The sequence below is a fragment of the Taudactylus pleione genome, unplaced genomic scaffold (genome assembly GCF_031769625.1).
Source record: "Taudactylus pleione unplaced genomic scaffold, aTauple2 ptg000235l, whole genome shotgun sequence".
Classification (NCBI taxonomy): Eukaryota; Metazoa; Chordata; class Amphibia; order Anura; family Myobatrachidae; genus Taudactylus; species Taudactylus pleione.
In genome coordinates this window covers 28,666-100,754 of record NW_028284637.1, presented here as the reverse complement: position 1 = coordinate 100,754, position 72,089 = coordinate 28,666, and positions in this window count along the sequence as shown.

Sequence of the window (72,089 nt, the reverse complement as noted above, 5' to 3'; positions counted from 1 at the left end):
TTTTTAAACTGCCATGGATTACTGCGGAGACCATCGCTGGATGTAGGTGAGTATGAAATCTTTCTTTGCAGGGCCATGTTTTTTGGATATTCTAAGTGGAGAAGGGGACCGAACATCTGGTATAGGTAAGTATGTGTGAATGGGTAGGTGTGTGTAATAAAGTTATACTGTCACGGTGTGTGTGTGTGTTTTGTCTTTTTTTAACTATTTATTTTACAGTGAAATTACAGGTGCCGCATGTCTGCTGGCACTTGTAGTTCCACAAGTGCAAAATGGCAGGCATGCTAGCATTTGTAGTTCCACTGTAAAGTACAATAGTGTTACATTATTTGTCCCCCCTATTACCCCCATACCCACCGCTCCAGGGGTATGGGGATGAGCCCCAGACTACAGTGTAAGCCTGTGGTGCTAGGGAGAGGGGGGACCCTTTTTGGGGGGGTCCCCGACTCCCCCGAGATCACCGGCTTGCGCTGACCAACTTGGGGTGTAATGCTTTGGACCTGGAGCCCCGGTGATTGGGTCTCCGGGCTGTGGCATTACACCCCGCTCGGTTGGGTCTGGTGCTGGTCTTTTTTGCCCCCTATATTTGAAACTAGCACTAGTCCCTGCAGCTTGGTGTTGGTTTCTAAAATACGGTGGAACCCTACACATTTTGTTCCCCGTATTGTTAGAAACCACCACTGGCTGGCAAGCCTGGGGTTGGTTTGGCTTTTGGGGGGGACCTTATGTCATTTTTTTTTGTAAATTTTTGCTACTTTTTTTTACAGGTTCAACAAAAACGGGAATTTTCAGGAAATATTCTAGGGACCCCCCTAAAGATGTGTAGACATGGGGGATCACTATGGGTACCCCCATTTTTAACTACTGAAGGAAGTCGGGGTTTCTAATAGCGGCGGCAGGAAAAAACACCTGGCAAAGCTATTTAAAAACACAACTTTCTTTTGCAGGCAAAAACGGGGGTACCCATAGTGATCCCCATGTCTGGACATCTTTAGGGGGGTCCCAGGCATATTTCCCGAAAATTCCAGTTTTCTTCCTTAAATGGGGTCAATGGTCATTTTTCAAAAAACAGGGATAATTTTTCAAATCACTATAGCAAGTGAAAAAAAATGCAGAATAGGGGTTTGGGGGTGTAGGCTTATAAAAAATTGCCTGTACTTTTGGGAATGTCACCTTAAAATGAAATGTTCCAAAAAAATTAAAAAAAAAAAATTGGGACACCCTAAAAAAAATAAAAAAAATTGAGGTTTAAAAAAAATAATTAGGTAAAAACAATGCCAAACTAACAAAATTATTTCTGGTGGGGTCCCCAAGTATGTGGCAGGTGTTTTTTTCATTGCACAAAGTAGCGGCAGGTGCATTTTTGCAGAATTTTTTAAAAATAACTTTAGGGACTTAAAAAGATGCTAGTACCCATTTTCATGTACCCCAAATTTGATGGGACCACTTTTAAAAATGAAAAAAAAAGCAAAATGCTCTTCTGCATCACTTCTTCAAAGTCAGGAAAAAAACACCTGCTGCGGCTATTTAAAAACCCCAACTTTCTTCTGCAGGCAAAAACGGAGGTACCCATAGTGATCCCCGAGCTCTGGACATCTTTAGGGGGGTCCTACAATTATTTCCAAAAAATTCCCGTTTGTTTTCGCCAATCCAAGTATCGCCGGGTCCCGTTTTCGATGATTTCATATTGAATACGGGGATAAGCGGGAGCGCGCGCGATACTTTTTCACCGGAAAAAGCTCTGATGTGCGGCGAAAACTTTGACGGCAAAGTTTACGTTTCATATTGAATACCCCTATTAGTGCAGGACCAGCTAGGAACTTAGGAAACAAAGCTGTAGGAACATACTGGCCAGTGACTCATCCTGAGTCCCCCGTCCCTTCCCCCTCCACTCGCCGTCCACGCGGAGGTATAAAAAAGTGTTTGACTTTGAAAAAAACGTTTTTTTAAAAAGTGACTAGTACTGGTATGCTCCGGACCCTCCAACATGCCCGGGCCCGGGTAATAAGTACCCGCTCCTCCCCCCTCTCGATGTCCCTGGAGAAGAGGGGGGTTAAGCACAAGCAAAAACAGTGCCCCTTACTTTAAATCAGTTCTGCCAGCGCCAATGATGTCACTGTGAACTGCCTCTGATTCAAAGAACTGCCTCTGATTCAAACTAATTCCTGGTTGGGCCCATTGCCCACAGCGAGCCCCCTATCAGTCCGGGTCTCTTACAATTGCACTGTCCATACCCCCCTGATGACTGTTTTGACCCTATATATTTTGTATAATAGTATTAACATAACAAGCTGTTGTTTGCAAATAATGTGTGAAAATAATGAATGGTACTAGCAAAGCTTGAGAACATGTTATTCTAGCTTCCTATATTGTTACCTTTTCTTTTCAGAACTCTTTATTACCTAGAACAGATTATGTTTTCAGGCAAAATGCTGACTGAGTCGGTGACACAAACATTAATACTCTCAGGGGTATATTTACTAAAGTGAGAGTTTTTAGAAGTGGAGATGTTGCCCATAGCAACCAATCAGATTCCACTTAGCATTTATCTAGCACCTTCTATAAGATATTTGCTAGAATGTGATTGGTTGTTGTGGGTAACATCTCTACTTCTAAAAACTCTCACTTTAGTAAATATACCACTTAGACTTTGTTGTCAGGTATGAGTTATCTTTTAGGCATTTAAGGCTTATATGTCCTAGAATTTCCCATAGCCTGGAGATAGTAGCAACGTTTAGTGCAGAGGTTCCCATCCTGTTTAAGGCTATGACTCAGGCTGAGTTTGAGCAGTATACCTGTGACAAATGATTCAGTTTTGGGTAATGATGTACTCAAAAATGAACTTTAAATTAAAAACTTAAATGACGTCAATGTTATCTTCATACTAAGGGGTCTACTTATGAAGCCTCGAAGCACCTCTTTCTCATTGGGTATTTTACAATTTATCAAGGCAATTCCTGACAGTGGCTATCACCGTGTAACGCCAGCATCAGCCATCTCCGGTGACAGCTTCATCATGCTTGCTTACTACTAATCACCTGTTTAAGAAAAAAGAAGTGGTAAAAATACTGCCACTGTTCTCTGAACACTTGGATGGCAATAGCGGGGACAGTAAAGGAACTAAATAAAGCATTATTTCCATTATTAATAGATTTTCAGATTTTTCTGTATTTTAATTTTAACTGTTAGCTTTTATTTTTTATTTATTTACTTTATATTAGGGGTGTGCACCGGCCACATTTTGTGTTTTGTGTTTTGGATCTGGATCTGGATCTTTCTTCGTGTTTTGGATCTGGATTGGTTTTGCCAAAACCACCCTTCCATGTTTTGGGTTCTGGGTTTTGTGTTTTGGATCTGTATTTTTTTTTAAAAAAGCATAAAAACAGCTAAAATCACAGAATTTGTGTGTTTTTCTGCTCCTATGCTATTATTAACCTCAATAACCTTAATTTCCACTAATTTCCAGTCTATTCTGAACACCTCACACCTCACAATAGTGTTTTTATATCCAAAAGGTTGCACCGAGGTAGCTGGATGACTATGCTAAGAGATACGAGTGGGCGGCACAAACACGTGGTCCATCTAGGAGTGACACTGCAGTGGCAGACAGGATGGCAGTTTGGAAAACTAGGCCCCAAACAGTACATAATTCAAAGAAAGAAAAGAGGTGCAAGATGGAATTGTCCTTGGGCCCTCCCACCCACCCTTATGTTGTATAAACAGGACATGCACACTTTAACAAACCAAACATTTCAGCGCCAGGGTCTGCCACACGACTGGGGCTGAAATGATTGGTTCGTTTGGGCCCCCACAAAACAAGCTGGCAATTAATCTGGCCCTGCATAAACTGGCTCTACGGAGGCAAGATGTCGTCCTCATCCTCCTCATCCACCGATTCCTCACCCTCTTCAGTGTTGTGTACATCCTCATCCTCACAGAGTATTAATTCGTCCCCACTGGAATCCACAACCACAGGTCCCTCTGTACGTTCTGGAGGCTGGTCTCCCTGGAAGAGTTGATAATTCATTTTATGAACATCATCTTCTCCACATTTTGTGGAAGCAACCTCCTACGCCTTTCGCTGACAAGGTTCCCGGCTGCACTAAACACTCTTTCGGAGTACACACTGGAGGGGGGGCAACTCAGGTAAAATAGAGCCAGATTGTACAGGGACCTCCAAATTGCTTCTTTTTCCTGCCAGTACAGGTACGGACTGTCTGACATGCCTACTTGGATGCTGTCACCGATGTAATCCTTTAACAGACAGACGCACTCTTGTCGCTGCTGCTTTAAGGATGCAGGTGCGGCTACAGCCCACACATTTCACAAAGACAGAAAAAAAAAGAAGAATTTTTTTATTGTTTGTGGAGCGCACTTTGAGGTTACACCACCCTTTAACAGACAGACGCACGCTTGTCGCTGCTGCTTTAAGGATGCAGGTGCGGCTACAGCCCACACTTCACAAAGACAGAAAAAAAAAGAATAATTTTTTTATTGTTTGTGGAGCGCATTTTGAGGGTTACACCACCCTTTAACAGACAAACGCACGCTTGTCGCTGCTGCTTTGAGGACAGTATCATATGCAGTGACAGTAGACTTGTCAGAAATTGTTGCCACGTCCTTCAGTCCGGACCAGATGTCCAAACCGGCCCTTGACTTATGACACAGGCGCACGCTTGGCGCTGCTACTGTGTTGATGTACGTGCGGCTACATCGCACACAAGTCACAAACACATAAAAAAAATAGTTTTTTATTTTTTGGAGCACTTTGAGGGTTACACCACCCTTTAACAGACAGATGCACGCTTGTCGCTGCTGCTTTGAGGATGCAAGTGCGGCTACAGCCCACACAATTCACAAAGACAGAAAAAAAAAAGAAGAATTTTTTTATTGTTTGTGGAGCGCACTTTGAGGGTTACACCACCCTTTAACAGACAGACGCACGCTTGTCTCTGCTGCTTTAAGGATGCAAGTGCGGCTACAGCCCACACATTTCACAAAGAGAAAAAAAAAGAAGAATTTTTTTATTGTTTGTGGAGCGCACTTTGAGGGTTACACCACCCTTTAACAGACAGACGCACGCTTGTCGCTGCTGCTTTAAGGATGCAGGTGGAATCTAGACGGGATTTGGAACTGGGGACACACTACCTCCATCAATTGTCTAAATCCCACTGCACTAATGGCGGATACCGGACGCACGTCTAACACCAACATAGCAGTCAAGGCCTCAGTTATACGTTTTGCTTCTGGATGACTGCTGTCGTACTTCATCCTCCTCGCTAGGGACTGTTGGAGGGTCAATTGTTTAGTAAAAGTAGTGGTGTTCCTACTTCCTCTCTGGAATGATGAACAACTCCCAGCAGCAGCAACAGCACTAGGAGGAAGTGGTTCTTGATCTTTCCCTATTTTATTTTTATCGGAGAAAGTTTGGTCCTCCATTTATGTTATATTGATATATACATGCGGCTAAGGCGCACACAAACACAGAAAATATTTTTTAATATTTGCTGGAGAGTAGAGCACTTTGTGGGTTACACCACCCTTTAAGAAATGAGCCAGCCGGCTCTTTACTTATGGGACACAGGCGCACGCTTGGCGCTGCTCCTTTGTTGATGTACGTGCAGCCACAGTGCACACAATTCACAAACACAGAAAATATTTTTTTATTTGGTTTGGAGTGTACTTTTGGGGTTACAGCACCCTTTAACGGTCAAGCCAGCCGGCCCTTTACTTATGACACAGGCGCACGCTTGGTACTACTTTGTTGATGCACGTGCGGCTACTGCGCACACAATTCACAAACACAGAAAATATTTTTTTATTTCGTTTGGAGTGTACTCTGGGGGATACAGCACCCTTTAACGGTCAAGCCAGCCGGCCCTTTACTTATGATACAGGCGCACGCTTGGCGGCTACTGCGCACACAATTCACAAACACAGAAAAAATATATATTTTTTTTAGCACTTGGAGGGAGCACCCCTGACGGACAGAGCACCCCCTGGACAACACTACAGCACCCCTTTAGGACTGGGACACTGCACAGGACTTTGGAGTGGACACAGCCCCTATGGACAACTGACTGCACAACACAGTCCAGCCAGCCCCTATGGACTTTGAAGTAGTGGACACAGCCCCTATGGACAACAGCAGCACAGTACAACACAGCCAGCCCCTATGGACTTTGAAGTAGTGGACACAGCCCCTATGGACAACAGCAGCACAGCACAGCACAACACTACTCTGCACTACACTACACTACACTACACAGCCCAGCCAGCCCTAACTCCCACCCTCCCTCTTCACTGTCCACAGCCGAGTGAGAAAATGGCGCCGACGCGGGTACCTTATATAGGATCCAAAACCCACGAGACCCAGAAGGCGGGATGATGACGTTTTGCCTCGATTTGAGATCCGAGTCAGGCGGGAAAAGTCGAGCCTGACTCGGATCGGCCTCGGATCGGGGGGGCTCGGAGGGGTTCGGATTTCAGAAATCTGAACCCACTCACCCCTACTTTATATATATATTTTATATAAACTGCAACTAAAAGGCCAAGCACAGACTTCCAACACAGTGGGCATGTGTGAGCCGGCTAAGGGGACCTAGACTGATCAGCGAAGTGCTAAGTTTCTTCTTACCACTGTCAGCCAGTATCGCCCATGAGCAGAGCATCACTCGGTGGCCCAGTGTAGTTTTTTGTTAAATTGGCCACAAAAACTTTCTACGTGGCAATCGAAAAGCTTTCTTTTCAGGCCATATTGATAAATAGACCACTAAGTATGTTAGTCTTACTATTGATTAGTGATAAAACAATTACATGCTTTATCTACGAAGAAGATTTGCTCCATGATATATCCAAGAGCCAGGATAATAAACAATGATTCCTAGATGATATAAGTTTTGGTGAAAAGCACAGAAGGAAGTAAGATCTATACTTATTGTATGCAGTAAGAGTCTGCTTGGCTTTAATAAATTAGAGTAAAGAAAAATTAAATAATGTATATTTGAAAAGTAAAATAGCAGTCACATAGAAAATGTCACATACATTTCAAAATGCTAGTTGTATTAAATTCATAATATTGTGTAAACTTTTGCTGCAAGTCATGGACACAAAATAATAATACACCTTACACAAGCTATGGTAACAGAATATGTATTGTACATGGATTTAGCTGCATATTATTACTGATAATGTAGATTTTCTTCGTGATCCTCTAAATATACAGTAAGTCTGGAGGAAGTCTTGAACTTACATCATATTAAATTCTAAACCTTATTTAATACTTTGTTTGATACCATCATAATGTATGTGTTCCATCAGCCTGTTTATACAGCCTTTTGGATTACATACACATATAAAGGAGGCTTTGACTGCTTCATAAAAAAGTTAGTTGTGAGTTAATGTGGATATTTTTTATAAAATAGTAACAGCTCCATTTTGACATGGTTTGTCCTTAGGCAAGTTTGTCTATTTGAAGTTCAGGGGCCACTCCCAAGCTGCATTCAATAGTGTTGAAATATGCCAATCAATAGGACAATAAACATATTTTGGAAGCAATTACAACATGCTGGGTATTACTAAAAACATCACCTTAAACACAGTACACTACGGGGTAAATTTACTAAAGTGAGTGTTTTTAGAAGTGGAGATGTTGCCCATCTAGCTATTATCTTCTAGAGGGTGCTAGTTAAATGTAGAATCTGATTAGTTGCTATGGGCAATATCTCCAATTCTAAAAGCTCTCACTTTAGTAAATATACCCCTACATATCACTTGGTGGAGATTTATCGAACATTCCAAAGAAGCGAAGTGGAGGTATTGGCCATAGCAACCAATTGGATTCTAGTGATCATGTTAAAGTATATACAAATAAAATGATAGTTATATTCTGATTGGTTGCTAAGGGCAACTCCTTCACTTGTTCTTTTTAGAAAGTTTTCTATATCTACCCCTTGCATACTCAGGGGCATCTTAAGAGAGGAGGGGGCCCGTGTGCATTCCCCATGCAGGGCCCTCTCTTCTCTCCCCGGCGGCCGGCAGCCGACTGACACGGTTGGCCGGCCACCGCAGAAGCAGTAGAGTGTGCCCAGTGTCTACTTCGCATGCGCAGAACGCCGGAAAAATGGCAGCGGTGGCCATTTTTCGGTGTTCTGTGCAGCGCTGAAACCCAAAACGGGATAAACTGGAGAGTGATAAACCACTAGCCAATTAGCTCCCAACTTCAAACACAGCCTGTAACATGACAGTTGGGAGCTGAGTGGCTGGTCATTTATCACTCTCCAGTTTATAACTTTTCAGAGTTTAGTACATCTCCCTTACCCATTACATTTAACACGTGGGGCAGGATGCTTGACACATTGCAATTTGCATGTGATGCATCCCGCCACTCATCACATGCATATCGGCATAAATTACACCAGCATGCATGAAGAAAAATGCAAAGGACAGCTGTCTCGGTAAGAGCTATCCTTTGCAAGTGAGGAACTTCTGGGTTTATGACCCAGGATTCTGTCTGGTGTCGTTCTGCACATGCGCAGAAGGATGAGCGCTGTGGAGGGTGCTTGGAGGGATCTGATTGGTCAGAATAGAAACTCACAGGCTTCTATTGGGCAACGCCATCTGAAGCCCTGGAATGTATCACATTCCTGGGCTTGGTGCATATAAGACATGCGGTCATACCCCCAAAAATGATATACCAGTCAAGGAACAATTATTCCTGCCGTTATGTAATACTTGCCTACTTTTGCATTCTCCTCTCCAAGAAAAACCTGGAGAGGAGATGCTGTTGACCACTGTAGGGTGAGGCTGGACTTATTTCATCATTATTCCCCACCCGGTCATGGCAAAATTTTGAGTCCATGAGAAGGGGAAGCCGCTATTCCTGGTATTATCTCCCTCTCTCTGCCCACTTCACTAGGAGGTGGGTGGGATGCAGAAGATCCACCAACTCCTGATTTTTTGAGTAGTCCCCCGCACCATCCAGGAGAGTAGGTATGTACGCGTTATGTAGATCCATGGAAATATTTTGTTTTACAATAGTGCAAACTTTTTAGTTAGTTACAATATTTTCTGAATCTCAATTGGGAAGTTAGGAAATATTGGACTAGGTGGGAACAGAAGTGTCTTCAGTTAAAATAACTCAATTGTTAATTATCCCCATTCACCCACCTGCCTTGTTAGGTTAAGATGTATCCAGCCTTCTAAAAGTGAAGAAGTGTAACAGTGGAGTAGCTGCCCTTAGCAACCAATCAGCTTTTACCTATCACTTTATATAATTTACTTATAATAATGCTAGCTAAAAGCTGATTGGTTGCTATGGCCATCTTCGCTACTTCTCCACTCTTTGGAAGGCTTGATACATCTCCCCCTAATTAGTAACCGTGACCACAAAAATAATGCAGAAAAAGTCAGTGTGTAGTTTCCTCAGGCACAATCAAAAGTCATAATAATGACACTATAACAATTATGAGAAAATAAAATAACCTGTGTTACAAGTAATATGACATCCAGCTCCTCCCCCATCCTCCACCCAACACATGCATGCTCTCAATGTGTTTTTATTTAAAAATAACAAACAATTACAATCAAGAGTACATTCACACCCTTTGTAATACATAATTCTATCATATCCAAAATATCAAATTAAAGTCACAAACAATTATAAAAAATACGAAAAGTAATCGAAGTAATAAAGGAAAAAGGAGGAAAAAAACCTTCCCCCCTATTAATATTTGCAAAGTAGCATTCAAACTTCAAGTGGTAGAAATATAATATAGCAGGAAGTCACATTTTTTTTAAATTCTAGAAATCCAGAAACATGAAATAAAACTGTATACTATAAAAAAACATTAACATTATAAAGCAAATAAACAAAGCCAGAATGGTTCTAAACACAGTGGTAACTGAATACATGAGTACATAACCCCTCCCCCCTCGACTGACTACAACTGCAGCCCCATCCCCCACCAGGCTCCACAAGGGGGTGGGACACAAATTACCTGACCCTTCCCCAACAAGAGCTGCCGCATTGCATCTATCCTCTATTCAAGGTACATGCAAGTATGATATATACAGTGGCGGAACTCCCGGAGACAATGGAGTCATTTGCCGCCGGGCGTCAGCCCTGAAGGGGGCACCTGGCTCCATTGTCCCCAGGAGCTGCATGGAGAAGGAGCGCCGCTGATCGGCGCTCCACCTCCATTGGTGTAACTACGGAGGGTGCAAGGGGTGCGGTCGCACCCCTGCACCCTCCATTTGCCGGGCGCCCGCTGAGTGTGTTACCAGCGGGCGCCCGGTTCCTATCCTCCTGGCGGTAGCCAGAGGGCAGGGCTCCCTCCGTCTTCCAGGTCCCGCAGTGTACTATGGGAGTGACGTCATAACGTCACTCCCATAGTGCCGAGGAGCGGACGCCGGGGACGGAGCTCAGGAGTGAGCTCCGACTTCCGGGTCCCGCAGTGCACTATGGGAGTGACGTAATGACGTCACTCCCATAGTGCCGAGGAGCAGACACCAGGGATGGACAGCAGCAGCACTGGAGCGGGGATAAAGGTAAGTGTTTTTTTTTTTGTGTGTGTGCGCGCTCGGTGGGGGCCATCACTACTGGGGGCAACTACAGGGGCCTACTACTGGGGGCAACTACAGGGGCTCACTACTGGGGGCAACTACAGGGGCCTACTACTGGAGGAAACTACAGGGGCTCACTACTGGGGGCAACTACAGGGGCCTCACTACTGGGGGCAACTACAGAGGCCTCACTACTGGGGGTAACTACAGGGGACTCACTACTGGGGGCAACTACAGGGGTCTCACTACTGGGGGTAACTACAGGGTGTTCACTACTGGGGGTAACTACAGGGTGCTCACTACTGGGGGCAACTACAGGGGCCTCACTACTGGGGGTAACTACAGGGACCTCACTACTGGGGGTAACTACAGGGTGCTCAATACTGGGGCAACTACAGGGTACTCACTACTGGGGCAACTACAGGGGCCTCACTACTGGGGGCAACTACAGGGGCCTCACTACTGGGGGCAACTACAGGGGCCTCACTACTGGGGGCAACTACAGGGGGCTCACTACTGGGGGCAACTACAAGGGGCCTCACTACTGGGGGCAACTACCGGGGGCTCACTACTGGGGGCAACTGCAAGGGGCCTCACTACTGGGGGCAACTACCGGGGGCTCACTACTGGATGTACTGCATAGGGGGACCATTACTGGGGAGCACTACACAGGCGGACCACTACTGGGGACATTATATAAAAGGAACTGCATAAGGGGGGTGGCGGCAGCTGGGGCTGGCATAGGTGCTAGGGGGTGGTACATTTTAGTTTGGGGGGGGGGGAACCAACATTTATCTTGCCTCCGGGCACCTGGGATGAAGTTACGCCACTGGATATATATATATATATATATATATATATCTGTCCAGGTTCTGTGCATGGCTACCTGGGTATAACCATCTAACACAAATGTATCTAACTGCTAAGTATTATCCCATTTTTATGGTTGAAACTTATCTTGAACCCTGTATTTTTTGGATACTTGATTAAAATTTTGGTGATTGAATATGCTTTAAAACAGCGTGCTGGTCAGGTTCCATACTTCATTTTGGTACTCGTTTTGCTCTGAATTGTAGTCGACCCTGCACCTGGTACTGATGATTTAAATGTGTGTGATTCTCTCTGTCTCTCTCTCTCTCTCTCTCTCTCTCTCGTATGTAATTTATACAACTCACAACAATGGGGTGACAAGCGGCCCTAAAAAGTTGGAGTGGGACCTACCTACAATGACCCACATTGATCCCACATTCAACATTCTCCAAGACTCTCATAGAGGTGCCTATTCATCAGTAGGTCTGGTGTTTTTCTTTACAATGGTAGAAAAAAAAAATAACATTACATTGCATAGTGATAAGAAATAGGAGTAACAGACATTCCACTAACAAAAAGCAAAGAGTAAAAGTAAATAAGTAAATAGAATAATTATAATAGCCAGAAAATGAAGCATCCTCCTGGTTTCACCAGGGCGTTATCTGTCTGTCTTGTGAGCATGAACAATTGTAGGGAATGTCTGTCAGTAGTGCGAAAGCTTACACAGACCGGGCTCACGCATGGAGATGGGAGGACATTGCACTGCCAAGATGCCTTCTACAATGCTACATTGAAGCAGGGCCAAATTAACAATGGGGCAGATGGAGCTACAGGTCCAGGCCTCCACATTAAAATAGGCCCATCATCATGGCAGGATGATGATGTCCAGCTGCCTAGCTGGCCACACAGTTGCCATGAATCATAAGTATTAAACAATTACTTCTTGTTTACTCACAAAATTATGATTTTTTTCAGTACTTAGGGAGACAGTGGGGCTGTACACACCCACTTGGCTCTGGTCACACTCACAGAGCATTGGTCACAGCTAACCTGCTTCTTATAATAAGTCCTTGAACATTTTCAGCTCCAGGTCTATGTAACCCTTAATCCAGCCCTGCATTGAAGTATTGACATATATGTTAATAACTGACCAATAAATGCTCTAATAATAACATAATGAACTTCTCCAGCTGAATCTGCATGTTGTTTAGATTGGAAATAGTTACATCAATGAAAGGAGTAGGAGTATTGCTATAGTTTCCCACTATATATCACTGGGGTTGTGCCCTTGGTCACGTCCTGTCTATTCCTACTACTATAAGAGAGAAAAGTGGAGATGTATCAAACCTTCTAAAGAGGACAGACTGAGAAGTCCCCCATAGCAACCAATCAGCTTCTAGCTATCATTTTATAGAATGTACTTGATAAATGATAGCTAAAAGCTGATTGGTTGCTATAGGTAGGTACTCCACTTGTCCTCTTTTGAAGGATTGATACATGTCCCCCAAAGTCAGCAATGTAACTCTGACTAGTTACTCGGAAGCAGTGGCGGTATGCAGTAGGGAAGCCGGCGGACCTAATTCTGACAGCCGGCTTCCCGACTGCTTTATCCCGGCGAGGGTTAAATGACAGGCGTCTAAATCTAGACACCTGTCATTTTACAGACGCCGGGAGACTGGCGCCCGGCATCCCGATCGAAGTGATGCCAGGTGTCGCTGCAGACAGCCACAGGGCCCCGGGGGCGAGGGTTAGGTTTAGGGCTCCCGAGGGGGACTTAGGGTAAGGCACCCCCCCAGGAGGTTAGGGTTAGGCTAGGGGGGGGAGTGTTAGGGTTAGGCACCTCCCCAGGGGACTTAGTTTTAGGCGTCGGGGAGGGGGGGGTTAGGTTTAGGCACTTAGAGGGAGGATTAGGGTTAGGAACTGGGGGGGAAGGTTAGGCACCCTAAAGAAGGGTTAGGGGGTTAGAAATAGGTCAGCTAATACTTACCTTCGACAATCAGGATTTCCTCCTCTGCCGGCCTCCTGGTTATCGGGATTCCAACCACCGGGCAGAGGTCCGGCGGTAAATCATACCGCTTCCGCAGTGGCGTATCTACAATGGGCACGGCCATAACTAGGGGTGTGCAACTGGTGCCGCCACACAGAGCACCATCGCCACCCCATGGGCCTTGCTCCTGGATAGCAGGGTGTCCGGAATGGCACGCTACAGCCAGGATCACTGTTGCGGTACCACCGAAATGTCCTTTAGGTGCTCCTGGCAGGCACCCTGCAGTCAGTGCCACTGACTAGAGAGTCTTCAGTACGCTCCAAACAATGCTGCACTTACTGGCGCTGCCGAGCCTGCCCCCTCCACACGATGTCATGTGCCCGACGTCATGACGTCAGGCGCTAAGGGCACGGGCCAGCACAGGGTGCAATTTAGCCCTGTTAGATCGCTAATAATGTGTGTAGGGTGTGTGGTGCACACAGGCCTATGGGTCCAAGGGGGCTCTGCGCTGCTCCCCCTGCACCCATGATGAGATAATCTGTGCGGCAGAACCCACTGTAAGTGATACAGTTTGAGCCATCTTTCCATAATGTATTCGGAGAGATAGCACCGGCACAACTGACAGCGAATACTCTGACTTTTCTCTTTACTGCTCATGTGCCGTCTTTCCAAATATCGACGTAAAGTTGGCGTCACTGGGATCACTTACAGGGGTCTATTCTGTACAGCTGCCGACACAGGAATGGGGGGGGGCACTGTACAATGGGGGGGTGCACTGCACATGGGCCCTCTCATCTGTTAAAACGCTCCTGCTTTGAAGCATACGAAAGGCAGAAGGACCTCACTTCCAGTGGACAATTCTGTTTAAGCATGTCATATGTCAAAATTTTCCAGATGTCGACATTCTGGTGTCGACATTATGAATGTGAATGTTGACTCACTGTATGCATACCGTTTGTACAATTAATGAGAACTTATTGCTGTTGATAACTAAAACAGTTTCAAACTTCAGTCCAACTATTGTTCATTGTCCTCCTAGATGCTTCACACATGAGTCACATTTTAATAATCTACTCAGTGTCAGGGGATAAAACATTTTCTTCACAGGTGAATGCAAATACTACACACAGCAAGAGCAAATAGCCCATAAACCAGTTAGCAGGTCAGTCGACAGGGGGGTACTAAGGGCACACATGTCCCAGGCCTTGAGACTGAGGGGGGCACAAAACTGGGCACAAAGTAATCTGTGTAAAAAAAAAAAAAAATCCTCAGGAGACCCCCAAAAAAGGTCTTGAATTTTGGGGTAAAAAAAAAAATGGGGAACAAACATCTAACCTAGCATAATTTGTTCCTAAGGGGTTCCCAAGTATGCGACAGGCATTTTAAAGTATGCGCTTGAAACAAATAGAAAATGCACCAGCGCTTCACATAAACTATTCAGGCTGCAAAAAACTACATAGGAGTAGTCTCTATTACTCCAGATAAAAGTCACACAAATATATAGAGATATAGTTCTTGCGCCACTAGATTGAGTCACCAAGTGTTCCTCTGTAAAACATAGGAAATAAATCCGATGATGCCAGTCACCAACGTTCTTGTACAATTCTCCTGTCTCAGATCTTCTTATGACCCAAGATAACACTTTTACGAATATTTCCAAAAATCATGTAAAAGAGAAGAAGATAAAGCTCTGTATAGTGAAGTACTTCCAAAAAAGCTTTATTCCAAGACAAACATATAAAAAAACACAATCCACAGGATAGGGTAAAAATTAGCCGTGTACCGTGTACCCTGAGGAAGACTCTTATCATTTGTGAGTCGAAACGCGTTGGTGTGTGACTGGTACCGTGGGGGGACGTCTCCAAGACTGAAGCAAGTTCACGAGTCATTCCCGGGAGACGTAGTGGATTTTTTCCATCTTATGCTTGCTTGGGTGTTAGGAGACTGCACCCCTACAACACGGTACACAGTACCCTGAGGAAGACTCTTATCATTTGTGAGTCGAAACGCTTTGGTGTGTGACTGGTACCGTGGGGGGACGTCTCAGAGACTGAAGCAAGTCCACGAGTCATTCCCGGGAGACGTAGTGGATTTTTTCCATCTTATGCTTGCTTGGGTGTTAGGAGACTGCACCCCTACAACACGGTACACGGCTAATTTTTACCCTATCCTGTGGATTGTGTTTTTTTATATGTTTGTGTTGGAATAAAGCTTTTTTGGAAGTACTTCACTATACAGAGCTTTATCTTCTTCTCTTTTACATGATCTTTGGAAATATTCGTAAAAGTGTTATCTTGGGTCATAAGAAGATCTGAGACAGAATTGTACAAGAACGTTGGTGACTGGCATCATCGGATTTGTTTTACAGAGGAACACTTGGTGACTCAATCTAGTGGCGCAAGAACTATATCTCCATTTAATTTTAAAGAATGCGGGTGGTAGCGGCAGGTGCATTTTTGAAGAATTTGTAAAAATAATTTTAGGGACTTAAAAATATGCTTGCACCCCTTTTCATGTACCCCAAATTTGATGGCCATAGTTATTTAAAATAAAATAAAGATAAATGCTCTTCTTCACCTGTTCTTCACAGGCGCATTTATGCACCTGCTGCTGCTATTTGAAAACCCTGACTCCCTTCAGCAGGTAAAAACGAGGGTACCCATAGTGATCCCCCATTTCTGGAGATCTTTAGAGGGGTCCCAGGAACATTTCCTGATGTTCCCTGCACTTTCCCATACTTACCTTTCCGACAGGTCCCGTTTTTGCTGGCTCCTAATTGAATACTGTGATACAGCGGGCACGCACCCAATACTTTATCCCAGAAAAATCAGCGATGATGGCGAAAAGTCCGACCTCAGACTTTTTGTCATCAAATTGAATACCCCTCATAATGTTTGAATGTATGTAGGGCAGTAATTCATTTACAGGTGTCACAGTGTCACACTTTGTGTACCAAGAGACATATACAGTAGTACTGTATACCAAGGCGTGCGAATACATTTGCATACAGTTCAGAGAAGAAACTTCTTCCCAGAGTGAGAGAGAGCAGGGGAGAGAGTGAGAAAGAGAGATGAGAGAGAGAGATAGAGCTAGAGAGTAAATGAATTATATGTATCAGCATCATCTTTAGTGCAAGCTTAATACAAAATATTTTTTTTGGAGTATTAGTGCTGTCCCTCTACAAGAACTGGCATGATGCCATCATTGGCAGTGTTGATCAATGCTAGTCAATGCTAGGTAGTGTGAAGGGAGATCGCTGCAGGATTTCCCATTAGGTGCATGCCTAGCTGTGCCACTAGCTATCCTGCATTAGACCTTTCCAGTGTCCCAATTCAGCTGCGACTATTTGGACACAAAACAGAGGCTATATCCCCCAAGATTCATCAGGGGGAGGTCTCAGGAGTGGGTGCATGTGCAGCTGAGGAGCCCAGAAGATTAGATTGTGTCGGACAGAGTCTCTGGAATGTTCACATGTGCAATCTGGGAGCTCAGAAGAGAAGGTTCTTACCCAGCAGAAGGCTAACAGAAAAGGTAGCTGGAGGGGGTGGAGTCTATGGACGGCCAGACCCTTAAATCCGCCCATGAGGGATATGAAATGACACATAATATATATTAGCATGTATTACTATGGACATTAATAGGTAGAAAACATGCCTTTTACATGCTTATGTGAAGTTAAGTCTGCACGGTTTGCAGTCGGGAAGCCGACGGACGTAATCCCGACGGCCGGCTTCCCGACTGCTTTATCCCGGCGAGGGTTAAATTACAGGCATCTAAATCTGGATGCCTGTCATTTTACCGATGCTGGGAGAACGGCGCCCGGCATCCCAATCGAAGGGATGCCGGGTGCCGCTGAAGACAGCCGCGGGGGGGGAGGGTTAGGTTTAGGGCTCCCGGATCGGACATAGGGTTAGTCGCCCCCCCGGGAGGTGAGTTTAGGCTAGGGGGAAGGACAGTTAGGCACCCCCAGGGGGGACTTAGGGTTAGGCACCCCCCTGGGGGACTTAGGTTTAGGTGCCGGGGAAGGGGGGGTTAGGTTTAGGCACTTAGAGGGGGGATTAGGGTTAGGCACTGGGGGGAAGGTTAGGGTTAGGCACCCCTAAGGAGGGTTAGGAGGTTAGGTTAGAAAATATTAACCTAGGGACGATCGGGATTTCCACCCATGTCGGGCAGCCGCTGTCGGGATTTGCGTCGCGTCCAGCGGTAATTCATACCAATTCCGTCTGCACACATAGGTGCAAATCTACTTTTCTCTTTTGGAAAGTGCAACCATATAGACACTTTGCGTGACCATTTGCAGGTTTGCATGCTCAAATAGGAATGAGAAAAGAAAAATTTGGCCATTCACATCAGTCCCTGCCCCAGTGGAGGTTACATTGTATAGTCCCTACCACATGTGCACACATATTAGGGTTAGTTTTTTATGGGAGCCAATACTGTGTATACTGTGTACAGCATACTTCTGGACTGTGAGATTAAACCGGAGGAAATCCACGCAAGCACAGGGAAAATATACAAACTCCGCTCATGTAGGGCCATGGTGGGAATCGAACCCATGACCTCAGTGCTGTGAGGCAGTAATGCTAACCATTACACTGTACGTTTACAGACATTGTTCAATTATCTTACTTGCAACAGACAACTTTGCCAACTGTTTTTATTCTGTGAGACAGACTTGATCCCTCAAGCACTCACTCCTGTGTAGTTTTGTTCATGATCAACTAATTGGAATGCAGTCTGGGTGACATCACTGTAGGAGTGAGGTGAGCTTAATTTAACCAACGCATTTCTCAGATCAAATGAGATTCATAGTCCTGCTTCTTTATCAGAGGGATAAATGCATTGGAAAGCTTGGAATCCTTCACACAACTTGATGTTCTGTTTCAACGATGTTTCCTTTCACAAAACAAACAGAAATATTGGGACAGGTAGAGAATGTAAGCTGACATTTTAACGTAAAAGAAAGGTCTAATCACAATGAAATGGGAAACACGCCAGCTAAAGTTTATGGGAAACTTGTGTCCGGACAGCAGGAAATCAGCTAGTAAATGACTTCTCTGGAGTGTACATTGGAGTGGTTGTGGACGGGAGATAAATATGTAAAAGTGAGATCAAACAGATTCTTTGTGGGTGGAATCATTATCCTCTGTGAAACAGAGATTACCATTACCTTTGAAAAGGTTGTGCCTACAGTATCGGAAAGGTAAATGGCAGATTTAGACGATCATGAAAGTGCCGGGCTGTGAGTGCAGACTGGATGCCACACTTTGCAAAGTAAAATTGTGCGTTCCCGAGGGAGGTTTCATCAGGGTTAGTTTTACACAATACCTTTTCATTTCACAAAGAGCTACTGTACAACGTGACCTGGAATTTCAGGCTTGTCTATCTGTTCCTATCAACTAGCAGTTAACCATGTCAGAATGGGATTATCTAAGTATGTTATCATAATAACTTCTATGTTTATAAACAAAACAAAATTGATTTTTAATTTCTATTATAGTGCAGAGTTTACAGGGACACACGCACAGAGAAGTGCTTTGAACATATATTGGTCATTCCAGGGCAGTGATTGGGAGGTGGCTATTCAGCCACACAGCGATGGTCCATCTACTGGGTATGATATGGGAATGGGCGTGTCGCTGAACTGATTGCGCAGACAGGGGCTGATTCAGGAGAGGACGTACAGAGAATAAAGTGATACTGTGCAATCAAAGGGCCTGATTCAGAGATGTACGCAATGCCAATTTTTGTGCAGAACGATGATTTCCATTACAAATGTGTGTTAGCCGCACTGCGCAGACGCAGTGACTGTTTTCCGATTATGCCCATACGCCCAGGGGATCCATTCGCTAAAGTGAGTGACAGGTAGTCAGCGTTTAGGGGAGGTAATGGGGTAATGGGGTAATGGGGTAAAGGGGTGTGGCTAGGCAAACACAGGTGTATCAGGACTGTTTAAATGCAGCAATTTCATGGACGTGCATAAATTAGCCATTGCGATCTCCTTCACAGCATTAGAGCTTTCTGCTCGTCATGAGAGCTGCAGTGTTTGCGGCTGGTCAGACCTGACTCACATGCTGCATGGCTGTCTGATCTGCATCGAAGTTACAGACTGATATGAGAAGGCAGCAGTGGGCGTCCCTATGCTCGGCTGGGCTTTGGAAGGCATTAGCATATTTTAGCAACTGCGATCCGTGAGAGAATGCAGTTGCGGTTGCATTAGCGTACATCTCTGAATCAGGCCCTAAATATAATAATGTATATACTGTATATTTTAACACAATGGGCAGTATGCAGCAAGGGGAGAAATGCGGTCAAACCCCGAAAATGGTTTGACCGCATTTCTCATATGAACCGAGCCTTGGAATGCAATGCATTCTGGTGCTTGGATGCGGTGGGTAACACCATCTACAGATGGCGTTACTCTAGAGAAGCCTAAGAGCTTCTGCTGTGAAAGGGATCCAATCGGAACCCTCCTAGCACCTCCCGTGGCACGTGTGTCATTCCGGCCATGCGCAGAATGACACCAGAGGGGCTTCTGGGTCATAGACCCAGAAGTCCCTCATTTGCAAAGGACCGCTCTGACAGAGCTATCCTTTGTGATTTTCTTAATGCATACAGACGTAACTAACACCGGCATGCATGCGAAGGGTCGCAGGATGTATCGCATCCCAAATGCGATGCATTAGCCATCCCACCCAATAAGAGCAATATAATCACATGAGCAATACAATTAAATTTGCACAAAGTACAGTTATATTCTGACATTCTGGTTTCCAAGCCTGTCCCTGTAAAATACTGCGCCTACTTTTGAATGATTGTGGTTCCAGATTACTATTGCTTTAGTACCAATGATTCAAAATGTTTCTACTAAAATTCAACTTGTCCAAACTCATCCATGTCAAACTTACTATCTACCCCCCAATGTCCAAGTTTGTCCAAAATGTATGAGTCTCCTGGACTCCTGAGAGAGTGTGCCACCCTCCCGCTTATCACACCTTTCAAGAAGGAAGTGGGAAGTCTGGGGGTTGATGATTGAGTCTTGTGATTGTGACCCTGCCCACAGCGGTACAAATGGCTTTTGGATTTTTCAAAATTGTCAAGAATGATCTAAGATCTAAGACAATTTGCATGCTAGGTTTCTACTCTTTGGTCGTATGTCCAATGACAGTGAACGGCCAAATGAGAGTGCTTGTATAACATACAAATATGTGAAAAAGCCAGGACTTGGTTCTACTTGGAACCCCAAAAGTAATCCAAGCCGGGCCTTGGATCAACTCCAAACCCCAAAGTTCGACTGTGTTCGGTTTTCATCAAAACTGAACTGCTCATCTTTAGTATTGATATATGTATACTATATTTTGCCAATATACAATTTATTTGCTGGTGTTATTCTATTTAAAACCCATAGCAAGGTTGCTGACAGAAACTTTAAAAATTATTAGTTGCTGACTAAGATGACATAACTTGATCATACAAGTATTGGCAGATGCCCACAAGTTGGTAATTGCATAGCATATGTGTGCAAAGAGGTTAATCAACACATTGATTCCAAACTAGAGTAGGTTTTATTGAAGATAACAGAATACAGGTGATAGAAGATAAATAGCAGTCAATATGAGAAGGCATCAATCCTCTTGGGCTAAGTACTGTACAGCCGTACAGCATTGTGATGCTCCAATAACACAGTGAGAGGCTTGGGCACGTGCAGATCCTTTTATATAGCCAAGTAAACAAGCTTTGCACCTGAAGTCTAAAAAGCCTGACCATTAAATCTGGTGATTCAAACATGTGATGTTATTGAGGCTGATAAGTCATGCACGCACAGCTAAGAGACAGCACAAAGTGATTAACCATTTAACTACATGTAAAAGAAAAAGTAATTTACAAACAACAAATGCTCTTTTGAAACAGATGCTTCAACATGCAGATGCACCCGACTGCACGGGACGGTATATGGGTTTGCAGGCAATGCAAGGGTTACAATAGCTGCTATCAGCCAAAGTACATTAAGTGGATGATAGATTGGGAGCAGACAAAGATAAGTAAGAATTAGATGCAATATTGCTTTTTACACCAACATGCAAAAAAGAGTCTGGTCCACGATCCTTTTTTTCTTTATTTGATATAAAATGGTAGAGGGGGAGGAATCTACTGAGGTGTTACAGCCTTCTTGCAATAATATTCTTTAATGATATTATAACTTTAGGAAAAAACTAATTTAATTAATAATGTCCAACTAAAGTGTTGGTAGATTTTACTTTGAAGTGATGCATCACTCATTCCAATGTGCAAATTTCCAATTTGTAATTTTAAATCAACAGCCCAATAGGAATGACCATTGCAAATAGTGGCGGTAATGCCACTATCTGAACATTCTTTGCAATGGCATGTAGCCATCGCTAGGTGATCGCCAAGGTAGTGTGCTGCAGATAACGTTTCCAGGTGTCCGTAGCTGCACTGAAGATAGGCACCATTAGAAGGAAGCATGCGATGGTTGGTAATCTTGGGATTACAAATCAGACTTGGCTACAATCTAGGTCAGCACAGCAGGGGTGGGGGGCATGTGACACAAGTTTGGGGGCAGGAGACGTGACTGCATGATCGCATCATCGCAGCCCGTTCCCGCTACACAATGCGGAGATTACTGGCATTGTGCAGTAGGGGCGGGACCACGATTATGCTAATCACCCACTTATACAAAGGGGAGCGGATGCCGGTGGATGGGGAGTGGATACCGGCGGGAGGGGGAGTGGCGGTGCGGGGGTGGCACTGGCTGCATGATTTTCGGGAGCCTATAGCCCATTCCGGGTGGGTAGGCAAGTATGATACAAATTTTGCATCTCATTTCTGTCAGAACAGTGAAACAGTCAAATAACAAGGGCCCTCATTCAGAGCCGTACGCTCTGAGCAGAGCGCACGCTCTGAATGAGGGCCGCCCTCCATAAAAATGGAGCATCCTCCTGGACGCTCGTATAGCTGTGGGTCACCACCCACAGCCTATATGAGCGTGCAGTTTGATGGCCGCGATGGACGTGACCATCGCGACCATCAAAACTGTGAGCCGGAGCCTGCGGTTGAGGTTTTCAACCGCAAGGCCCGGAGTGATTTTGGCTCTATCAGAGCCAAAATCACTCCCACTGACATCACTAGTGATGTCAGTGGGCCGGCTTCTGACGGTAGGCGTTCCCTTGGGAACGCCCCCGTCAGGGAGGCACGCCCCCGGCACGCCCACCAAAGGGGGCGTGCTGTCAATCAACATCGACAGCACGCCCCCTTTGATCAGACACAACGAGCGAAGGACTTTCCTTCTCTTGTCGCGTCTGTCGCATGCGCACGACGGAGCTCCCTCCGTCGTGCGCATGCTCAGTGCAGACCATCGACCCACTTGCGAGCGGACAGCCGCTCGCGAGTGGGTCTGAATCAGGCCCAATGAGTATACAGTAACAGTAATACAGGGTGTTCTATTTTGTTCACAAAGTGAAACTCTCTTACATGCGAAAGACATGATTTCTGTAATTGCCACAATGTAAGGCCTAAATAGTAGTATTGTTTTATAGGAAAAAGCTGTCACTGCATGTTTGCAGAAGATACAGGAAATGTCCCAGACTACAGAATTCTGTTTTGTTACTTACCCAGCAATCACTTATAAAAACCCAAACTAGTCGTCACACAAAGTTATAGTATTACCTAAAAGTTACTGCGAAAAGCACAAATAAAACACTAAAGTATGAAATTCATATGAAAACTTTTGAAAGTGCTAATAAATGTGTAAGTGTATATTGTATGGTGACATTTTTAATGGATCTCTCTAGAGTTAAGGGCAGGTTTAAATTACACTTTGCAAAGTGGATAGCTAACCCCAATCCCAATTCATCCCCCAATCTACAACCACAAAGTGGCATTAACCATAGACCTCAGCCTAATCATGATCCAAAACCATAATAGAAATCCTCAAAATGTATTGACAAATTAGGCTTTATTCGAAAATAGCATGCAGTTACCCTTGCCTCTAAGAGGAGAGGGAGAGCAATAGAGAGGTCAGATTGATGGATATGAGCTGGCATCAGTAGTGTGAATGGTCATGTAGTATACAACATTCCATGTGATATCTGAAAAAGGTTGAGCAATATTTGGGTCAGGGAGCATGGAAAAGAGATGATCCATGTCCTGAAATGAATTCCATGTGAGTAAACGATCCGCCTTACCTAACATAAGGTACTGTATTTATTTGCTTTTCAATTTGCTGTTCATCTGGAAATTAGTCTGCAAATTAGGGATGGCCGTCAATGATTCATAATCATTGATGGTTTATGGCCGATGTTGAATGCTTTGCCATTGATGGGGGAGAACCAGATGGTTTCACTCCATCGATGTCTAAGCATAACAGAATTTTTTAATTTTACAAGGTGCCGGGACATGGCACATGTGAAGCCCCTCCCCCAGGTTCTGATTGGCCCACGGGCCAGTCAGTCAAAAAGCTGGGATGACCATTGGTTGGCGAAACCATTGATAGTCATCCATTGCATAGTTGGTAACCATCGATGGCTATGTGCTATTTTACCATCGATGGCAACCACACCGATGGCCATCCCTAATGTAAATGTAGGTAGCTGATAGTGCCTAGTGCCATAGCAGGATTATTTTATGCCCTGTGCCGGCCCTGCCACTCAAACATGTGATGTCATGATGTCACCTGAAGGGGGCAGAGACGTGGGACCTAGAAGAAGATGAGTGTCAGGAGCTCTACAAGCTGCATGGGGCGTGCATGGAGTGTCCTAAAAACGTTCCGGGAGGCTCTGCAGCAGTATGTATATAATGAGGGTGATGCACGGTTGGAAATACAATGGGTGTGCAATTGCATTAGTCAAAAGAATCCATATACTGTATATGGCAGCACATGGTTTGGTTTACACCCCCTTTCCACCTCTCTGGTGGTAGGTGTAGATCCAGTCACAATGCGTTTGACTCTGCATTCACGGTGCAAATTCATCAAAGTGAGACTGATGTAATTTTCTATGCAAATAAAATGCAGAGAAAAAATTTAATATCTCATTAAAATTTTTATTATTGAAACAAAAAAATCATCTAAAAAAATATATGCATATATAAAGTTGTTCAGTCACAGAACATACTGTACAGTTTTCCAAGTTTTAAGATATTGCCAATATTCAAATATGACAGACATGAGCTATTTGTTCCAGCAGCTACATGTAATAAGTTAAAGTAAATGAGCATTTTCACCTTCAAAAAAAATCAGAGCTGACAAACATTCTGAAAGTTCTGGGGATTTTTTTTTCTTTGGTTGCTACTAAGAAAAAAAAATAGAAGTCTGTTGGCTTCTGGCCAGTTCTAACCATTAAACACGAGGCTGGGTTCCTCTTTTGAAAGTATTAGATATATTGGGCATTTGGGAAAGCATTACACTTAGGGGCTGGTTAGTTTCTCCTGGTAGGGTCCGAAACCTTCGCCTGACCACCTGAGTCTTAAGTAAACAATGCAAAGAAAACCAAACTGGTAGCTTCTAATCACAAGTGACTTATTTAAATAGCTGAGATGACTGCATGGCCCCAATGCTTTTTAGCTGCCAAACCCTATCAGCAGGGTCTGATTACAAGCGAGACCACCTTCTCGAAGCTCCTTCGCCACAATGTGAGTAATTCCACGTATTCTACAATGAAGTTTTGAGGTCAAATATTTGCTGGCAGAGAAGTGGCTGCAACTGAAGCTGTTCTGCCAGAGCTGACATGGCAATTCATTAATGAAGTCTCTGAATAATCCCTGGAAAAAAAAAAAAAAACAATTCCTTTCCTCTAAATGTTATGATAAAAACTAGATCTAACTTGCCCTTCCACCTTCCTCTGTCCTCAAGGCAGAGGAAATTCAAATGTGTGATGTGGCTTCTTCTATTCTTTATAGGCGGAAATTCTTCCTTTATTTAAGTGGCTGTAAGATTAAAACTAACTGGAACCTAAGGGCATTTTTTTATGAATCACAGCAATCCCAAAGGAAACTGACATCAGGCAATTTGAATAAATAGATTTTTATCATATTACATTCTTTCAACCTGTTCGTTCCATGTAAAACCAGCTATTTCAAAGGAAATGGAAGCAAACAAAAATATATGCTTACAGGCTGTAAAAAATAGCTAGTGGATTAATCCTAATATTAATTCAAATAATATTTCCATTTGTTGATTGGTTGCTTTGACGACCTCCACTTTAGCCCTTGTGGTCTCATTGAGAGATAAACACTTTTGCACTCTGAAACAACTGTGACATAACATCTCCACATTGAGGTGTGTTTGTCTTGTCAGTCTGTGAGTCCCCAGGAGCAGGGGTGTAGTTACCAAGGGTGCAGGGAGTGCCATTGCTATGGGGCCCGGACTACCTCCAGGGCCCACCTCCACATGCATGCAGCTCACCTTACACCACTTTACACTATCGGCATGGTGTGGCCCTACTTTTAATGCCTTGGGCAGTTGCTAGTAGAGATGGTCATCAGTGATATTCCTTTGATAGTCACCCTCGATGGTGCCATCAGTGATAACCATCGATGATACAATAACCATCTATGGTTAACCATTGATGGTTTGCACCACTAGATGGCCGCCGCTGCATGGGTGCCTGGCAAGCCACGGGCCAATCAAAAATTGGGGCGGGGCTTAGTAGGCCACCAGAGGGTAGGGTTAAGCTTCAAGTCAGGAGCTGAAAAAAAAACCACATAGGGTTCCACTATGCCATTGATTGCAGAAAACCTTTGGCTCTCTGACATCGATGGCAAAACCATAGGCAATCGGTAGTATATCATTGATATTTGTAAACTATTGATGGCCATCCCTAGTTGCCAGATAATATTTTAGGCTACCTGAAGGAGCAAAGGGACCAGGCTGGCACTGACCTATTGATGGTCAGGCCTCGCTTCGACATCAGTTTACTTCCTGGTGGCTCAGAGCCATAACTAGACTTTATGGTGCCCTGTGCCAGAAAGAGCATTTGCGCCCCCCTCATTTTTCAAAGGGACATAATGCACCCAAAAAAGGGCTATGGCTTCATGGGGAAAGGCCAGGGAAGAGATAGGAGAGGCCAGGAGATGCTGGGGATGCAATAAGAGGAAGCTACAAGCAAAAATGATAATAAACAGAAATGTGACAGGCCCAAACAGTGCCCCCTGACCTGTGGTGCCCTGTGCGATGGCACCGGCTGCACTACCCTAGATACGGCCCTGTGGTGGCTGGCCCCTCTCAAAAGACCAGTCACTGCACATCTTGTTGCATGCTTTCCTCCCCTTCCTACTTCTCGTACACCATCACCCAATATCTCGTTCATATCTGGTCATCCTGCCCTCCCCCCCCCACAGATCGCCAACCCCATCTGGATTTCTGCCCTTTTGGTAGTGAGTTCACTGCTGAGGTGGAAGATGTGCACACCCGCTCCCTCACCACCCCCACACCCCAGATCGCTACACCTCCAGATCACTTCTACCCTGCCTCGGATCGCCAATCCATCTAGATCTTTATCCTTTTGGCAGAGGGCGCACGGCTGCAGTGGAAGATGGAACTGACAACTGTTTCATACTGGAGCTGGTTCCAGTTCATTTCAGTAAGCTGGTCACAGTTTTCAACAAGAATTGTGAATTTGGAATTTAATGGCACATGCTCTTACATTTCACATCTTTCAATATTTAAAATTTTCAGAGATGGATAAAACAAGTGTCATACAGATCTCTCACCACCAGGGGTGCAAATAAAGCCACTTTTATTTTTTATTGCATAGACTGACCTTATAAATCCATTCAAGACCTACTAGACGTGCAATTGCCATGTTACTAGGTGGCATGTCAGTAACATAGTATTGCTGGGTTTAATGTTTTTGCACTCTGCATGCTAGGGAACTTAGGGCCTGATTCAGACCCGGACGCTATGCTGCGCTCGCTCGCATTGAGTGATTTTTCGCAATCTGCACATGCATGAGTCGCAATGCGCGTGCGCGAACCAGCCAGTGCGATGGGAGAGTGCTCGCCCGTAGCCCGCAGTCAGGCCGCTATTTTGAGTGACAGATAGTGCCGTTTGTGGGTGGTAACAGGGGAAGGTGCTTGCAAACAGGGGTGTGGATGTGTGAACGCAGGCGTGCCCGACCGTCAGAATGGCGTTTAATGGGTGTGCATATTAGCAAAGTAGCGTCATTACACACGTGACTGGGTTGTATTTTAGCCTGAACTGCTCGCAATGTTGTGGTGGGAAAAGGCTACCACAAGCGCTGCGAGCAGCTCCCATGGCTCTCGATGTTCCCGATTAATCCTACAACTGCCGGAGATGACGTGTGTTGCGAGTGGCAAAGGGGCTTCTTTATACAGGTGCGAGCGCATAGTGCGGCCGCTCGCTATTCCCTTCGTGCGCATGCGTGAGACCCGCTATGACCAACAGAGCCGGTCGTAGCGGGTCTCTTTCCAAAGGGGGCGAGCTGTCGATGTTGATTGACAGCTCGCCCCGTTTGGAAGGCGGGCCGGGGGGGTGACAGCCCAAACGGAGGCGTTCCCATGGCCTGCCGTTTGGGGGAGGCCCCACTGACATCACTAGTGATGTCAGGGGAGAGCTTCCGGCTGTGACAGAGCCAGAAGCTCTCCGGGGCTTACGACAAGTGAGACCCTACCCTAGGGTCTCGTCGTAAGCCCCGATGGTCGCGATGGTCAATGACCATCGCAACCATCACCCGAGCGGTCGTTAGAGCTGTGGGTGTTAACCCACAGCCTAACGACCGAAACAGAGGCGGCCGGTCAGGATGCAAACGGCCGCCCAGTTTCTGAGCGACCGCTTGCATCCTCCGACCGCCTCTGAATGAGGGCCTTATTATGGGGTATATCATTAACAACCACTGTGGAGAAAGACGTCTCTCTAAAATCATTGGGGGGCCCTTCAAAATGTTGCTATGTGGTTTATAAAGTTCTAATTACTCCCCTGCCAAACAGGACTCTCTGCTAAACACACATGGTAAGTTACTCACATTGCCACACTGCTTGTGTAAAAGATGGACATACAAAATTTACATTTGCATAGGTATGTTGAGTTTGACAAGTCGGAATATGCATCCAGCTCAAAAATAGTAATATTTACACCAGGCGTACATTAAGTACAGTATAAGTGTGTATACCTATGCCCAAACAATAAGGTCACAATAATGAAGTGTCCTATACACACAGAAGAAAATTCTTTCTTGATAGTAATATTAATAAGTGAGAAAGTCTCATTTCATATATAAAATATATTTACAGTTACAAAATTTTTATTAAATACAATTTCATCAGAGTTTGTAATTAATTATAAATTAAATGGCAAATGTGACATCAACATTGTGTATATGACTCTTCATACATTACTATTCAGTACAAATAGTGTAATGCATCTTCTTTATATTCTACTAACACTGTAAGGAACATATCTACACTATAGCTACTCTATCTTGGGGCATAACTATACAGTACACACATGTTACTCTTGCCATGATAAGCCTGGTGTATACTGTATGTTAGTGTTATGGTGGGTACACACTATACAGATATATCTGCAGATGATGGTTGTTCGTACACACTGAACAACCATCATCTGTGTCTGCCCGCAGGTCCCAGCGACCAGGGGGAGTGTCGACGGCATGGCCCGGCGGGCGGCAGGCGTGTCCGCCTCCCTCCTTGCGGCTGCAGCTGTGTGTGTACGGGCGGTCTGCAGACCGCCCGTACACACCTGCCGATGGACAGATATGTCTGCAGAAATATCTGTTCATCGGCTGTGCAGCACAGCCAATGTGATATGTCGGTGAATGCTGACGTTCACCAACATATCACGGGTACACACTGCCCGACAGGCAGCAGATACATTGGCCGATCCCTCAAAGCTATGTAAAGGGTAATTATTATTTTTATTATTACTGCTGCTACTACTAACATTTACACATGGCTATACAATGCCTATACAGTGCTCCAGGTGCATTCTTTGTTTTCTCTTGCAACCCTCTCTGTCCAGGGCTACTAGACATTGGGTCTCATTCAGACACGGTCGTTAGATGCAAGCTTTCGCTCTGATTGAGGGCGGCCACTTGCATCTTGAAGTGAGGCCCGGCCACTTGCATCTTGAAGTGCGGCCTCCTGGTCGCTAGCTAAGCTGTGGGTTACCACCCACAGCTTAGCGACTGACCAGGGTGATGGTCGCGATGGTCAGGACCATTGCGACCATCGGTGCCTGCGACGAGACCCTAAGGGTCTCGGCACTCGCAAGCCCCAGGGAGCTTCCAGCTCTCCTGCTTGATCAGAGCAGGAAGCCTGCTCTGATCGAGCAGGAGAGCTGGAAGCTCCCCACTGACATCATTGCTGATGTCAGTGGGGCCGCCCCTATAGAGGAACGCCTCTATTTGGCCGGCCACCCCCCCGGCCCGCCTTCCAAACGGGGCGAGCTGTCAATCAACATCGACAGCTCGCCCCCTTTGGTGCAAGACCCGGAGTGACGGAGCGGCCATCGCTAACCGGGTCTCGCACATGCGCACGTCGGAGCCGGCTCCAATGTGCGCTTGCCCAGTGGGCAAACATCGACCCGGTTGCGATCTCAGTGCTTGCGACCGGGTCTGAATGAGGCCCTTTGTGTGGTCACAGATACAGAGGAGGGGGTGTGCTCTGTAGGGGTTTGTCCCGTCATGTTGTAAGTTCCTACAGAACGCAGCAGGTGCCTTAGTTGCTGCATCACAATGGAGACATGGTTACCTCTCCCAAAATTGTGCAAATTCTAGCTCGGAGCCGGCCATGAGGGGTTGCAAGATGAGCTGCCGTTGCCGGCGTTTTGACATCGTGGCAACGGCAAATCGCACCCTTCGCGGCTAATTGGACTCAGAACCTTTGTACTAGCCACCTAAATTCAATGCAGATGTCCAAGGCAACAGAGTCTTGCCATCGCAGGAGGTGGGATGCTTTGGAAGCCCATAAATTATGGACCCCACTCTGCTTTTTTGAGCATATAATGTATGCGGAGGCTGTCACATACGCCTAGAGTCATTGGCTTTGTCTTTTACAAAATTACCATTTTATTCTGTTTAAACAGTATTCAACTTGCTAATGATTAACAGAAACTATTATCCCCACTATAATATATTTTATTAATTATTAACAGCATTATATAAACACTGACAAGTAAGTGACATTGATTAACATCTTAATGTCGAATGTTTCTCAGTCCAAACCACAAAGTCATCTGTTGGCTTACGCTGTACCTCACTTTCTTTGTCTAATGCCAAATATATTATTCTTTGTTATATCCTCCTATGTACACAAAGTTCTGCATTCCATCAATCACTAAGGGAACAATTACTCGCCATAAAAAAAATAATTTTGGGACTATTTAGAAATTTATTTTCTATAATGTATTTTTTAAGCAAATGAATAACACGTTGCCAGTTTGTTTACAGAGCAGTATAGAGTTGTGACTATGAATTCCCTAGGTACACCTAAAATTAGTATGAGGGTTATAGACAATGGATTGTGTACAATTGACTCTTGTGCATTCAGACTGAGAGACATCTGCCAGATGTTTAAAATAGCCTGCCTATTTTTATTGCATTCACTTCAGTAGGAAGCTGTGTTGTCCTAATAGAAAGTGAGCGTTATTCACAAGTAGACGACCATTTCCTAATTATGTTTTATGTTTTAAAACAGGGGTGGCCAACCAGTCAGAGGCACAGAGCCCAAAAATATCTGTAGGTATGTCAAAGAGTCGAGATAATGCAAAAAGAGGCGTGGCCTTGTGCCAGCTAGGCTACGCCCCTGGTATGATTTTTGTAGGAGCATATAAAAGCCAGAACAATATTAAAAACATTGAAAAAAACAAACCACATAAAATACAATGAAAAAGCCAGATCCACATAAAATACACTGAAAAAGCCACATACACATAAAATACTCTGAAAAAGCCACATCCACAAAAAATACATTAAAAAAAAAAAAGATTTGCATAATACAATACAGCCCCCCATGTGTTGTCACTCCAGCCCTCAATGTGTCGCTCCTGTCCCCCTCATCTGTTACCTCAGCCCCCATGTGTCACTCCAGCAGACCCTCATGTGCCACTCCAGCCCCCCACATGTCACAAATAAAATTAAACAAAATAAAAATAAAAACACAACTCCTACTTTGTTGCGGACTGTCTGTGTCATGTAGGTAGGCTCTGGCGTCCGCGACTGTGTCCTCCTCGTGGCTGCAGGTTCAGTCATAAGTTGAGCTCCGCCTCCTGTTTGCGCCGTGACATCACCACGTCATCCATACATGCCTCCAGAGCGGAGCAGACTGCTGCAACCAAGGACGAGACTCCTCTGAACAGCTGTGCACCTATCAATGGAGGCAGTTAGTGTCAGTGGAGCCGCATCGGAACAATGGAAGAGCCACATGTGGGTCAAGAGCCACAGGTTTGCCACCGCTGTTTTAAAACCTGCGAATCCTGAGTTTGCATCCTCTTTATTACGGAAATAAATATAAACTAATTAAAAAATAAAATGAAATGAAGGAATGGCGTAATACTTTGGGTAGGTGTACTAAGCTTTGGAGAAAGATATGGTAGAGAGAGATATAGGGCAGGATGCATGGCGCATCGCATTCGGGATGTGATGCAACCCACCACACTTCGCATTCATGCCGTCGTTACTTACTCTAGTATACATGAAAAACACTGTGAAGGACAGCTCTCTTGGTAAGAGCTTTGCTAATGAGGGACTTCCGGGTCTATTGTTTAACATACATTTTGAATTTGGCATCTTTGCCCTTTCTTCTTCATGAATGCCACTCACCAGTTCCTAAGGTAGGAGTAATATTATCTTGATAGTCATGCTAGCCAACACAACGCAATTAGGCTCTGGAAGTTTTATTTAGGTGCAGAAGGCTCCTCAATATCAATAGCATCAAAGGTCCACTCTCCCATTTGTTACCTGGGTGGAAGGTAATGACAAAGCATGACCTTCTGGCCTGGCTGGGGATGAGAATGAGCTGGCTGTAAGTGCAGTAGAGTAAATTTTTTATGGTCTCTGTAGACGCTTACAGGGAAGATTACTCCTTCCAAGAAATAATGCCATTCTTGTAGGTCTGGTTTGTATGCCCATAGCTCCGATGATCCTACATCATTATTGTTTTCAGCTAAGGAGAAACTTTTTGAGAAAAATCAGCTTGGTTGGTTTTTACCAGAGGTTTGATGCTGAGACAGAACTTCCCCTACCCCAGGTCAGGCTGATTGTAATTACCAGCCAGGGGTAATGCCTGCATCAAGGTGTCTGCATAAATTATACATGCAGATATACAGTTTGCTAAGGAAATACTTGTACTATAAAGAAAATTGACAGACTAGGTCAGGCAATTTCTGTTGTTCCGCTGTCAACATTCCATGATCCTATGTTCAGAAAAAAAATAACAACTATACTTGTTTTGTTCCTTTATAGTCTGATTTGGACTCAAACATAAATTTGCAGCCATGCATTTATATTTCTGCAGTATTGTAAATTGCATATTACCTTAAGTAAGAAGGAATAAGGGGCCTGATTCAGCAAGGAACCCAACTGTGAACGCAATAGCGATTATGCACGCAGTTCAACTGCGATAGTATGCTAATCCATTGTGATCGCAATGCAAATTCAGCATTACCTAAGGACGCCCGCTTTACCTTACACACATCCATGTTTAGCAAGACTGCAAAACCATCGGTATAATCGAGTACCATCGCAGTCTCACACACACTTGCACAAGCCCTGACCTTACTCAGATATTGCCAACTTCCACGCACGCTATCAAACCTCAGGCTGAATATGGCATTGCAGTGGATAGTCTATGCATGCCCCTGCAACAACGTTGAAACGCCTTGGCACGCTTGCATTCGCCCAACCCCACCCTCCCATTACCACCCACACACGGCACTTCCTGTCAATCACTCTGCAAAGGGTCTGCATAGTCACTACTTTCGCAGTGGCTGGTTCTCGCATGCACACTACGATGCATACGCTTGCGTAGTACGCAACAATGAGCCGATTGTGTGTGCGTATTAGCAACAGCGTTCCATGCTGAATCAGGCCCGATCCACAAGGGTACTACCCAGATTATCCAAGCAGCTGTAAAAGGAGGTAGTCAATCTCCTGAAGAAGCTAATAATAAGAAATATGTAGGTTTTACAGCGCTATAGGAAATAACCTGTTACCACGTAAAAATAAATGTAATGGTGCAGCTGGTAGGACCAAAGTTCAATGTTTATTATAATAATACATGCTCCATATAGAAACATCCAAAAGCTAAAACAAATGAGAATTAAATATCTTTAAAAAATCCTGTGTTCATAGGCACAATATTAAATTCATATAGACAGACACTTCCACTCTGCTTAAATCATCCTACACATATGGACACTGTTAGTGACCTAGTAATGTCATACCAGTCCGATTTCTTCAATTCCCATTAGGGATAGTTACCAGTCCAGGAAGAGTGAGGATCCTTATAGTTCTTAGGCAAGATAACTTGCAATCTCTCAACTGTGGATCTCAGGCTCTTCAATGTTGGTATAAAGATATTTATCGGTGCCAAGTGGTAGGTAAGTGGTTGCTTTATGCATTTCGCATTTTGTGCAATCTTCCCCCAGCTTCTTCAGAAGCAAATCTTGCATATAGATACATGGCACAATGTGGTCCTCATCAGTTCTGAATTTTAGACCAGGCATATACTGTAGGATATGTACAGATTCACCCACTAAGGGATACATGTACCTTAATCAAAAATGAGATTGATCTCTAAGCTGCATGGTATACTTATGTTTAAATAACCCTACTATACTGATGTTACACATGAGCACCGCTGACCTGCCGCACCACGTGCATTTAGGAACAAGTATAAGACATACTTGACTCAAAGTACAGGTGAGTCTCCCATATCCAAAATGCTTGGGACCAGGGTTATTTTGGATATCGGAATATTCCGTATTTTGGAATAATTGCATACCATATTGAAAGGTCTTAGGTATAGGGCCCAAATCTAAACACAGAATGTATTTATGATTTATATACATCTTATACACACAGCCTGAAGGTAATTTTATACAATATTTTCAATAATTTTGTGCCTCAAACAAAGTGTGTGTACATACATGAAATGCATTTATGTGTCATATACACCTTATACACACAGCCTATAGGTCATTTTATACTTTAGTTTTAATAATTTTGTGCCTTAAACAAAGTTTGTGTGCATTGAACCATCAAAAATCAAAGTTTTCACCATCTCAGTCATGCTAAAAATATTCCGTATTTCGGAATATTCCGTATTTCGGAATATTTGGATATGGGAGACTCAACCTGTACTGCACAAATTGCACATGTTCACATTTTAAACAATTTTACGCAATTTGAACATTAGCACAGTGCAAACTGACATGTGTCACACTCTGAATCAAGTCCTTAATGTGCACACTTCATTGTTTTACTTTCCAGCCAAAGCATTATGAAGATACTGAGAAATTAATGTGTTCAAACAAGTTACTGATACATAAGAGAAATACTTGAATATTTTTAAGGGTGATAATTATTCATCAACGTTTTCACTGCATTTATTGGCTCACTTACACACACTGATAATATACCACAGTGGGTACAGTGTATGCCAGTATTGGATTAATTAACACTGTGCAGCAGCCAACATTTTTTATGATGATAATTAATGTTATGGCTTGGGATTATATAACAACAAGTTTAGCTTTCCACAAACATTTGAGTCTAGTTTGTATTTGTTATCAGTAATTTATGGCGTAACCAACACTGAAGGGAAAAAAACTAGATGTATATTTTTTAAAAACTTTAAAAAGTTCTGAACTTTTGGACAGCAAAGCTCCACAGATAGCAAATACCTAAATAAAGGAGCCAAACTATCATCTTCAGGAGCAAATGCAGGATTTCAAATGATTACTTTTGTAATCTAATGTAATATTTCAGACATATACAGGGTCAGCGATCACAGCAGGCAGTTAGGTGCAGAAGTAGTGCCAGCCTGTCTGAGCTGAATGTTTTTTTTTTATGGATGTGGGTACCTTTCTACAAACCAAGTCTTCTACACAAGTCTTCAGGAAAAGGTTAAACATCTCATTATAATATATATATATATATATATTAGGGGTGTGCACCGGCCACTTTTCGTGTTTTGTGTTTTGGTTTTGGATCTGGATCTTTCTTCGTGTTTTGGATCTGGATTGGTTTTGCCAAAACCACCCTTCCGTGTTTTGGGTTCTGGGTTTTGTGTTTTGGATCTGTATTTTTTTGAAAAAAAGCATAAAAACAGCTAAAATCACAGAATTTGTAGGTTTTTCTGCTCCTATGCTATTATTAACCTCAATAACCTTAATTTCCACTCATTTCCAGTCTATTCTGAATACCTCACACCTCACAATAGTGTTTTTATGTCCAAAAGGTTGCACCGAGGTAGCTGGATGACTATGCTAAGCGACACGAGTGGGCGGCACAAACACGTGACCCATCTAGGCGTGAAACTGCAGTGGCAGACAGGATGGCATTGAAAAACTAGGCCCCAAACTGTACATAATGCAAAGAAAAAAAAGAGGTGCAAGATGGAATTGTCCTTGGGCCCTCCCACCCACCCTTATGTTGTATAAACAGGACATGCACACTTTAACAAACCAATCATTTCAGCGCCAGGGTCTGCCACACAACTGTGGCTGAAATGATTGGTTCGTTTGGGCCCCCACAAAACAAGCTGGCAATTAATCTGTCCCTGCACAAACTGGCTCTACGGAGGCAAGAAGTCGTCCTCATCCTCCTCATCCACAGATTCCTCACCCTCTTCAGTGTTATGTACATCCTCATCCTCACAGAGTATTAATTCGTCCCTGCTGGAACCACAGGTCCCTCTGTACGTTCTGGAGGCTGGTCTCCCTGGAAGAGTTGATCATTCATTTTATGAACATCATCTTCTCCACATTTTGTGGAAGCAACCTCCTACGCCTTTCGCTAACAAGGTTCCCGGCTGCACTAAACACTCTTTCGGAGTACACACTGGAGGGGGGGCAACTCAGGTAAAATAGAGCCAGTTTGTACAGGGACCTCCAAATTGCTTCTTTTTCCTGCCAGTACAGGTACGGACTGTCTGACATGCCTACTTGGATGCTGTCACCGATGTAATCCTTTAACAGACAGACGCACGCTTGTCGCTGCTGCTTTGAGGATTCAAGTGCGGCTACAGCCCACACAATTCACAAAGATAGAAAAAAAAAAAGAATATTTTTATTGTTTGTGGAGCACACTTTGAGGGTTACACCACCCTCTAACAGACAGACGCACGCTTGTCACTGCTGCTTTGAGGATGCAAGTGCGGCTACAGCCCACACAATTCACAAAGACAGAAAAAAGAAGAAGAATATTTTTATTCTTTGTGTAGCACACTTTGAGGGTGTCACCACCCTTTAACAGACAGACGCACGCTTGTCGCTGCTGCTTTAAGGATGCAGGTGCGGCTACAGCCCACACATTTCACAAAGACCGAAAAAAAAAGAACAATATTTTAATTGTTTGTGTAGCACACTTTGAGGGTGTCACCACCCTTTAACAGACAGACGCACGCTTGTCGCTGCTGCTTTAAGGATGCAGGTGCGGCTACAGCCCACACAATTCACAAAGACAGAAAAAAGAAGAATATTTTAATTGTTTGTGTAGCACACTTTGAGGGTGTCACCACCCTTTAACAGACAGACGCACGCTTGTCGCTGCTGCTTTAAGGATGCAGGTGCGGCTACAGCCCACACATTTCACAAAGACAGAAAAAAAAAGAATAATATTTTAATTGTTTGTGTAGCACACTTTGAGGGTGTCACCACCCTTTAACAGACAGACGCACGCTTGTCGCTGCTGCTTTGAGGATGCAGGTGGAATCTAGACGGGATTTGGAACCGAGGACACACTACCTCCATCAATTGTCTAAATCCCACTGCACTAATGTCGGATACCGGACGCACGTCTAACACCAACATAGCAGTCAAGGCCTCAGTTATACGTTTTGCTTCAGGATGACTGCTGTCGTACTTCATCCTCATCGCTAGGGACTGTTGGAGGGTCAATTGTTTAGTAAAAGTAGTGATGTTCCTACTTCCTCTCTGGGATGATGAACAACTCCCAGCAGCAGCAACAGCACTAGTAGGAAGTGGTTCTTGATCTTTCCCTATTTTATTTTTATCAGAGAAAGTTTGGTCCTCCATTTATGTTATATTGATATATATACGTGCGGCTAAAGCGCACACAAACACAGAAAATATTTTTTTATTTTTGCTGGAGAGTAGTGCACTTTGTGGGTTACACCACCCTTTAAGAAATGAGCCAGCCGGCTCTTTACTTATGGGACACAGGCGCACGCTTGGCGCTGCTCCTTTGTTGATGCACGTGCAGCCACAGTGCACACAAGTCACAAACACAGAAAATATATATTTTTTGGGTTTGGAGTGTACTTTGGGGGTTACAGAACCCTTTAACGGTCAAGCCAGCCGGCCCTTTACTTATGACACAGGCGCACGCTTGGCACTACTTTGTTGATGCACGTGCGGCTACTGCGCACACAATTCACAAACACAGAAAATAATTTTTTTTTTGGTTTGGACTGGAGTGTACTTTCGGGGGTTACAGCACCCTTTAACGGTCAAGCCAGCCGGCCCTTTACTTATGACACAGGCACACGCTTGGCACTACTTTGTTGATGCACGTGCGGCTACTGCGCACACAATTCACAAACACAGAAAATAAATTTTTTTTTGGTTTGGACTGGAGTGTACTTTGGGGGTTACAGCACCCTTTAACGGTCAAGCCAGCTGGCCCTTTACTTATGACACAGGCGCACGCTTGGCACTACTTTGTTGATGCACATGCGGCTACTGCGCACACAATTCACAAACACAGAAAATAATTTTTTTTTGGTTTGGACTGGAGTGTACTTTGGGGGTTACAGCACCCTTTAACGGTCAAGCCAGCTGGCCCTTTACTTATGACACAGGCGCACGCTTGGCACTACTTTGTTGATGCACGTGCGGCTACTGTGCACACAATTCACAAACACAGAAAATATATTATTTTTTTAGCACTTGGGGGGAGCACCCCTGATGGACAGAGCACCCCCTGGACAACACTACAGCACCTCTTTAGGACTGGGACACTGCACAGGACTTTGGAGTGGACACAGCCCCTATGGAGAACTGACTGCACAACACAGTCCAGCCAGCCCCTATGGACTTTGAAGTAGTGGACACAGCCCCTATTAACAACAGCAGCACAGCACAACACAGCCAGCCCCTATGGACTTTGAAGTAGTGGACAACAGCAGCACTACACTACACTACACTACACTACACAGCCCTAACTCCCACCCTCCCTCTTCACTGTCCACAGCCGAGTGAGAAAATGGCGCCGACGTGGGTACCTTATATAGGATCCAAAACCCGCGAGACTCGGAAGGCGGGAAGATGACGTTTTGCCTCGATTTCAGAATCCGAGTCAGGCGGGAAAAGTCGAGCCTGACTCGGATCGGACTCGGATCGGGGGGGCTCGGGGGGGTTCGGATTTCAGAAATCCGAACCCGCTCACCCCTAATATATATATATATATATATTATATATATATATCCAGTAGGAGATAGAACTGAGCTTTCTAAGAACACATTCTCCCACCTGTCTCTTCTTGCTGGCAGTTGCTCTCTAGTCGGGTCTGCTCATTTCCACACACACAGCCGGCTTGGTAAGAGAAGCTGCTGCCAAAGGGTATGTGCAGCTGCTCCTTTCCGCGCTTTATACTGCATGTTGGGGTCACAGCGCTAGTAAAATCATATTATATACTGGGAGTCATGATTTGAGCCACTGGCCAGGAAATTTCTGGGCTCCTGGAAATCCCCCCTGCATGTGCCTATGACCTTTGTCCACAACACAGGAGGACAAAATGCAGTCTAAAATGTGTCCAGTACATCCCAAAATCCCATTTATTGGAGTTGCAGGTGTACATTGGGCCTGATTCAGAGCTGAATGCTATTTTGATGTTCACACAGTTGAGCGTTTATTGGTGGTCTGTACATGTTTTGCAGTCACATTTCGCACGTGCTGCGAATGAATTGCGAATGCACACATTGTGAAGGCTCACTGGCAATTGATTGCAAGGAAGAGACCGTTATGGGGGGTTGTTACGGGGAGTACCAGCCAAAACACAAGCCCGTCGGGGTCGTTTCCTGGCCGTGTACTAGCCAACGTCTGCGATCTCGCACGCACAGGACGAACTTCCATTGTCTCAATTACCACAGCTATTCTGAGTGACCATAGACTTACTCAAGGTGTCGATGTATTGAAGACCTGCATACAATGCTGCATTAGTGTACACAGTTGCGGGCGGCTACTAGTGCTCTGGTGGGCGTCTCAATACAAAATCTGCCGCCTGTGGCATTAGCATATTTTAGCTATTGCAGATACTGCAGTTGCGTATTTATTACTGTCTGTCTCTGAATCAGTCCAATAGGCTGCTGGCATGGGTGTGAGATCAAGATGGTGTCATTAGCATATTAGCAGAATTTTGAACTGACTGATGAGAGGTTTGAGTCAGGGCAGGGCCGGATCTACCATTGGGCACATTTAGGCAGCTGCTTAGGGGTGCGGGGATCAGGGAGCGGCTGTGGAACTAAGGTGATGCCTCCAAACTTTCTCCTGATAAACTGGAAAGTGGGTATTTGTGGCAGTGGTGGGTGCGGTTCAGTAGGCTGCAGTTTTGCCTACGGTGCCAAGAAACCTTGCACCGGAGTCAGGGCACTTCTATAGGTGCAGCTACTGTGCAGAAGAGCACAGTTATTTTTTTAAGGGACATTATTTATTTTTGCACCAGAATGAGCCGGAATCCAGTCTCTTATATTTGTAATGGGACACATATTACACTTTACTTTTTCACTTAGAAAAATTTAAAATATAATATTATAATAAAAATCTGAAAACACACGGGGCCTTATTCTGAGTTGGATGCAATCGTGATAGTAAAGTGCGTCAAGTTGCACTTAGAGTCGGTTGCGTTCATCAGTCTGTAGCTGCGGCTCCCTCCCCTTCACATAACTGAGTCTGCTGCAACTGAAGTGTGACTGGAGGTGTGGTTTCATTATGAGAAGTGATCATACTAAAAGTTACACTACACAACAAAAACACATTACTGGTAATGACGAGCAGATATTAAGTCCATCTTTGCTGGCTCTTGAACAATGGTAAGATGGCCGTATCCTTCTGACCCTATATACCTCTCCCCAGGCACTTTCCCTCCCCTATTTCCCGTAAGCTGACCAGCTGTCCTCACCTTCCCCGTTGCTAACTCAACCCCCCCCTCCCCCCCAACCCACTAAAACCAGGTTCCTCTAATAACAAACTGGATGCTTATATATCCTCCTACTTAATTTAGTACTCGCATACTTTAAGTCATCCTTTGGTTTTACTATTATCATCACCTTAGCTGAATTTGCCCCTGCCACCTGAAATGAAGACTGAATTGCTAATTAAAGAGGTCACAGCCAAATTTATTGAACAAATTAGAATTGGTAATTTACGGGTGGCGAGAAAAAGCAGTGCTTGCCCTCAGGCTACAGCCCCTACTGCAGTACCACTTATTAACCTTATTAATTGGGGCGGGACATAGATCCCACCCCTGCACAATTCAGCTGGACATTTTCTCATCATTTGACCCCACTAATAAAGATGAAGTATCTACACTCTTCTCATCCTCCTACTCCACTACCTCTCCTCTTGATCCTATACCCTCACAAATCAGTAAAGCTCTGTCTCCTGTGCTCATCCCACACTTAACGAAAATCTGTAATCTCTCTTTCTATACTGGTATCATCTTTCCATCACTGTTCAAGCATGCAGTGATCACTCCCATATTGGAAAAACTAAATTCTGACCCTAACTCTCAAATTACCGTCTTATCTCCCAGCTCCCATGCCCCTCCAAGCTACTGGATAGACTTGCCTACACTCGCCTCACACACTTTATTAACACCCAAAACTAATTGGACCCACTTCAGTCAGGATTTCGTTCCAAACATTCCACAGAGACAGCACTAAGGTAGTAAATGATCTGGTTACTGCCAAGGCTAAAGTCCATTACTCACTTCTAATTCTTCTAGATCTCTCTGCTGCCTTTGACACCATTGACCACTCTCTTCTAATACAAACACTACAATCCCTAGGTCTTCAAGGCACAGCAATTTCTTGGTTCTCATCTAATCGTTATTTCACTGTTCGCTTTTCTGCTTCTACCTCCACTTCGCTTCCTCTATCAGTTGGAGTACCACAAGGCTCAGTCTTGGGTTCTCTGCTTTTCTCAATCTACAGTATACCAAACTAATCAGCTCTTTTGGTTTTCAGTATCATCTGTACATGGATGATACTCAAATCTACCTATCCTCCCCTGATTTGTCACCATATGTGCTGGTCATTGTGACTGAATGTCTCTCTGCCATTTCATCTTGGATGGCATCTTGCCACCTCAAATCTAATATATCCAAAACAAAATTAATTATATTTCCACTGGCCAATAGTAGTTACCAACCTGATATCTCTATCACTGCTGACAACTCGACAATCAACCGACAGTATCTTACACAAGTCACTGCAAAAACTCTAATACATGCACTCATTACTTCCCACATTGACTATTGCAATAGCCTCCTAACTGGTCTTCCCAAAAACAGGCTCTCACCACTACAACCCATAATGAATGCAGCTGCGAGGCTGATCTGTCTCTCCAAATGTTCAGTGTCTGCTGATCCACTCTGTCAGTCCCTCCATTGGCTGCCGGTCTTCTACCGTATTCAATATAAAATACTTACACTCACACATAAAGCTATTAACTAAACCACACCAACATACATCTCTTCACTTATCTCAAAATATCTTCCAACCCGACATCTCCGCTCTGCACAAGATCTGCGTCTCTCCTCCTTACGCATTACTTGTTCCCATGCAAGGTTACAGAACTTTTTTTGGGCTGCACCCACCCAGTGGAATGCCCTCCCACGCACAATAAGACTTTCCGCTAGTCTCCAAACATTCAAGCGTTCTCTGAAAACTCACCTCTTCAGACAAGCTTATCATAATTCAGAACTGCCCACATAACCTTTGTAGCTTCTCTATCTAACTCCCTTCTTATAGTTTACACATATCACATTTTCTCTCTCTTCATTTTCACATTCTCCTGACCCTAGGCCAACTTTCCAGTGTTACTGGATCATACAGCCCACCATGAACCTCTGCAATCGGGCAAATGTTGTGTATCAACATCTAATTCCCTATAGATAGTAAGCTTGCGTGCAGGGCCCTCTTACCTTTATGTCTCTCTTTTACAACCCAGTCTTGTTCTGTTAATGTTAATATTAAAATTGTAAAGTGCAACGGAATATGCTGTGCTATATAAGAAACTGTTAATAAATACTAAGTACCTGAAATGCAAAGTGAAGCAGACACAAAGAGCATCATCATCATCATCATGGTGCAACTTACACCAGAGTGATAGCACCCACAAGTCAGCTTTTCTCTAACATCGATATCTTTAAAACCAGGTCCGTTAGTGGTGCTTTGTAGACTGAGTTTGGGCAACACTGTGCACATCCAGGAACTCATATAATACAGTTGGATGTACACCAAATTCTTTTCTAAAAGCTAAGCATTTCTCTACTGCAAATGCCCACAAAAAACATGTATACCATACATACATCCGTATCTTGATTTTTGCATATAGGTGGTCCGGGTCACCTTACGCTTAGAGAGGTGGATTGAGAGTTGATGGGGGCAAGCAAGCACAGCCAGAATACAGTAGGAGTTTGTATAATTCAGTGACAGAACTAGAGAGTGGTGGGCCAAGGGGCAAGAATATGCTTTGGGCCCCCCTATGCAGTGCCCCACTTAGTGTTACCCCTATGTAGTGCCCCCAGTAGTTCCCATTATATAGTGCCCTCCAGTAGTAGTCCCCAGCTATGAAGTGCCCCCAGTAGTAGTCATCGCTATATGTAGTGCCCCCAGCAGTTTTCCCCCCTATGTGCAGTGCCCACAGTAGTAGTCCCCACTATGTGCAGTGTCCCCAGTAGTAGTCCTCCCTATGTGCAGTGTCCCCAGTAGTAGTCCCCCCTATGTGCAATGCCCCCAGTAGTAGTTCCCCCTGTGCAGTGCCCCCAGTAGTAGTCCTCCCTATGTGGAGTGCCCTCAGTAGTAGTCCCCGCTATGTGCAGTGCCCCCAGTAGTAGTCCCTGCTATCTGCCCTCCCCCCAGTAGTAGTCCCCGCTATGTGCAGTGCCCCCAGTAGTAGTTCCCCTTAGGTGCAGTGCCCCCAGTAGTAGTTCCCCCTATGTGCAGTGCCCCCAGTAGTAGTCCCTGCTATGTGCACTTCCCCCAGTAGTAGTCCCCGCTATGTGCAGTTCCCCCAGTAGTAGCACCCCTATGTGCAGTGCCCCCAGTAGTAGTCCACCTATAGTCCACCTATAGAACAAACACACACAAAAAAACCCTGAAAGTTACCTGAATCCCAACTCCTGCACCCGCCGCTATCTGCTCCTCCGTTCTCCCGACCCGCTCTCGCTCTGCACTATGGGAGCTGGAAGGCGGAGCTCATGAGTGAGCCCCAGCCCGACTCCCTCCGTGGATGCAGCAGCCAATGAAAGTATGTCTGACTCTCATTGGCTGCCAAAATAAACACGGGGCTGGCGGCAGTGTTTGAACTCCTGCACCACAGAGGGCCCCAGAGCAAACCTCCAGCTGCACTGCCGCTAGTTCCGCCACTGATGTAATAACATTGTAAGACAAAACCCCAAATATGCCTTTTATGAGACATGCTGATAATGATGTAAAGACATACAAATATATAGATATATATATATATATCTTCTGAATATAAGTATTACAGCAGGAGAGTATAGTGGTTAGCATTTCTGCCTCACGCCCTTTGGGTCTTGTAGGTTAATTGGATTCTGACAAAAAAAGTGCCCTAGTTTGTGTGTGTGTGTGTGTGTGTGTGTGTGTGTATGTGTTTGTGTCCATGTTGTAGGGAACACTGGGGCAGGGACTGATGAATTATGTACAAAAAATTATCTATAAAGCGCTGCAAAATATTTGCAGACTATGGGCCTGATTCAGTTTCGATCGCAGTTGGTAATACGCACGCAATCGGCCAATTGTTGTGTACTGCGCATGCATATGCATCGCAGTGCATGCGTGCGAACTGGCCACTATGATCGCAGAGGCTATGCAGACCCATCGCAGAGTGATTGACAAGAAGTGCCGTTTGTGGGTGGTGACAGGAGAGGGGGGCAGTGAAACGCAGACGTGCCAGTACATTTGAACGCCGTTGCAGGGGTGTGCATTAATTATCTACTGCGGTGCCTTATGCAGCCTGAAGACTGATAGCGTGCGCTGAAGTTAGCAATTTATGAGTAAGGTCAGGGCTTGTGCAACTGTGTGTGAGGGTCCGATGGTACTCGATTGTACCGATGGTTTCGCTATTCTGCTAAGTATTACGATGTGTGTAAGGTAAAGTGGGCGTCCTTAGGTAGTGCTGCGAGGGCATTGACATCGCAATGGATTAGCACACTTTTGCAGTGGAACTGTGCGTGTATTAGCAACTTCATTAGCAGTTGCGATCTATAGTGAATCAGGCCCTATATAAATAATAATAGTTATGTATTTTGCACATGAAATGCTCACATGTACTGTATCTACCGTCTACACAACTTCACATTAATATTATTAAGCACAGATTTCTGAAACAATTGAAATGTTAATAAAAGTTAACTTTTTTGCTGTTTGAAACCCTGTTAAGTCAATTCATTGTAATCCACAACTTTTTATGAGTAAAGCTCATTCTTTGAATGCATTGCTTAATGTGGATTATTAGCTAAAAGTGTGTGGGTTACTAGTACACTGGGAAAGCTTGTAGTGTGGGTGTGAGAACTTTTTCTCAAGAGTGGAGAACAATGCTATAAATTATAACTGCGGCGAAATGCACTTGGGCAAATGTTCCGTTCAAAATATCAATTTGAGTTTAAAATACATTTATCAGTATTATGTCAACCAATTTTGGCAAAACTGATCGTATCTTCAATTTTATCACTTTTTTTATTCTTTAGGGTAAGATGAATATTTTATAGAATGTTTTTATTACATATTTGTCTGTATATTTCATTTGTATAATTCTTTCCATCCTTAGTGTGATTATTCATCAAGTGGTTTAATATATGCATGAGCTGGTAGACGTTTTAAGCTAAGCAAAAACAAGTAGCTTAAAAAGTTAAACTAGAATATCCTTCCCCTCCATTAGTAAAGCCTGTGAGGTTCCAGGTCCCGATAAATCCTCCAGCTGTGCCAGTGTCACTTCTCCCTTGGTGATAGAATGTTTACATCAAATTTAACCAATGTGCACTACACAAACATATAAGCGATAATCAACATACAGTATACAAACGCCACTGAACAGTCTGTTCCACTTTAAGTTTAATTGTAGATCAATTCATATGAGTCCCAGCTAGTCTAAAATAAATACACAGGTCCAACTTCTTTAAGGATTATTTCCACCTAAGTAATTCTGTGGAAAGAATGTGCCCACCTTACCTTGTGCACTGACCAACAGTATGGGCATAGGGGGACAAATAAAGAAAATAGAAAAATAGTACAAATTTCCTTTAAAAGGCAATCATTTAATAACAAATTACACCTACAATTTGCAAGCAGAAAAAAAGCACGTAACATATTCCAATGGCAAATACGGCAGCAGACATCAATCAATGTGTTATCCACAGTCCCAGATGGTCACAGGAATGGTAGGATCGTCACTCCAGATGTTCAGGTCCACCATAAAGAATACACCCTCCAATACTGCATATTCCACCAATGGTCCGGTAAATGAGCCCCCTCTTAACACGTTGCGGATACTAATGGTCCTTCATCAGAAGCATGATAGGCCCAAACAAGTCCCGCTTTATTTACCCTAAAAACAAGTACCCTCACCTGATCCCACTCGCTGCTAACCTGCATATGTCAGGAGTCCCGCCAACGTGTTTAGATCCGGAAGACCGGAAGTAGTTATACGTTCCACAGCACCCGGAAATAGGAATCTTGCATTCTACCTGAAAAGCACTGAAGTCCTCCACATGAATGCCAATAACTTTATTGCTCCAGAGAAGCAATTGTTTTATTTAAATGGGCATATCTCCATTAAGGGGGGTATCCACTAGACGATAAAGTTGAACGATTGAACGATAATGATAAAATCGTTCGATAATCGTTCAAACATCGTTTGAACATTGTTTGCAAATCGTGCAGTAATTGTAACGATGTACGATGCGCGCTCCCGCTGGTCGTTTGATCGTCTCCTCCATCGACTGAACATGCAGGTCAATTTCACTTGATTGCTTACAAATCGTTTACACATCGTTCACACATCGTTCATGCTGAACGATCAAACGATGAACCACTGTCTGCCCACTATAGCTGAAAGCTCTCAATCACAGATTAAAACAACATAGTTTATTGTTAGATCTTTTGCAAATCGTTTGCAAATCTTTTGCAAATCCTTTGCAAATCTTTTGCAAATCCTTTGCAAATTGTTCAGAGTGGAAGATCATATTTCAAGGGAAACTTCAAGGGAAAATCGTTAAGAGGTTGGACAGGGATAAAATCGTCTAGTGGATGCCCCCCATAATGGAAGAATCTGTTGAATACCCATAAACTTTTTTATATGACATTCTTTTCAATTATGGTGCTTTTTAAAATGTGCAGAGACTGTGGACCTCATTCAGAGTCGGTCGTTGCGGGCCACACGGTCGTAAGGTAAAAGGGTCCAGATATGCAAATGAAAGGCTCGCAAGTTGCGTCGTTAAGATGGGATCGTTAGCTGGACAAGCGAGGGGAGGATGCGGCCGTTAGACTAAAAATACGCCCCCTTCTCGTTCCCATTACACGTCATCTCCGGGCATATAAGGATTAATCGAGACCATCGGGAACCATCGGAGCTGCTCGTAGACCTTAAGGTTGACCATACCCTCTCTTAAGCACTACGATCAAGTCAGGGTAAAAACCTACCATGTCACATGTGCCATGACACTACTTAGTTAATTATGCACTCCCATAAAATGCCATTTGCATAGTAAGGCATGCCTGCGTTTGGATCTCCACTCCCCCGTTCACAAGCACCTTCCCCTGTTACCACCCACAAACGCCTCATCCTGTCACTCAAACTAACGACCTGGCCAGGTTGAAGGAGAGAGCAATTTCTGATCATAATAGCTAGTTTGCGCATGCGCATTGCAAATTTTATGCATGCGCAGTTTAGCGAACATCGGTGGCGTACAACCGTGCGGCAGCAACGAATGATTCTGAATGAGGTCCTGTATGTGTATCTAAACCCTTGCGGATATTATAGATATGCTCTGCAAGCCTAATTTTAAGGTTTCAGCTTGTTTCCCCAATGTAAAAGAGACCACAAGCACACTCCAGGAGATACACAACAGTCCAGGAGTTGCATGTGATAAATTCCCTTATTGGGTACATATTCCACTTTACCTCAAAATCCGTCATCTTACGATCAGATGATTTTACAGTTCTGCAGATTAGACAGTCACCACACCGGTGAAATCCTTTTTATCTTACACTTTGCCTAATATTATTATCCAGACTACTCTTAACCAATTGGTCTTTAAGAACAGGTACTCTTCTATAAATAAATACTGGTTTCTCTGGTAGAACAGTACCTATTATTAGATCTTGCTGTAAGAGATTCCAATTTTTCTTTAAAACATTTTCTATTTCTCTAAAAGAAGTATTAAACTGAGTAATAAAAGCCACTGGATTTTTTCATCGGTTTTAGCTATTCTATCTCAGCATGGTCCATCTGAATGGCATTATCCTTTGCTTTTACTAATACATCATTTGAATATACCTTAATCCGGAGGTGGTCTGCAGTTTCATTTAATTGTTGCTCACAGATCTCTTACCTCTGTACAATTTCTTTTTATCCTTAAAAATTTACAGTAAGGGATTCCATCCAGCCAATTAGAATGGTGTTGACTTTTTCTATCCATAATATTATTAGAATCGGTGGATTTTCTAAAGGTTTTTGTGTTCACTGAGCCATCTTTGACATATATATCAAGATTTAAAAATGACAGCTCCTCAAAACTACAATTAAAACTAAAGTGGATACTAAAAGTATTCATATTAAGACCATTACAAAAATCTAAAAGTGATTGCTCACTACCTCACCATATAAAAAGAATATTGTCTACAAAATGCTGCCAGGACACTAGGCACAAGATTAGCACCTTGCCAGATGTGGTGATCCTCCCAGTATGCCATAAACAAATTGCCATTAACTGGGGGTGAACTTAGTGCCCATGGTAGTGCCTACCTGCTGCAAATAAAATGACCCGTCACAATAAAAGTAATTATTCAATAAAGTAAACTTAATACTTTCAAGAATAAAATTTTTTATTTGGTCTGCCTAATCACTTAAATTTTAAAAATATTTTCTTTCTTGGTCCCCCTATGACCATACTGTCGATCAGTGCACAAGGGAATGTGGGCACTTTCTTTCCACAGAATTAGGTGGAAATAATCCTTAAAGAAGTTGGAGCTGTGTATTCAGTCTAGCTGGGGCTCATATGAATTGATCTACAATTAAACTTAAAGTGGAACAGACTGTTAAGTGGCACTTGTATACTGTATGGTGATTATCGCTTATATGTTTGTGTAATGCACATTGGTGAAATTTGATGTAAACATGTTAAGTGTAGAGCGCTTTTAGAGATTTGCACAACTCTTCTTTATTCTGTGTAACCTTGAGTATTGTTTGGGTGTATACTCGTGTGTATTTCCTTTAGCTGCACTTCAAATTTGTCTTGCACATTTTTTCCATTATCTACTAGCATGAAGAATTTACCGTATTGGATATATCCTGATGGAGCTGTCTCACTGGACAACAACCAAACTGTTCTGGATAGATATGCTGAAAGTTATAAACAAGGAAAATTGTAGGAGTTGTCCAATATCAACCAATCACATTTTGCTATCATGATCTAGAATGTACAAAATCAATATAGATTCTGATTAGTTGATCTGGTCAACACAGCCAATTTTGTTTCTTAGAGATTCTAGTAAATCTATCCAATATAATTTAATGGTAGAAATGAACCTACATATCCATCTAATCCGTATACATTCATAATCATTATTCATGGTCTAAATTTACAATGTCAACAGTGACCGAATATTGACATGACATAATGAAGGCATTTAGAATGTAGACAATAGAGAGTCAGGATTAGGGTAAAGCTGCGATTAGGGTTAGGGTTAAGCTGTGGTTAGGGTGATGGTTAGAATCCATTGAAATGCATTATCCATTTAAATGAATCATAAAAGCTCTGCTAAATAAATAATATTAGGTTATAACAAAAAACCTCAGCAAGCCCTGGCAGTCATTGACTTTATGGACATTTTGGCACATGTGTACTTACAAGCACCAGCATGCCATGTTAGCCAGGGCCCGCTACAACTTACAAGTATCAGCCATAACATTAAAACCACATACATGATATTGTATAGGTTCCCCTCCAGTGACCAAAACAGATCTTACCCATCGAGGCATGGACTCCACAAGACCTCTGAACGTGTCCTGTGGTATCTGACACCAAAATGTTAGCAGCAAGTCCTTTAAGTTCTGTAAATTGATAGGTGGGGCTTCCATGGCTTGGACTTGATTTTCCAGCACATCCCAGAGATGTTTGATCAGATTTAGATCTGTGGGATTTGGAGGGCAAGTCAACTCTTTGTCATGTTCCTTGAACCATTAATGAACAAGTTTTGCAGTGTGGCAGGGCACATTATCCAGCTGAAAGAGGCCACTGCCATCAGGGAATACCGTTGCCATGATGGTATCCTGATGGTTTGCATACATGTCTGATGGTTTTTGATCTGTGCATGCGCAGGATCTGTACTGTGCATGTGCAGATCTTGCTCTGCGAGATCACTCGCAGTGCCCCCTAAGCTGTTTTTCTGTGGGGAGGGGACTGTACCTGCAACAGGGACCGTTTCACAAAACGGAGATGTGTCACCTCCATTTGGTGCAGAGATGAGCGGGTTCGGTTTCCTGGAAACCAAACCCACCCAAACTTATTTGTTCCAAGTAGATCTGGGTCCTGGCTCAGATTTCTCACCAGCTCTGGATCCAAAAACAGGGAAAAACACCATCTCTGCTGCTTTGGATCTCCTGTGTTTTGAATCCAGAGTGCTGACTATCTGATCCAACCAGCAGCTGCTACCATGGTAACAGGCTGTTGGTTGGCTGAGAATGACTGTCTCTCAGCCAATCAACACATCCCTAAAAACTTCAATGGGCCCACTGAAATCTATGGGGAAGTGCTGGCTTAGTAACAGCCATTCTCAGCCAACTAGCGATATGTTACTATCGTAGTGGCTGCTGATTGGCTGGCAGCCATACAAATGACAGAACACATGTGTGTTCTGTCATTTGCAGGGAGAACCGCTATATGTGTATACAGTACACATATAGCACTTCTCAGTCCAAATGGATTGGGAGCTTTGGTTTGTTTTGTTTTTTAAACGCCTGGCATGCCTACATGGAGAAGAGGACCAATCTGCAGGGACATGGTGAGCATAGTGTGAGTGTATGTATTAAAGTTTTAGTTTTCTACAGTGTGTGAGCTATCTTTTTTGATGGCTTTTACAGGAAGACTGCAGGTGCCAGCGGGCCCTTAATGCCCATGCTTGCTGGTATTTGTGGTTCTCAATGTGCCGGCAAACAGGACAGGCTTGCTGGGACCTGTAGTCCCCCTGTAAAAGACAATATTTTTAATTTACATTTTTACCACTTATTAACCCCAGACCAGCCGCCACCAGAGGTGTGGGGAATGGCTATCAGCCTGGGCTTGGGATGTCCCGGGGAGGGCTACACTTCTGCAAACACACTGTGAGGTGGTCAAAATTGATTGGAAATGACTGGAAGTGAATGTTATTGGGGTTAATAATACTGTAGGAACAAAAACACTGCCAAATTATGTGATTTTAGTGGTTTTTATTCTTTAAAAAAAAAAAAAAAAATACAGATCCAAAACCAAAACATGCGAGGGGGGTTTTGGCAAAAACAAAATACGACAATGAGTTAGAACCAAAACCAAAAAAACCTCCCTCCCAGCTCCTGCACAGCTCCAGCCAATTCCTGTCTGCATCCGTGGGGAGCAACACTAAGCCTGTCCCCCCCAGCAACACCCGACCTTCAACGTTGCTCCCCAATTCACGCAGCATATGGCTCCTTCCCTTTAGCATCACGCATGCAGGAGAAGAGCGGGCCGGGACTCAGAGCGGACAGCGGCGCATTGCAAATTTTATGCATGCGCAGTTTAGCGAACATCGGTGGCGTACAACCGTGCGGCAGCAACGAATGATTCTGAATGAGGTCCTGTATGTGTATCTAAACCCTTGCGGATATTATAGATATGCTCTGCAAGCCTAATTTTAAGGTTTCAGCTTGTTTCCCCAATGTAAAAGAGACCACAAGCACACTCCAGGAGATACACAACAGTCCAGGAGTTGCATGTGATAAATTCCCTTATTGGGTACATATTCCACTTTACCTCAAAATCCGTCATCTTACGATCAGATGATTTTACAGTTCTGCAGATTAGACAGTCACCACACCGGTGAAATCCTTTTTATCTTACACTTTGCCTAATATTATTATCCAGACTACTCTTAACCAATTGGTCTTTAAGAACAGGTACTCTTCTATAAATAAATACTGGTTTCTCTGGTAGAACAGTACCTATTATTAGATCTTGCTGTAAGAGATTCCAATTTTTCTTTAAAACATTTTCTATTTCTCTAAAAGAAGTATTAAACTGAGTAATAAAAGCCACTGGATTTTTTCATCGGTTTTAGCTATTCTAGCTCAGCATGGTCCATCTGAATGGCATTATCCTTTGCTTTTACTATAAACATCAATTGAATATACCTTAATCCGGAGGTGGTCTGCAGTTTCATTTAATTGTTGCTCACAGATCTCTTACCTCTGTACAATTTCTTTTTATCCTTAAAAATTTACAGTAAGGGATTCCATCCAGCCAATTAGAATGGTGTTGACTTTTTCTATCCATAATATTATTAGAATCGGTGGATTTTCTAAAGGTTTTTGTGTTCACTGAGCCATCTTTGACATATATATCAAGATTTAAAAATGACAGCTCCTCAAAACTACAATTAAAACTAAAGTGGATACTAAAAGTATTCATATTAAGACCATTACAAAAATCTAAAAGTGATTGCTCACTACCTCACCATATAAAAAGAATATTGTCTACAAAATGCTGCCAGGACACTAGGCACAAGATTAGCACCTTGCCAGATGTGGTGATCCTCCCAGTATGCCATAAACAAATTGCCATTAACTGGGGGTGAACTTAGTGCCCATGGTAGTGCCTACCTGCTGCAAATAAAATGACCCGTCACAATAAAAGTAATTATTCAATAAAGTAAACTTAATACTTTCAAGAATAAAATTTTTTATTTGGTCTGCCTAATCACTTAAATTTTAAAAATATTTTCTTTCTTGGTCCCCCTATGACCATACTGTCGATCAGTGCACAAGGGAATGTGGGCACTTTCTTTCCACAGAATTAGGTGGAAATAATCCTTAAAGAAGTTGGAGCTGTGTATTCAGTCTAGCTGGGGCTCATATGAATTGATCTACAATTAAACTTAAAGTGGAACAGACTGTTAAGTGGCACTTGTATACTGTATGGTGATTATCGCTTATATGTTTGTGTAATGCACATTGGTGAAATTTGATGTAAACATGTTAAGTGTAGAGCGCTTTTAGAGATTTGCACAACTCTTCTTTATTCTGTGTAACCTTGAGTATTGTTTGGGTGTATACTCGTGTGTATTTCCTTTAGCTGCACTTCAAATTTGTCTTGCACATTTTTTCCATTATCTACTAGCATGAAGAATTTACCGTATTGGATATATCCTGATGGAGCTGTCTCACTGGACAACAACCAAACTGTTCTGGATAGATATGCTGAAAGTTATAAACAAGGAAAATTGTAGGAGTTGTCCAATATCAACCAATCACATTTTGCTATCATGATCTAGAATGTACAAAATCAATATAGATTCTGATTAGTTGATCTGGCCAACACAGCCAATTTTGTTTCTTAGAGATTCTAGTAAATCTATCCAATATAATTTAATGGTAGAAATGAACCTACATATCCATCTAATCCGTATACATTCATAATCATTATTCATGGTCTAAATTTACAATGTCAACAGTGACCGAATATTGACATGACATAATGAAGGCATTGTGAATGTAGACAATAGAGAGTCAGGATTAGGGTAAAGCTGCGATTAGGGTTAGGGTTAAGCTGTGGTTAGGGTGATGGTTAGAATCCATTGAAATGCATTATCCATTTAAATGAATCATAAAAGCTCTGCTAAATAAATAATATTAGGTTATAACAAAAAACCTCAGCAAGCCCTGGCAGTCATTGACTTTATGGACATTTTGGCACATGTGTACTTACAAGCACCAGCATGCCATGTTAGCCAGGGCCCGCTACAACTTACAAGTATCAGCCATAACATTAAAACCACATACATGATATTGTATAGGTTCCCCTCCAGTGACCAAAACAGATCTTACCCATCGAGGCATGGACTCCACAAGACCTCTGAACGTGTCCTGTGGTATCTGACACCAAAATGTTAGCAGCAAGTCCTTTAAGTTCTGTAAATTGATAGGTGGGGCTTCCATGGCTTGGACTTGATTTTCCAGCACATCCCAGAGATGTTTGATCAGATTTAGATCTGTGGGATTTGGAGGGCAAGTCAACTCTTTGTCATGTTCCTTGAACCATTAATGAACAAGTTTTGCAGTGTGGCAGGGCACATTGGCCCTCATTCAGAGCCGTTCGCTATTTGTGGTCGCTCGTTTAAAAACAAGGGGTGGCTATTCAAATGATCCGTACGCACATTGCAGTCTGTTCACACCTCTAAGTCTGAACGAGCGAGCAAAACATACGCTCGTTTATTTGTTAAAAACGCCCCCTGGCCGCTCGCATCCTACGTCATGTCCGCTATTTATTAGATTAATCGAGTACATCGACCAGCGTATGAACTGCTCGCTATTCTTGTGGTTGGTGTTTGCTACCACAAATTTGCGAGCAGTTCTGGCTATAAAATAACCCAGTGACGTGGTCACTGACGCTGCTGTTTTAAATATGCACACCCATAAAACGCCCGTTTTGACCTTTAAGCACGCCTGCGTTCGGATCTCCACTCCCCATTTTCAAGCACCTTCCCCTGTTACCACCCACATACGCCTCATTCTGTCACTCAAAATAGCAGGCACTCGCTATATTGCGTACCAACGATTTTCGGCCGCACTGACTGGTTCGCGCATGCGTACTAAAAACCGTACGCATGCGCAGATGTGCAAACATCGCTCGGAACGAGCGTACTGCCGCTAACGAGCGGCTCTGAATGAGGGCCATTATCCAGCTGAAAGAGGCCACTGCCATCAGGGAATACCGTTGCCATGATGGTATCCTGATGGTTTGCATACATGTCTGATGGTTTTTGATCTGTGCATGCGCAGGATCTGTACTGTGCATGTGCAGATCTTGCTCTGCGAGATCACTCGCAGTGCCCCCTAAGCTGTTTTTCTGTGGGGAGGGGACTGTACCTGCAACAGGGACCGTTTCACAAAACGGAGATGTGTCACCTCCATTTGGTGCAGAGATGAGCGGGTTCGGTTTCCTGGAAACCAAACCCACCCAAACTTACTTGTTCCAAGTAGATCTGGGTCCTGGCTCAGATTTCTCACCAGCTCTGGATCCAAAAACAGGGAAAAACACCATCTCTGCTGCTTTGGATCTCCTGTGTTTTGAATCCAGAGTGCTGACTATCTGATCCAACCAGCAGCTGCTACCATGGTAACAGGCTGTTGGTTGGCTGAGAATGACTGTCTCTCAGCCAATCAACACATCCCTAAAAACTTCAATGGGCCCACTGAAATCTATGGGGAAGTGCTGGCTTAGTAACAGCCATTCTCAGCCAACTAGCGATATGTTACTATCGTAGTGGCTGCTGATTGGCTGGCAGCCATACAAATGACAGAACACATGTGTGTTCTGTCATTTGCAGGGAGAACCGCTATATGTGTATACAGTACACATATAGCACTTCTCAGTCCAAATGGATTGGGAGCTTTGGTTTGTTTTGTTTTTTAAACGCCTGGCATGCCTACATGGAGAAGAGGACCAATCTGCAGGGACATGGTGAGCATAGTGTGAGTGTATGTATTAAAGTTTTAGTTTTCTACAGTGTGTGAGCTATCTTTTTTGATGGCTTTTACAGGAAGACTGCAGGTGTCAGCGGGCCCTTAATGCCCATGCTTGCTGGTATTTGTGGTTCTCAATGTGCCGGCAAACAGGACAGGCTTGCTGGGACCTGTAGTCCCCCTGTAAAAGACAATATTTTTAATTTACATTTTTACCACTTATTAACCCCAGACCAGCCGCCACCAGAGGTGTGGGGAATGGCTATCAGCCTGGGCTTGGGATGTCCCGGGGAGGGCTACACTTCTGCAAACACACTGTGAGGTGGTCAAAATTGATTGGAAATGACTGGAAGTGAATGTTATTGGGGTTAATAATACTGTAGGAACAAAAACACTGCCAAATTATGTGATTTTAGTGGTTTTTATTCTTTAAAAAAAAAAAAAAAAATACAGATCCAAAACCAAAACATGCGAGGGGGGTTTTGGCAAAAACAAAATACGACAATGAGTTAGAACCAAAACCAAAAAAACCTCCCTCCCAGCTCCTGCACAGCTCCAGCCAATTCCTGTCTGCATCCGTGGGGAGCAACACTAAGCCTGTCCCCCCCAGCAACACCCGACCTTCAACGTTGCTCCCCAATTCACGCAGCATATGGCTCCTTCCCTTTAGCATCACGCATGCAGGAGAAGAGCGGGCCGGGACTCAGAGCGGACAGCGGCGCATTGCAAATTTTATGCATGCGCAGTTTAGCGAACATCGGTGGCGTACAACCGTGCGGCAGCAACGAATGATTCTGAATGAGGTCCTGTATGTGTATCTAAACCCTTGCGGATATTATAGATATGCTCTGCAAGCCTAATTTTAAGGTTTCAGCTTGTTTCCCCAATGTAAAAGAGACCACAAGCACACTCCAGGAGATACACAACAGTCCAGGAGTTGCATGTGATAAATTCCCTTATTGGGTACATATTCCACTTTACCTCAAAATCCGTCATCTTACGATCAGATGATTTTACAGTTCTGCAGATTAGACAGTCACCACACCGGTGAAATCCTTTTTATCTTACACTTTGCCTAATATTATTATCCAGACTACTCTTAACCAATTGGTCTTTAAGAACAGGTACTCTTCTATAAATAAATACTGGTTTCTCTGGTAGAACAGTACCTATTATTAGATCTTGCTGTAAGAGATTCCAATTTTTCTTTAAAACATTTTCTATTTCTCTAAAAGAAGTATTAAACTGAGTAATAAAAGCCACTGGATTTTTTCATCGGTTTTAGCTATTCTAGCTCAGCATGGTCCATCTGAATGGCATTATCCTTTGCTTTTACTATAAACATCAATTGAATATACCTTAATCCGGAGGTGGTCTGCAGTTTCATTTAATTGTTGCTCACAGATCTCTTACCTCTGTACAATTTCTTTTTATCCTTAAAAATTTACAGTAAGGGATTCCATCCAGCCAATTAGAATGGTGTTGACTTTTTCTATCCATAATATTATTAGAATCGGTGGATTTTCTAAAGGTTTTTGTGTTCACGTCAGGAGCGGGGATCAGGTAAGTTGTATTTTTTTTCTGTGTGTGTGTAAGCCTGGCACTGCGGGTGGGGGGGGGACATTTAAATAGTGGGTGGCTGCTACTGGGGCACTGTATGGGGGGGCGCCTGTGACTGGGGGCACTGTACAGGGGTGGCCACTTCTGGGACCAATTTAGGGGGGGTGGCCACTACTGGGGGCACTGTATAGGGGTGGCCACTACTGGGGGCAATTTAGGGAGGGTGGCCACTACTGGGGGAACTATATCATGGGGACTACTACTGGGGGCACTGTATAGGGGGGACTACTACTGAGGGCAACTTCTGGGGGCACTGTATAGAGGGGACTACTAGTGGAGGGACTACTACTGGGCCACAGTATAGGGGGGACTACTACTGGGGGCACTATATAGGGGGACTACTACTGGGGGAAATGCAGCATAGGGGAGGATTACTACTGGGGGATTACTACTGGGGGCACTGCATAGGGGGGTGTCGGTCCATTACATTGCCAGGGGTGCTTGGATCCCTAGATACACCCCTGAGTACATATTACAGTAACAGTAATTCTGCATCTTCCTACTAACTCTGTACATTTTATGGACAACATCTTTGCTATTTTTAAAAAGGATACATGTATGCGTAACCCTGGAAATGTAACACAGATGCCAAGATTTAGAAGAATATAATATTCTTAGAAGCTATTTAGTTGGTTTTGTTATTGGAAAATTTAATGTTTTCAGTAGAATCCTCCTTGCTCCCTTATAGGGCAATGCCAGGACTGCGAGCACATTTTCTATTTTTTTGTTACCTGAGGGCAGATGTAGAAGAAAGGGGTATTGTACCAAATGGCAGATCATGTCTATCTTATCCATCTGTATGTGCTACCATTCTGTATGGTCAAGATGTCTGCCCAGAGTACTTAGTCTATGCCCTCTGGATCTTTCTTGTCTCCCTCAAGGTTGAGGTAGGTTCTATTCTATTCATTCTACCCACTTCAGGGTCTTAGATCACATGAAAGATAAGTAGTTTAATACTAATCATGTCCCCATGACTCTCTGTACTCATCTCTCTATCTTCTCCTCCTGGCATCCACAGAAAGGCTTCCCCAATCACAAAATGAAGTATGATACTGCTGCTAATGGACCAACTGGTCCACAGTGGAATCGCCAGAGAGGGAATTGCTGTGGCCCACACAGAGGCAGTTCTTACTAGCGATAAAGGAGGAGATGTATCAAGAAGTGTAAATAGTGGAGAGATTGACAAGTGGGGAAATCCAATCAGCTTCTACGTATTATTTTATAGAATTACCTTGATAAATGCTACCTCAAAGCTGATTGGTTGCTATGGGCAATTTCTCCACTATTTACTCTGCTTGATACATCTCCCCCAAAGTTTGCTCAAAAGGTAGATTAGTCAGACATAGCATTATAAAGGGTCACAAGCAAGACTTGTTGAAACAATGAATTACAGCTATGGACCCATGTCAGTAGAATTGAGACTCAGCAGCAGTGATACCATATATGCATAATAAAAATAAATCCAGAGGATCCAGTCACTAGTATAATATTATAGTCTATAACTTGTCATAGATTCAGACCTTTTAGGGTTCACTAGACAAGTGCAAAAACCTTTCTTTACAGTATATAAGGTAAGTGGCAGGTGAGTGATTAGTGATATTATCCCTTTGTATTGGTGCACCACTTCCATGAAACGGGTGTGGTATAAGAGGAGATAGACAGTAATTAGTTAGACAATGTATAGATAGACACCAGATGTTAGATAGTCAATAGTTAGACAGGGAAAAAAGTTACACAAACAAAAGTCAGACATGCAAAAAGTTCGACAGATACAAAAGGTCGACAGGATCAAAAGTTTGACATGAAAATGGTCGACACAAAAATGGTCCACAATTATTTTTTTTGTTTTATTAGCCCTAATCCACTCTAACCCTAACTATCCTCTTGGTGCCTAACCCTAACCACCTGGTTAAGTGCCTAACCCTAACCGTGGGGGTAAGTGCCTAACCCTAACCATCTGGGTAAGTGCCTAACCCTAACCATCTGGGTAAGTGCCTAACCCTAACCTAACCTAACCCTAATCCTAATAAAAATTAAAAAATATGTCAACTATTTTCATGTCAATCTTTTTCATGTCGAACTTTTGACCCTGTCGATCTTTCGTGCCTGTCGAACTTTTTACATATCTGACTTTAGTGTGTCTGACTTTTGTCTGTGTCGAACTTTTATCCTTGTCTAACTATTAACTGTCTAACATCTGGTGTCTATCTAGACATTGTCTAACTAATTACTGTCTGTCTATAGTCCGGAACCCCATGAAACTAATGGTGTATCTATAATGAGTGCAAGGTGTGCGGTGCACCAATGTTTTTTAATTCTTATCTCTCCAGAGTCCAGCATCAGCTGTGGCAGTGCTGCACAAAACACTGGCACGGCGGCCATTTTCCCATTGATTTCTGCATGCGCAGTAGGAAAAATGAACCTGTAAAATGGCCATCAAACCCTTTCCTAAAAAACCTGCGCACGGGCAGAAGACTGGCCTACTCCATGCGCCTACGGCTAGAGAGGATGAGACCCGGACGGAAACTGCAAACGGCATCCTTAATACACCATTGCATGGAACTGAGGCCCTGATTCAGTGCCGGACGCTCTGACAGAGCGCTCGCTCTGAATCAGGGCCGGCCTTCTTGTTTTTTAGAGCGGCCTCCTGGCCGCTCGCATAGCTGTGGATGACCACCCACAGCTATAGCGAGCGGCCAGGAAGATGGTCACGATGGTCAAGACCATCGTGACCATCGGGCTTGCGATGAGACCCTTGTGGTAGGGTCTCGTTGCCGCAACCCCCAGAGAACTTTCGGCTCTAACAGAGCTGAAAGCTCTCCCACTGACATCACTTGTGATGTCAGTGGGGCTGGCCCCAGGCGGTAGTTGTTCCCATGGGAACGACTCCGTCTGGGCAGCCACGCCCCCGGCCCACACACCAAAGGGGGCGTGTTGTCTCTCAACATCTACGGCACGCCCCCTTTGGTACGAGACCCGGAGCGACGGTTTGCCCGTCACTATCCGGGTCTCGCGCATGTGCACAACGGAGCCGGCATGCGCATGAATCAGGCCCTGAGACTCAGTTATGTCATTGCTGTACAGCATACTGTAGTAGCCACAGCTGCGCCCATTTGGATTTGTGAGGCGATTATGTGCAGTCGATGTGACCAAACAGGTGCCGGTGTTACTACCATCATATTGGATTAGAGAGATGTGACTTGAAGGAAAAGAAAATGACATCACAACAGAGCCAGGAAATTAAATCACTTTTATTTTATTCATGCTAAAAATAGCATTACTTATCAACCTGGGATAATCTACTATAGTTTAGAATAAAATTCTCAGACAGTAGAACGTTAACATCTTACTTGACTGTAAATACAGTTGAAAGTTTTTAGAGAAAAACACAAAATATTATTTTAAGAAACTGATGATATTTTTATTTGAATACATAAATAGAGAGTGTTGATCTTTTTAGCAAAGAAATGTCTGGTATGCAGCAATCTGCTGGTATGTCTGCACTTGCTTTAGAGCGTTATCTGATTCTCACAGCTATCTGGCTGCACTTTATACAATGGAAACACTGATTCTATGTACGGAATTAGCAGCTATCCATCACACTTAATAATTAGCCATCATTGGAAAGTGGAAGCGATAGGGTCGGACTGTTTAGTGTAAAGTGTTTTCACAGATCTTAAACAATATAATGTATGTTTTAAGGTGGAGAGAATGGCCAGTTTGTGTTCCTGCAAAAATATTTCTCACTTATATATTTTTTATTGCTAGTTATGCTTGACCAACAATCTTATATATATAATTTGCTTAGTCCCTTTGTCCTGAAAGCTCTTTGAATTTGAATATCTCAAAGACTAATTAAGATATTAATGTGATTCTTTTGCAACGGATGTCAATCAGCGATAAATTAAAGAATTTGGAATAAACTGTATAAATGATGGAAAAAAAAAATCGACAAAAACCATAGTAAATGCTGTAGTATAGCTAACCTTACAATGTCAAGTAAACTACCATAGGGGTGACCACCGCCAGCTGCTGTTCTCCCGGCGCCCTAGCCATATGCAGACACTGTTTATGTTCTGCCCAGTTTGGCTCCTGATTGGCCGCCTGGCTGCGTGACGTAGCTATTACATAACGAGGGAGGGCACGCGGGCGGCATAACACGTGAAGCTGCTGCCATAGGGGGCGCTCTTCCATCACCTACTTTCTCCAACACGTCGATTCCAGGCTCGCAACTCCCAGCCAATCAGCACCGGGTTTGCGCCTCGAAAGCAACGCCTCTTTTCTCTGCTTTCCACGTCAGCTGCCAGCAGCTGCTGATTGGCGGGAGGCTGGGAGACAGTGAGACGGAGTAACAGTGCATTATCATCTATAGGGGCTCAGCTTGCAATACCCCCTGGAAACGGTCCATTTCGCTTCAGAGTCCATGGCCAAATATATCAACACATCGATTAACATATGATCTAGCAAAGCATTTTCTGTACATATGTTCTGGGTTAAAATTGGCAAAATGTTTGCCACGGGCATACTAGTAAAAACATAAAATGACAATCAATATTGTTTTCTTTAATGCTGTTATTATTTTAAGATTTTTATTGGATTAAGCTACAATAAGTAGTTAACTAGGAAAACAACAAAATAATGGATCACAAATTGTAAACAACAGGAAACTACAATAAAGAAAGCAAACTAGCAATCTTTGTTTTATCCAAGACTCACACAGGGACAGTTATTTAAGGTGTTCCAACGCTGCAACTGAACTGCATTTCTATACAATCCATGCAAATGCATTTTAAAATAAAACCAGCATCGGTCGCAATGGCCACTGCCCACGGCCTGGCTGCATAACCCAAAGCTCACTCAGCCTTGCCATCCTAACCCCTCTGCCAGTCCAGGAAGTCTTCCTCGGGCTTGGCATTCCCCAAAATGGAGGTGACACGCGTCCATTCTGTGGAACGGACCCAGTCGCCGCCCCCTCCCTGACTGTGTCCATGTTCGCAGGACCCATCCTGCACATGCGGCTATGTACCCATCGGATTTATAGTATGTAAATACAGTTTCTGAATCAGGCCCATTGTTTGAAGGCACAATATCGTGTAAGCAAATTAGAAACCAACAAAATTTTACTATTGTTTCATATTTCAATGCATTTACAATTAGGCCCAACAATTAGAAACATTCCTAAATAATACTCACAGAATAGCAGGTAATTAAATTGTAACTTGAAAAAACTAATAGAAATATACTATATTATGTAAATACTTAGACAATCATTCATTCAAAGTTAATTGAAAATTGAAAAATGATTGTTCATGTCAACTATTTACTTAAATTCCATTGGCTAAATGTAATAGCCTGCGAGCTGGCACCGCTGCGGGAGTACATGCGAGTATGCCCGTATTTTTAAAGCAGCAAGCATGGGTTTATCCTTTAACATGCTTGCTGCTTTAAAAATATGGGCATACTCACATGTTTCCAGCAGCGCCACCGGCTCGCAGGCTATTACATTTAGCTCCATATATACAACCACTAATATTGCTGGTAGTTATTAATTAATTTAAACACCAGCCTCCACAATGTTGTTAAAGTTTTTATTGTGTCGTAAAGCTGTTTTCAAAGAAGTTGAACACTAAATCATTTGCTTACTGTAGATAAGATAATGAATCTGCCAAGTTTTAAGATCTTGGAAATGTTGCATACTTAGATCATCCAGATAATTTGGACAACGCATGACTGACTTTAACAAAACATAAACCCACTCATTGCCTGATGCGAAGTCACACTCAGTGCCGATGTTTACGAAGATGGGTGATTTTTTTACTGTTGTGCTTGCATGAAAATCCCCAAAAATCATACGGCACGTGCAGTACACAGTGTGTACACACAGAGGCGCAGTTGCGATTGAAACCCACGCATGTTTTGGAAAAGTGCTGGGTGTTCCTGGGCGGTGATTGGGAAGTGGCTAAGCAGATGCACAGAGATGGTCCGTCTTATCGGCTGGTTATGGGAGTGTCGCAGGTGTGTTGCTGAAGTTTTTGCACACACAGACGCTGAATCATTCACTTTGGATGCCACACCCGACGGAAAATCTATACCTGCCGTAAGGCTGGTGCACGTTTCAATGGTGGGACTGATGGTGGAGTCTAAAGAAGCATGGATGTACGCCAAAAGATACAGATGTGGCCGCGTTTGTCCCCACGTCTGAATCAGTCCCAAAGTTACTAATCAGTATGCAGGAATTTGTGACATTACATCAGGTGTCTTTAACTTATCTTTCCCCATGCAACAGATGCCATTATAAATGTGCCAAACTACCGAGACCTAGTGCAAAACCTCTTAGGTGATTTTGTGGACTCATAGTAAAATAACATTTGTGAAGCGAGATCATGAAAATACGATAAATAGTGTAATTTTAGGGGATAGCTTTCTTGGTGAAAGGGCATGCATCCATTTCCACTCCACAAAAAAACTTCAAGTTGGCACCAGGTCAGAGGTTATTATTATTATAATTATAATTATTATTATTATTAGCTTTCATTTTTGGGCTGCTACAAAGTTGTCTAGCGATGTACAAAGCAATAGTAAAAACATGGTAAACATAATAATATTATTTAATAAACAATATCATAATAATAGTATAATAAAAGAAGGATAACATAACGCAGGTGCATTTTACAAAAATAAATAATAGTGATATCAAGGGAGCCAAAGGAAGGGGGAAACCAGGTGGAAGAGTAATCAAAGGGAAAACAGAGGAAACAAAAGCAAGGAGGGACCAGCTCTTAAGAGCTTACATTTTAAGGGAAAAGATTGGAGTGGGAATACAAAGGGGTGACACAAAATGGGTATGGAAATGGGGGAAAGGGTAGGGATCAGGCAGCGGTCCGGGAAGCTTTATCAAAACAGTTCTGAGAGAGCATTTAAAGGCTGGTAGAGAGTCTCAGTGAGGAAGAAGATGCCAAAGGTTGAAAGTGACTCAGGAAAAGTCTTGGAAGAAGAAGTGAGAGGTGTTGAGCAGGTAAGGTATATTTCCCCTTCAGATTTTGTACCTGGAAGTGACGTAAGTGAGGGCGGAAGTGCCCATATTGTACACCAAAAGAAAATAGTTGTCCCCTTGTGGGCTCGCTATGCTCGCCACGCTTCGGGCTCGCCACAAGATTATGTTGCCCCTCTATGCCCATGTGGATGGTAGAGAATGACGTTGGACAGTAATTGATGATGTCAGGGTGCATCTACGGAAGGGGATCTAGCTGTAACCATGGTGAGCAGAGTGTAGGAGATGTGACGGTTACCAGCCAGTTAGAGGGGGGTTGGGGGGAGAGAGTAGGGAGATGAGAGTTAGAGATACAGGTTGGAATATAGAAAGAAATAGAAAAATAGAGATCCATAGTGAGCTCGATGCCTATAAGCAATGTAGTATTGGGGCGATGTTGTAAGGTATTTCTGTCCTGGGGCCTTACAGGTAAAATAGTGTGGTAAGGAACAGTCACTACAGGTAATGCAGGGTTAACATTATACTCACATGAGTAAGGAGGTCCAGGGGCCAGAGGCCCAGTGATCCGGGATGAATAAAAAATGTAACACGAGAAGGAATAATTCTCTATCTTTCAGGTCCCTCCACAGACACTCCTCCTCTCGAGACTGGCATGACTGCTCCAGTCCTTGGAGCAATCGCACTGCAGCAGCCACTACATTATGGCATGCAACAGTGTATCCCCTGACGCTCGCTGTAAGTAAAGCTGGGCATCCACTATACAATTTTCTGTCAGATATCTGTCCAATCTGCCTGGTTGGAATGAAAACCTGGTAATGAATGGGAGCAAATGACAGTCGATCATGTGGTTTTAAACACTGAAAAAAGGACAAACATTTGTGTGTTTTAACCAATTTGTCGGAATTACCATTTTTGGCTATTTCCCAGTGTTTGTGAGCAAATGGATGATTGTCATTTGCTCCCATACATTACCAGGTTTTCATTCCAACCAGCCAGATTGGACAGATATCTGACAGAAAATTGTATAGTGGATGCACAGCTTAACCATCCACCTCTGCAGTAGTCCAGGATCAGCGCTCCTGATCCAAGTTTTCACTGACCACATGGGCAGTCATGAGCCCACACTGCAACTCGTTTGCCCACAGCACAGCTACTCTCCGGTCTGGGGTAATCTCTATAGCAACACTCCTGATCCCAGGTCTCACTAATCACCAATGCAATTATTTGCCGCGTGGACGGTTGATCAGCCCCGACTACATTTCAATTGCCAGTATTCGGTAGTTTGCACTTTTAGGCCTGTTTAGCTGGTGACAAATATCTATCTCATACTTGGCAGATCCTCAAGCTGTCATCGAGGCCCTCACAGTTAATTAATTAGCCACTGCCATGTACAGCAAGTATAACACAGCTTGGAAAGTTGGCTGCAGTTCCTAAGGGCGAACCCAGGTAAAACCAGCAGGCAGGTTCTCTGACATGCCAAGACCCTAACAGGCTTTTCATTTTTTCTGAATTTAAAAAGTAGGAAGGATGTCACCAAGGGGTTTCTTATCTTAGGATCAGCAATGCATGCAACAGGTTGGAAGGTCAACAGAATGATAGGCAAATTTATATTTGTGCTGCCTATCATTGGGCAGCACAGATGGTGTAATGGTTAGCGTTACTACCTCACAGCAATGAGGTCATGGGTTCAATTCCCATCATGGCCCTAACTGTGTGGAGTTTGTATATTCTCCCTGTGCTTGCGTGGGTTTCCTCCGGGTACTCCGGTTTCCTCCCACACTCCAAAAATATACTGGCAGGTTAATTGGCTCCCCTCAAAAATTGACCATAAGTGTGTATGTGTGTGAGCTTGTGGTAGGGAATATAGAATGTAAGCTCCACTGGGGCAGGGACAGATGTGAATGGGCAAAATTTCTGTGTAAAGCGCTGCGGAATATGTGTGCGCTATATAAATAACTAGTAATAATAATAATATGCAGTCTGGGTGGCTTAGATGCCAGGGTGGAGGAGCTATACAGAGTGGTTGGAGTACATTCGTACATCTGTGGTATGACCTGGTTTGAGGAAGATCTCCTAGCTGTCGTCAGGGCATAGTTGGTGCCAGGCTAGGTCCTGAAAGCGACTACTTTTGGCAGGAAATGCAATTGCAATTATCTATTATTATCTAATTGCAATTATCTATGGGATGATATGTCCTCTGGGGCCATATAGTGATTGTGCAAACTGAGGACACCTATCTCGGTGTATGCAGTGACGTGCTGGTAAAGTCACTGATAGCCCCTCCTTAGCTGATGGAAGAGTTTATTGCTCCACCACCCATGGGATTGGAGGAACTCAATCCGTAGAGTTGTAGGTGGGTACGAAGGTGCCCACCATAGAGATGGGTGGATGTGGTTCCTTTTGTGCTCCACCGTGCGATCTAGTGTACAAGTGGTGAGATGCCCACTTTCAGGTAGCGCGATGTGTGCGTTTTAGCTGGAGTTTGCAAATACACCAACATCGATGCAACACCAGTCACACCATCAACATTTGTGGTAGCCTAGAGTCTACTCTACATACTCTCCTCTAATCCAACTAAAAATGGCCTTTGAAGCTGTGGATTTGCGATTTGGTGACGAAGTAGCATTCCCAAACACGCCCATGACACTTCCCTAAAACACCTAAAATGGCCCCTTTTGCAGTCACTTTAGGTCAACTTCCAGTTTCCACCCTAATATGCCCAGGGATCGCAAACCCCTTCTCAAGTGTTAACGATTACGTATGCAATTGCAAACAGCATAGGGCACTTGGGTTCGCTCAACCGCGGGAACATGGGAATAGTGTCCAACTCTTAATTAGGTCCTTAAACATAATTACAGTTTACTGAGGCATCTCCAAACATGGCAAAGTAGGCATGCAATGTGCTGAGGTCTCCACATAGATGTATTACGGCAGCATCAAACCTATTTGGACGGAGTGCACATCCTCTGTGCATCGTAAATGACCTTTTCAGTGAACTCCACTGACAGAAATATTTTTATTGCCTTTCATACACAAGATTTTCAAAACCTGTTTCCTCTACTTATCTTTACATCATGTCCAGATATGCATAAAGAAACAGTATTTGCTTTCCTCTGCAACCGATCATCGGTGACACCAAGAAGCCACCCACTATAGACAGACTTGTTGTGGTCTTGTTAGGATCTACGGTTAGCAGACCATCTTGGTGGCAATTCCCAATCATAGTGGCTATTGGGACACTGCATCATGTCTTATCCTTGTTTCAGCTGTGGCAGGCAGCTGGAAATCCTCTCTAGTCTGTTTTCAGCTCTAGCTGTAATCTTGCCTGTCTGTCTGTGTGCAGACTTCAGCTGCACACTAATTAATTGTCTCTCTGTGTGCTGAACCAAGGTGCACACTAGTCTGTCATTAGGGAGGCTTGCAGGGTTTGCTCTGATTGGGGTATATGGGAAAGATTTCTGGACTGCACAACCTGACTATATATATAATGGGAGCTGCTACCTGATGAGACTAATTGCAGGCACAGAAACAGACAAATCTCAGGTGCACAACTCCAAATTATTAATAATATATATAAATGCAATAAAATTTTGCAATCAATAGAGGTTTTTAGCATAATCATGGCCAAGGTTATGGGCCTACCCACCATATCCAGGTAACCTCTTTCGGGTAGGTCCATAACATATTAGGGTTCAAATCCAGAGTGCAGGACCCCAAAACTGGCCCAGTCAAGCTGCCCCAGGGCACCACCATAGTAAGAAAAGTGCAGTGTAAAGAGATAATTAGGAGCAGCTGCAGCTGCATATAAAGACCCTTCACTGTGTGTTTAATATATATATGTACTTCACTTTTTTATTTTCATTATTTATATGCAGCTGCAGCTGCTCCTAACTATCTCTTTACACTGCACTTTTCTTACTATGGTGGTGCCCTGGGGCAGCTTGGCTGGGCCAGTTTTGGGGGGTCCTGTGCTCTGGATTTGAACCCTAGTATGTTAGGGACCTGCCACTGCTTGTATTCTCTCTGTGTTGTGCCATCTTTCTGCAGCCTCACTCCAGCTAGCTCCAGTTGTGGAAGGACTGCCACTCCTCTACCCAGTCCTGCGGTCTCACCATCGTGTGAGATCATAACAGGTCTCCACCTTTATCAGCTCTTTACCCATTACTCTTAGTATGTCTAATTGCGTTGAATTTCCCCCAAGGCTAATGCCCTTATGTATTCACCTATGGTACTTCCGCCTCTTGAAAAAGCCGCCCAGAGCAGGGAAACGCGTCGAGGACACAGAGGATTGCATAATAAGTGACCTAACTATTTTGCACTACGATCATCTGATTTTCTGGCTCATCTGTGCAGCACCACAATAACATTTACCCATTTGAGGAGGACCAAAGGTCGTACTCTAGCAGTAAACGGTCACAGGATATTGGACCCTAAGGTGATAATAAGAACTACTCACCGCTAACCCGCCTATTGTGGATTGACAGTCAGCCTCCAGCTGCAAGCAGGCACAAAGCACTGGACTATTAATCACCTGGCTTCTGTGACACAGACTGTACGGATCTTGTGAGTATGGGCTTAAAAGCCTAGGGCTTCCGCGCATACAGCGTATACCCTTTCCACACACCCCTACTGAACGGCTACAGTTTTACCATCATTGGGTACTTAGTGATTCATACGAACAGTGTGGATACAATATTGGCAGTAGTTTATTGGTGTACCATGGGATTTCAATAAGACAGAACACAGAACTATGTGTCACATCACTAAATCAATATACAGGACAGTGACTTTATAATTATAAATACCAACATAAGAGCCGCATAAATTACATTTGTATATGCATTATAGAGATTTTTATCTTGGTCACAAGTTTTTATATATATGCTTTGGTTTTGACCCCACTCCCAGGAGTTATATATAGTCATTCATATATATGTTTTATATGTTTTGTTATTAAATATTAAACAGCAATAAAGTGTCTTAATTATATATATTGTATTTTTTGCGTTGTTCACTACAAGCGCCGCCCCACTATTTTGTATATACATACGTATGCGCCTATACCCTTTTGGGTGTGTGCGCGTGTGCGTGTGTATATAACTTCAATCTCCCTAACCAATATGTCTACAACTAGCATCAAACAAAAGTGCTACACGTATCAGACAGCCCAAATCATATAATAATAATCATAGTAGTACAGTAGGAGCAATGGTAGTAACAGCTGTGACGTTACTTATCAATAGAAACATAATACGGTAAGCAATGAAAATAAATAATACTATATAGTGCATACAAGATATATTTTACTACACTTATTTCCATTTAAGGAACAAAATCACAATCATATGTAGAACCTGCAAGCACTGAAGTATTATACACAATTGTTAGATGTGGTTTTGAAAAACTGAGTGGCAAGGTTGATACAATAAGCTGTGCCTTACTAACACATACATTTTCTCACAGCACACCTTCAAATTTCAACCGTCATTATCTTGCTATTACAACAGATCAGTGCTTGGGCAGGGAATCAAAGCAATGCACAGGATCATGTTAGACATTACATTACCTTTTTAGGGAACTTACAGCGTAAGTAACTAACTTTTTACCTTGATAAATAACATTTTTGCTACCTGTCAGTGTGTGCTGATGCTAGGATTTTCCAGCTGTGTTTCTTATTAGGCCATGCAATGCTTTTATATCAAGGGCTGTAGATGCATTTGAGGCCAGCACTGCTCGGTATTACTGTGTTCAACTACATAAAAACAACATTCTAACAAAAGAAAAGGTTTGACATAAAATAAAAGACACACCACAACAGCGAACAATTACTCTTACTAGTCAATAATACAAAAAATATAGAGTTTGTTAAAAAAAAAAAAAACACCTGTTGGCCATAAGCATATGGGTGCAGGGTGTAATATCAGAAAAAAATATAAGTTTCCCCAGAACAGATTATACTGGCTTTATCTTATCACAGTATTTATGAATCCTAAGAGCCACCTAAGGTTTCATATAAAGATTGACAAATCTAGTGCCCCGATCATACACATGGACATTTAATTACAAAATGTACAGTCTTACGTGCTTGTTCAGTCTCACATATCTGTTGTAAGGGTCTGACTCAAAACAGAGACATATTTCAAAATCAGATGTACATCAGGCTGGCCCTTTATGCCTACAATAGCTCCATGTCTATATACTTGTTTTGTGGTCTGACCCTTCTAAAAAAATGTGTATTCGGTGGGAGCTGGGGCACGCACCACAATGGCTCCCACTGCGGGACAAGCCGAGGTCTGCGAGATTGGTGCAAGAATGTTTCTAAACTCTCAGTATGGTACTATGTACTAGTTATAATGTAACTTGCATGTGGCACCATACAAGATTTCTGGTGGCGGAATTGCCAGCCCAAATGCAAGACTCATTACATGCGGCTTGTTTTGTTTGAAACCAAGGGAGCCATTGGTCCCCAAAAGTCACCTGATTTATACATCACTGGGGTGAGGGGTTGGACACTGATTTGGGGTTACAGGGAGGGTTGGGGCTGGGACACAGCGGGGATTACAGAGAGGGTGGGGACTGGGATATTGAGGGGGGGTTACAGAGAGGGTGGGAGCTGGGACACTGATTGGGGGTGACAGGGAGGGTGGGGGCTGGGATACTGAGGGGGAGATACAGTGATTATATATTGTATAATATATAAGTAGAATGTTTGCATTTTTTTCTATGATAGGTGAAGGAGAGTGTAGGAGTGAGGAGCAGCATTCTGATTTTGATATATTTGTTTTGTAATCTGCAGCATGGCATTTAGGCTGAGAGTTGGGGGTGACCTGAGTGAGGGTGAAAAGGTGGAAGTGACCCAGCCTGAGTATGAGGAGGAGTATGATGAGGAGGAGAAGGAGGAAGAAGTGCTAGGGGTCGAGAAAAGAGCCTGCTGTATCTGCCCCTAGAAAAACCTCTGCGCAGCTCCTGTATAGCGATGCTCCCACACAAATACAGCTCATAGAAACTCAGCTATCACTACACCCACACAGGTGAAATGGATAGGAGTTTAATTAGTGCTCATGGGCTTCGTCTGTGTTAATATACCTCAACTGATGATTACAGTAAAGTGGCACATTGAACTCGCCAGCCTGAAACGAGTCTATTTTTTGCAAAAGATACAGTGAGAACTGTGCTGTGATGATTTGCAGGGACAAGGCTGTCTTCCAAGCTTTGACCTTCCTTGAGAATGTTACATTCTCGTAAAAATTCCTAAATTCGTAATGCAAATTTAGGTGAAATGATCACACTACAATTATAGTAAATATGGACCAAAAGTGACCTCTCACAAATATCTCAGCTGTACTTGTTGCCAGGGCCGCCATCAGGGAGGGACTGCTGGTACTCCAGTCCCGGGCCCAGAGACAGAAGGGGCCCGGGTGGCAAAGGTACCGGCAACCAGGGGAGAAAGAGCATCGGCGGGCTTAGCTGGGAGGCAGACGACCAGCCTTCCTGATGGAATTGAGAGTGTAACTCTGGAGTTTCTGGCAGACCCACCTGCTAGAGAGGATGAACCCAGGAGCTTCTGCAGCCCGCTCACCGCCCCCAGCGCGCTCAACCTCCAGCACAGCCGGACTCACGGCTGCTCGCCCCTCCGATTCAGCAAATGTTACCCCCCACTGCTGTTCACCGCCACCGATAGCTGCGGTTGCCCCTCTGCTGGTGCTGGCGCTCTGGTACAGAGGAGG